At 32.2% G+C, this 62173-nt stretch overlaps 2 protein-coding genes across 4 annotated transcripts; one reads left to right on the top strand and one right to left on the bottom strand.

Moving 5' to 3' along the window:
- Positions 1-366: 366 nt before the first annotated feature.
- On the bottom strand, positions 367-44920 carry LOC142323950 (tRNA (guanine-N(7)-)-methyltransferase). Of its 3 annotated transcripts, none has more exons than XM_075364356.1 (6): positions 44787-44908; positions 22795-22937; positions 16909-17093; positions 4468-4581; positions 1864-1965; positions 367-529 (listed from the first exon to the last, which is right to left on the bottom strand). In XM_075364356.1, exons 2-6 carry the CDS (start codon positions 22916-22918, stop codon positions 407-409), a joined length of 648 nt encoding a protein of 215 aa, XP_075220471.1. In that variant the 5' UTR covers positions 22919-22937; positions 44787-44908; the 3' UTR covers positions 367-406. The 3 variants fall into 3 exon arrangements, with proteins under 3 accessions (XP_075220471.1, XP_075220470.1, XP_075220469.1); XM_075364355.1 differs by lacking the exon at positions 44787-44908 and adding an exon at positions 24583-24869; XM_075364354.1 differs by lacking the exons at positions 367-529; positions 1864-1965; positions 4468-4581; positions 16909-17093; positions 22795-22937 and adding an exon at positions 30929-36101 and having other exon boundaries at positions 44787-44920.
- A 506-nt stretch (positions 44921-45426) lies between these two features.
- VhaPPA1-1 (Vacuolar H[+] ATPase PPA1 subunit 1) lies at positions 45427-48378 on the top strand. Its single transcript, XM_075364357.1, has one exon. It carries the CDS (start codon positions 45531-45533, stop codon positions 46158-46160), a length of 630 nt encoding a protein of 209 aa, XP_075220472.1. The 5' UTR covers positions 45427-45530; the 3' UTR covers positions 46161-48378.
- Positions 48379-62173: the final 13795 nt, after the last annotated feature.

The following is a 62173-nucleotide window of genomic DNA, read 5'->3' on the forward strand; positions in this document are numbered from 1 at the left end:
TTTTTATTGATTACCATAAAAATATAAACTTGATATATTCAATGTATATTGAAATAAATAAAAGAAAGTATTTCATTTATACTGTATCCAAATTTTTGTTCTGTTATTTAGATTCGTAAAAATATAAAAAAAATACTGAGCTAAATCAGTTTGTGCTAATTTAGATAGGTTTTCTTGTTGAAGTTGTATTTTTGAAACATTTCATAAATCTATATATAAACATACCTTAGGGTTAAAATCATATATATGATTCAGACGCATCTATAAACCTAAGAAATCATTTTATGACCACTGCATCAAAGCGTAGCAAAATGTGGGTTAAAAAAGGAAATAAAAGGATTTTAATAAATTAATACAATAAAAAAATAAAGACAAATAGTTTAATGGTAAAAATTTATTAACAAAACTATAGTACAAAAGGATCCAGGACTCTCCTAAATATAGCCAAAAATTTATCGCCTTTATTCCTTGTAACTTTTTGGCCTTCCTCAGTGCTATCCAATAATTTCTCAGAAATTGGATCTTCTTTCTTTAATACAAAAAAAGGAATAAATAAATTCAAAAGTTTATTCTATCAAAAAATAAAATTATTTAAGTTAAAAAAAAAAAATACTTTAAAAAAATGCTGGTTCAACTGAACTAAAATTGTTTAACACCAATTTCTCAAATGCTTATCACATAGAAATTTCAATCACAGTAGACTAATCCTTGGTGGAAATGTCATACAAAGACCTTAATTATTCCAACATTTTGAATAAGACATCTTAAAACAAACATTACTAGAACTAGAGTTCTTAAGAGTAACTCTCCTTTAATAGACTATTACAAAAACTTATCAAACTTCAGTACATCAAACAAAACAAGTTATTTATGTTGAAGTTACTATTATAAATCACAAAAACATAAAATTAATCTTATTTTTTAAAAATTACAAAAAAAATAGGAAAAATATAAAATTAAATATAAACTCCTGAATAGTTAGTGCTGCTGAAAGGTTAATTAAAAAATCTTAAAATGGGTTTTCATCAAAGCTTGATGAATAGGTTACAAATATTTACATAAATACTATCTTTGATTTTTTTTAAAAATCATTACTTAAAAAAAAAAGTCGTTACATACTTTTTAAATATACTACTACAAATTTTTGTTCAACTTATGACCAATAAAACATTACTGATACAGCCTGTCTAATGGGTTAAGCACGAAATGGGCTATCTCAAAATAGGTGGTTCACAATTACAAAAGAGATTAGGAATTGCTGCTGTCAAAATGCTAGGCAAAACTCAAGCAATGTCATTTACTACACACTTTGAAGTTAGTCATTATGAAGCAGCAGTGGATGGGTGCACAGTGCACTTTTGCTATATATTTTATAAAAATAATGGCAATAATGAAACTGCTATGCACTTTAATCTTGTATGTCATGAACACACACCTGCTGCCATACATTGAAACATAGATAAGAGTATAAAGCAACAGGATCTGCTTTGAAAGAGAGATTACCAGGTGGAAGAACAATTGCATACCAGAAAACAATAATGCTGTTAGTGAACAATTGACGAGTCCAAGGGAATCTACTTAATACCATGCAATACCACTAAACATTCCTGCACCTAAAGTATAAATTTAACTTAATACCACATTTGATATAATATTCAAATCGTTCAAAAGCTACAACTTCATAACTTTGAAAATAATCACTAACTGAAAAACTAGCACTAATTAGATAATAAACTAACCTTGGTGCATTGAACTGATAGCAATCAGTTCCAATTGAATACTTACTAATTAGCATAATATAATTAATAGAACTATCTTGTTCCATTAATATACACATACAAAAAGGAAATTAATAAAACATACCACTTCATCTTCTGATAACATAGCAAATAATGGGTGCTCTGTTAAATGTTTAACCATCCAGTGATGGAGATCCTCAACATCTGTAATAGTGTAAATAATACCCTGAAAATGTAAAAAAAAAAAAAATTCATGTGCACGGTAATTAATAACAATCAATATGGCAACTGATTCTACAAAAATTTAATTATCAACAAGGTGATACAGATTACAGAAATGGAATTAGTATGCAACTTAAGATGTGTGGCACATCATATAACAGGTTTGCTTTTTTATGCAGGAGTTGGCACTAACAACAGAATATGCATATATGCAGCAAACTGGGATTATGATGCCTGGCTTTATCAAACACCAACCTTAGCGAGTGGTTTTTTTTTCTGCAACTACGGGCAGAAAAAGTACCTAGACAGAACTACCTAGAGATGACAGGTAAATTGTACACTTCATACATTTCTAAAATAGATCTAATTGGCAAATGAAGATCATATAATACCTACAAAATGACTGGAGAAAGAAGGGACTAAAAATAAGGGAAAGTGATGGATAGTGGGAAGGGATTTATTCACACAGGCACTATAGAATTGGAGTAACTGACTAGTTGTGCCACTATAATGCCTTAGAAAATCAAAATTCTTTTTTTGGAGGATAAAAACAGTACATTACTGATCAGTGAATTTACATCTTCCAGTTGAAATTTATGCTGTAGTAAATGGTTTTTCTGCAGATACCAAAAATCACTCCAAAAACTGGCTCATAACTCTTCAAGAAAAACCTTTACTATGCCATTACTATTAAACATATGGAAATACTTAATTTTAATATAATTTTCTCATCTGGTTGCATCAGCAGGGAGAACAAGAAACTAAAAATAGATACTGAAATTAACTAAATGACAACTGACTTACAAGATGCACCAAAAGCAGAAGTAATAAAATAAAAAAACAAGCCATTTCACGCTGCAAATTGTAATTCAGTTTGTGAAGTATGTACAATGTATAAGCAAGAATGATTTAAATTAGAGTAAAATCACAGTTGAAATATACAGAAAATAAGCATAATAATCTGTAGAAAAAACCTCTCGAATTTGTATTTTACCATATCTTTTTCTTAGTTACTAGTTTTATTGTATGAAGAAAAATATTATTTTTAAAATTAATAGTTAACTAACATATAACAGCCGAGAACAATGACAAGTATGATATATTTACAGTAATCCTTCCTAATTCATATTAATCAATATGGAAAAGGTGCAAAAAAGGATTCAATTTTGAACTCATTGCAATATATTGCTATAATAAAAAATTTAACATATTGTATATGTAAAGCCACTGGTACGCTACCTTATACTGGTTGTGGCCAAATGATTTATAATTAAGTTGGATACTTCTACTCAGGTCTGAGATCCTTAGGAAACTTGTAGGTTGTTCTTAATATCTGGAGGAAAACCAATTATGGCAAATATATGAACTGGTTGATGCAAAACCATGGATCAGTTATGTGAATGGTTGATGCAAAACCGCATATCAATAATATGTGTTACTGTGTTATGTATTTTTCCCACTCTGGATTAGTATTCTGATCTCGCTAAGAATTGTTAATAGGATGGGCTTTGAAGAGTTCCTTTACGCGATCTGACCATCTCATTTCACAGTCCTTCGAGGCTAAATTTTCAATTCTTTTATTACCAACTTCTCTTATCCTTAATCCCTTCTTACCTGATGTATTTATTGATTTGGGTTAAATTATTACTGGATCCAAGCTAATAATACGAAAACCTAAATGTTAGAGAGTCCTTGGTATTAGTGTGATTTATTTTATGTCTACCTGCAGACTGGTCCACAAACTATTTTCTAACTGGTGGCTGTACAAAACGCATAACCTGTGAAGTGACCTTTTAAAGCTAGGCCTTCCAATCGATTTCGATTAGTACAAACATATATCATTACTGAAACTTACTTATAGAGTAAAATATTGGAGCTGGTACTTGGATCCAGATCTTCTTCCATTCAAATTGGCATGAATGTTATTTTTATTTATATTATCTTTATAATTCACTGATCCCAGTGAATTCAATTGGATTATCAATGACAATAAAGTTGAATATACTGAAGAGATGTGTACTGAGTTTTACTGATCAGCCAACTACTAAAAACTGCTATAAACGTTATTTTAATATTAAAATTAAAAACAGTTATAGATAAGGAAGATAAACTTCTTAATGGATACAAAATGATTAAATCATTCATTCATAAAAAAAAAAACATTTCTATTCTGCTTAGCAATTTCTTTTCTTAGTACCATATAATCAAAGTTAATGTATCATCTAGAAATATTCAGACAATCCATTGTCTGAAGTAATCAATTCTTACTCACTAGTTTTTTCCAATTTATAAAAATTGCTTCAATTCATCTGACACTGTAACGATATCTGATGTTCTTTTTGTCCTGTTCAAAAGAGAATAACAATTGTTTTTACAGAAGATTGTTTTTACAATTGTTTTATGAGTAATTTACTCATATTGCAAAGATAATCCAATACAAGAAAGCAAATAAAATGTAATGCACTTATTTTCAATAATTAGAATATTAACTAAAAATAATACTTACTCCTTCTGAAAGCACATAAGCATATTCTGCAAGTAATGTTTTATTAATAATTCTCCATTTATGTTTAGCCTTTTTGAAATGAGGATCAGGATATAAGAAGAACATTTTCTTTAACTAAAAATAAAAAACATATTAATAATAAAACAGCATCAATAAAACAATCACACTATTTTTAAAGCTAACAAGAATTACTAAAAATTACAAAAGCTTGTTTTAAGATTAATAATGCTTACTTTTCCATAAAATTATTTAAAAGGAAATATTATTCAAAAGCTTTACAGAACAATTGCTTTGTGTTGAATTAAACAGATTTTTTAATAAATTTCTTAAATATGGTTTCAGCTGATAATTTTTTTAAACAAATAAATTATAATTAAAAATTTTATATCCACCTTACCAGCAAAAAATATGATATATTCTCTATATTCTGACAGTTGTGGAAACTTATGACATATGCCAGCAAAAAAAGTATTTTCTTGAGATCTTTCAGTTAATCTTTGACTAATTATTTTATTTTTATCTCCTGATGATGATTTGAAATAAACAGAAATATCTCGAGAAAACACTTTTTTTGCTGGTAAGGTGGATGTAAAATTGTTAATTATTTTTTATTCTAGATTTTTTAATCCGGTAATTATATATTTTATAACCAGCTTTTACTAAATGTTAAATATTTTATTTATCTATCTTAATTTCTATTAACATATTCTTTGAGAACAGTTATTGCGTCATATTAATACAATAAATTAAAGTGTTATACATAAGCTTCATACATGACAACTGATGGTTAATTCTTCAAGTTGCACAGAAAGTAGCTCTGTCCTCCAGTTTTCAAACTTGTCAGGTGTGTAAAAAGTTCATTGTAAAAGCCAGTTTCTTATTTTTTTCTTCAAACTCTTAATGCAGTCTGCTGTTTTCATCTCAGGTAGTAGGATATTCAGGTACTTCATTCATACCTGTGTATGTTGGTTGTTTCTCAAACAGTGATAGTTTGCATATTGGGAAAGCAAAGTTGTTGGCTGATTTTGTGTTGTAATTATGAATGTCAGCTCCTCTATGAAGATAGTGCATAAGAAAGTGCATAAAGTGATGGGTGATGCTACATTTTAAGATCCCTTGTTTATACGTTTCACATCATTAGTGAGGGGCCAGTTCTGTTAGAATGGGAGTGCTCTTTTTTGTTGCAAGATCCTTTGTAGGTTGGTTTTAGAGGAGCTCCCCCAGACTGCTAGCCCATACCTAAGGTATAATTCAAAAAGTGAGAAATAGGCAATTCTTGCCATCCTGATGACAATTTGTTTTAGTTTTCTTAATACATAGAGGGATGAGCTCAGTTTCCCACAATATACGCCAGTCCATGAGAACTTATCACAAATTATTACACAAAGATATTTTGCTTCCTCTACTCTCTGTATGTCAGGTAGAAGCGTAACTCATCCTTCTTCCTTTCCAGTTTTAGTTGTTGGCTTTTAAGTTTATTTAGTGTCAAGTCATTGCTTCAAGAATACTGCTGGGCTATATTCATTACTATGAAGGACCTCATTTCCAGTTCAGTTTTATTTTTCAGTATCAGTAGTGTTGTCAGCAAACATAAGAAATGCAGAATAGTTACTTAAGTAGTCAGTAAATTCACTGACATATACAAGACATAGAACAGGGCCTAAAACTGATCACTGAGGAACACCTCTTTTTATAAACAGTTTATTAGCTTTTGTAATATGTTCTGCTCCATTTTTGGTTGTTTTGACCTATAATTACTGTGTCCTCCCCTTAAGATAGTTCCTAAACCAATCTGCAGCTTTGTCCTTTATTCCCAAGTTTTTTAACTTGACAAGGTGCTTGTCATGGCAAATGCTGCTAAAGGCTTTATTGTAGTAAAAAAATTGCAGTTGATGTTTCTTTAGCTTCACAGGCCTGAATAAAGTGGTCTACTAGACTTATGATAGCAGTTCCTGTTAAACATCCTGCCATAAAATAGTGTTGTTCTTGAGGAAGATTGTTCCTTTTTAAGTGGTCCAACAGTCTGTTCAAAAAAGACTTTCAATGGCTATAGAGAAGGTAAGCAGGAGAGATATTGATTGGTAATTTTCTTGTTTTATTCTATCTCCCTGTTTATATTTAGGGTACACTTTGGCATGTTTCATTTTGATAGACACTGTTCCTTCTAAGAGTGAAAGGTAATTTTTATCATATAGTTTGAAGATGCCTATATTTACAAAGCAGTCGTTAAGCTGTTTGAAATTAAAACAGAGTTTTCCATGATTGCTCCATTAGACTCCAGTTGAAAAGAATGTTCTTAGGCAATCTTGTCCTCTAGTGATCCACTGAAAAGTTACCTTCTTGAGCTCACAAAAAATTTTCCTTCTTCACTTTTATTTTATTTTCAAAATGAAAAGGGATTTTCCGTTTTTTAAGAGGGACATGGAAGTTCTACTATGTGGACCAATTCATGTGGGTGGTAGGTCAAGCCTGGCGATGTAGAAAGCTTGTACAACAAGCCTGGAGTTCTTCTGGTCTTGAATGGTTAGAGCAGGACTCAAGGCATCCATGTTGATGTCCCAAAAAATATAACATTTTTCTTCCATACAGGCATACTTTCAAGAACTTCTGTGATAACATCTTGGACATCTTCAAGATTCCTTGAAATCTGTATATTTCAACTATGAAAATGTTACTCTTGTTAATGATTAGTTTTATGGTAACAACCTCACAGGTAAGCTCAGTACTGAAAGTTTCTGAGTTATGACAAAATGTCATATTCGATAGCTCTTGACTTACAAATATGACAAGTCTTCTTTCATATGGTTCTGGAGAAAATATTCATTTAGGATATACCCATTTAAATTAGTAGTTTTTAGATAGTTTTCAGGAAGTCCTGGCTCCATAAGAATGACATCTCCTTGAACAAGACATTTAGTAGAGTAAGTTTATTTGACAGCCGATCTACATTTTGATGAAAGATCTTGAATTTTCCATTCCACCGTGAGTTTATGATTAAACTCACTTTGCTCTTTGGCTTTGTCCTTAAAAAAAATGGTGATTGTTTTCACGGGACGAGTGCAAGTTCTGCTTTTTCATCTTGATGCAGTATGTATTGTTGCTAATCTTAGAGGTTTATTATATTCCACTATGTTATTGTTTACTGCTAGTTTTCCTTCTGAGATTTTATCTTGCTTTGTAGGTGTATTTCCTGCTGATGGGAATTCATCAATAATGTCAGGATCTGTTTTGGATGCTGTTTGGTTTTGTTTGTTAAAATTCTTTAATACTGATTTTCCCTGTGGCATTATATCATTTGCAGATGCAATTTCAGCTAATTTAAATTTCTCTATAGTGTCAAGATTTATCTGCAGTGTGGTGTTTTCAGTGTTGTTCTTCTTACTTTGGTTGTCTTCCTTAATGTACTACGAATGTTCTTGCAGGGAAAATGACTTACTTCTACGTACCCATGAGCTTAGGGTGCCGATCACAGTTGGTGTGATATAGACAAAAGAATGTTGTATGTCTAGATACTGTCACTGTGCACTGCAAAGTTGAATTGTACATATTTTTCTTTTAACAGTGGTGCATATTACAGCTATGTGCTAGTTCTGCCTTTCTTGGTACTCATTAATTGTTGATGCATCACACCCCAGTGACAGTAGGTTACGCTTTTCAGATTGTTTAAATGTTAACACTTTGTATTTTTCTTTGCCAATTCTAATACTTTCCAACTATTATAGCTCTCTAGTGTAAGTTCATTCTGTATATGGCTGCATGTCTTCATACCACCATTATAAGTTTGAAAGAAGATCTGCTGTGGTCTTAGTAAATCTGTAAAACAGATTCAATGTCTGAGATACCTAAACAATATAATTGATGCTGTGGTACTTTCTTCAAATTTATCTGATCTGCGGATGAACAATATTTGATCAACTTCTATTAACATGACTTCAGACCTCCTCCCTGAATATATTCAGAAAAAATTATCTCAACTGCACATAACATAAGTAGCTACATCCTTAACCTTTTTTATAGGTACCTCCAACTTTAAAAAATGTAGTAGTATTTATTAAAAATGAGTGGATGTTGCATAAGGTGTCATTATAGTAATCATTGTTAGGATTTTTATGTAATTTCCTTTATCAACTTCGAAAATCAAATGCTGCTTCTCTAGTTGGAAAAAGCTCTAGGTCTCCCTCTTTATAATTGTTGATCATGAATGTGGTCTTCCTGACTCCAGATACAACTTGGATCAGTTCCCATTTTATTTCTGGGATGTCTGAGTTTGTGCTGTTCTGTGGTTTTTAACTTTTTTGAACTTGAGCTGTTCTACAGCTTTAAATCATTCATTAAGATTGCATCATCTGACACAAAAATTACTTTATTAATAGAGTTTCAGTTAATCAAGATGAAGTATTTGAAGAATCTTCAAATGAGATGCATCTTCTTATTGTAGTCTACAAAATCATGTTCATATTCAACCTTACCCGATATCTGCATTCCATTTCCTTTATATCTTAGTGAAATCTTTCACCCTGTTCTTCACTTACTATACCAAGATTTTCAGGGAAGTAATCAATATGAGAATGCAGAAAATGTATCTTCAAGCTGATCAAACAACCCAAGTCATGGAATTTCATTAGCATGTTTTCCAGTATACACTTAAAATTGGGGTACTTATTGTTCTAAGAAATTTCTTTACAACTTCTTTAGATGCTTTCCATGCTTCTTTTTCAATGTCCTTCATTTTGGTTTGAAAGACTTTATCTTAAAAAAGTTTACAAACATCTGGGAACAGTGAAAACACCTTCATTCACGTTGCTTCTGACAGTTGTGGAAACTTATGACATATGTATTTAAAACACTCTCCTTCTTTAGATACAGCCTTTACAAATTGTTTCATCAATCCCAGTTTGACGTGAAGTGAAGGTAGAAGGGCTTTCCGTGGATCAACCAAACTTGTACATATTACATTTTTGCTCCCAGGTTCTAATAATACCCTACATACCATTCTTTTCTAGTCCAATGTTCTTTCTTGTCCTGGCTGTCCCATTCACACAAGAAGCAGGGATATTTGGTGTCTCCTCCCTGCTGCCCAAAAGGCATACAAATTACTTTAGGTCACCACACATTATCCATTCCTGATTGCAATATTTCACTTTAGACAGAACTAATTCTAAATTCTCATAGTATTCTTTCACATACACAGAGTGACCTACCAGCACTGAAGCGTGTTTGTTGCCATTATAAAGAATAACAGTTTTGAGGCTTCTTTGGACAAGTCAATATACACAGCCTCCATTCATTCCTATCATACCTTATGTTCAACTGCTCCATTACACCACAAACATTGTTACAATAAATTAATCTTTCATCTTCAGAAAAGTATGGAGTAAAGGCTTTTTCTTTGTTTCTGTACCATGAGAAAGAAGTGCCTGGGGCCAGTAAGTTTTTTCTTTTAATCTAGATCCTAAATGTTCTGCTGAATTTTTAGGAAGACTTAAATCTCTAACCAAGTCATTCAGTTCATGCTGTGAAAAAAGTTGTGGTTCGGAACTGCCAGAAATAAAATCAACATCATCCTGCGACTCTGTATACCTTCTAGTTTTTCTGGAACTGAAGTTTTTTCTAGTATACCACCATGGCCGTGAAGTACAGGGCGTATTGCTATATAACAATTTGGATACATAATTTCTTTTTTATTTTTTTAGATTGAACCCTTGTACATTACAAGAACAGAAGTAGCACTCATCATTGTGATTTTGTGGATCTTTCCAGATCATTGGTACTCCAAACCGAAAAGACTTTTTCTTACATTTTGTCCACTTGTAACTCTTCCACGCAAGTTGAACAAACTGTGTGAGGGGCCCACGTTTTATCTTGGTCACCAAGTTTTACCCCAAAATAGGCACAGTACACTTTTTTAACAGTTTTTAATATTTATTTGCTGTTTCTTCACTACAAACTCCCCGCAAATGTAACAGAAGTTATTAGATGAATTAACTAACACAACCTCTTGAAGCCATTTCAAAATATAAAAACACAAGGACAGCACTAATAAAATAACTTCAAAAAATGAAAGCCGACCAAAACTATAGAAGGTTTAGAAAGCTATTTAACACTAGCAAAACCTTTCAACACAATGTTCTAATTGCAACTGATTTATTTTTATTTCAGGAGAGTGAAGGGGAGTAGAAATGAGTGAGAGTCATTTACCTTAGCAAATAGCTTGACAAGAATGACTCGGGAAGTCACCCTAATTAATCATATTATATCATCTTATTAGTCACTCATAATAAAGTATCAAAAAAATTAACACAGGCCTAATTTTTTATTCAACGTTTTATAAATAAAATATATTATCAATTTTGAGAATATTAAAAAAATTTATTTTGTGAAAAAATTGTAAGCGATGGAATTTTTTGACTACTTTTCCTGAAACCATCACACAAAACTCTATAAGAATCAGTTATTAGTATTCAAACAACTTCTCCATTGTTGACCTGTATTACAGATAAACATCTGCTGTTTGAGCAGATAGCTGTATGTCTTATAACTCTTTTTGTGGGTGACCTTGTTTGAATAATATAACTGTCCTCATCATTACTATAAAGTGAGGTTTAGCTGAACTTCACCTGAGTCTTAGTTCTGCCAATATAAAATTTACAAATTTAAAAAATTTGGAACGAAAGAAAGACCTTGTCTGCTCTCTCAACCCGGCAAGGTGTACTGACTGGCAGGACGGAAATATTGTGAACTCTGTTGAATGATTTACTGACAGATCACGATGGGGGTGAATGTCACTGTCATCTGCGTGTTAGACGTGAGAACGCTTCTTTTCATTCAGGTATGGTATCTTTGGAGATTACCAAGGCGTGGCAGTTTGTTTGCAGTTTTGCAAGACATGGAAATGGTCAATCTGAGACTGTACAAGACTAAACTTCATTTACATTCATACATATCATCCTCTGAAGTAATACCTATGGTGGTTCCAGAGGCTAAACAGAAAATAAAGTTTTGCAAGGCTCCTGGATATGACAGAATCACTGTGAACTCCTTGTTCACTCATTGGGCATAAGTGTAGGTGTAATAACGAAGGTTCTGAATAGAATGCTTTATGTTGGCTATTTTTCACTTGGTTGGAAAAGAGGTGCGATTACGATTCTTTTTAAAGGTGATGAAAGGACCCTGTAAGTTTGTTATACAGGCCTCTTGATGCTTCTTCCAATGATTGGTATGATGTTTGAAAAGTGCTGTATTTGCAGATTAATGGAAGATTTGCCTTGCAAAATCTCTTGATGGAAGGTACAGAGGATGCAATTTTAAAAGTGATTGACATTGTTACTAACTCTAACTCTGCATATGTCTTGGATATTACTGGAGCATCTAACAACTTGTGGTGACCCTCTGCCTTGTATCAATTACAACAGCGGGCATGTATGTATGATGAGGTCGGGGTGCTACAAAGTTACTTTTGTAACCAATGTGTAGTGCTTTGTAATGGTGGCACTGAGATAAGCAAGATGCTGTCCCAGGGCTGTCCCCAAGGCAGTATGCTGAGCCCTCTACTTTGAGTAGTGGAGTTTGAGTTGCCAGTTGAGGTTGCCCAGTGAATGTCGTGTCATTGCTTATGCTGATGGTGGGCTTCTGCTAGCCAAAGGAGACTCGCAAACAAGGTCGAATTCTGGGCAACTTAAGCTTAAGTGTGGATCAATCAACACAAAATGGTATTTAGCCCTGAGAAAGACTATTTAAACATGATGCTGCTGCTGCTGCGAAGGGCCATTTAGTCACTACGTGGTGAGCCTGTGTTTCAATGAACGACCACCCTATTCATTATGTCTCATTGTAACGGTATTTTTGGGTGTATTCCTTGATGAGAATTTCAGATTCAAGGAGCACTTTCAGAGTGTTGCTAAGAAGGTGTGTGATGCCTTCTTTGGCATTCATAGGGTGGTCCATCCCAACTGGGATCTAAATTTTAAAACAATGAAAATTTTGTATAAAGGTTTATGTGAAATGATTATGCTTTATGCAGCACCTGTTTGGGAAAACAGAATGAGGCATAAAAACTACCACAATATTCTGTTGAAGGCTCAGCATCTCCTGCTACTTACTGTGATGGAAGCTATAAAACTATTTCACATGTGGTAGTTCTAATTCATCGCATGTGTTAAAAAAATTGACATACTAGCATTAGAACATCAGTTACATTACGCTGCAAAGAAGTCAGGTGAACTGACTGTGCAGCGTATTCAAGAAATAGAGGAGGAAGGTATTGGAATTTGGCAGGACAGATGGGATGAGACAGCAGATGGGTTGTATACACCCGTTTGTATACAACCCATCTGCTGTCCTGCCAAAACGGTCTCTTTCCAGTTTTCATCTGGAAAGAGACTGTACTGTTTTCAGATGTAAGAGCATCGGGTGTTATCTCATGGATCTCCCCAAACTGGCAAGTGACTAAGTTTCTTTCAGGACAGGCTGGCTAGATTTGGTTTGACTGACTGAGGTCAATGTCCTCAATGCTTAGTATTGGATGATGCATGTCATAAGCTGTACGACTGTTCAAATATGAGTTTAGGTGTGCAGAGGTGGTCAGGGAACTTGAGGGTATTGGTTCAGATCTGGCTCTGCAGACTAACTAGAAAGTTAGAAATAAGTGGTGCGCTGTTGAAAGATTTTTAAGGATTTTGGTGCTCAAAAGGATTGCAGAGAATTTTTAGTGTAGAATAGTAGTCTGGGTGGTTATAAAACTGTTTGGGTGCTTCTCCGCCAGAGCAGGTGTATTTGGAAACTGTGCCCGGTTGTTGTTTGGTATGCTGGTGGGCTGATTGGTAATTTTGGTTACTTTGGTATAGTACGTCAAAATTGCGACATTGCCAACAATTTTTAAGGGTATGAGATTAATATTTTGTTATAGCTAAATTTGTAAATTTTTATTGGCTATTAGTTTTTTGATTTGAGTTTGAAAAATATATTTTGTTAGTTGATGGGTTTTAACACTGATGGAAATGTCTTTTGAGACATTTGCATCGGTGCCATCCTGATAGGGGCTGTACTGATGACTGATATATGTAATCAGGTATTGAGGGTCTAGAAGATGACCTCAGTAAAGCCCATCAAGGTTAGGAATGGAAGGGATGGCGTGGAATGGAGAGGAATCATCATAAGGCAGGTGGTGTCTTCTCCTAAGGGGTCAGAATGTACATTATGTATTTTCTCTTCTGAGTTTGTTTGGCCTCCTTAAAGTTTTTTTAATGTCAAGTAAAATATTTATATTAGGGATATGCTATGGTGTAATAACAAATATTCTCTATGCAGAGAAGTGCATATTGTTTGCACTTCTCTGCAACAATATGCTTATTGTTTTCATTTGGTTTAAGTTGTGCTTTAGGTTTTGTGGTGAATTCAGCAACTTGGTCTTCATATCTTTCTTCTTTATGACTACATAGTTTTTTTACAGGTAAGTGACTTTTTATTTTAGTTCACAGTATTTCCCATTGTAGATGCAAGGAACTGAGACTGTTTAATGTTGGGTTGTTCAAAAATATTTTGCATCTCTAAGCAATCTTGTTTTTCTTTTTTAAGTTACCTGTTTAATTCTTGAAGTTTTTCTATTTGAGCCATGTACATATTTTCTTCTCTTGAGGACTCTTCAAGCTGGTCAGTTTTGCTGACTCAAAACCATTGTCTCACTCCAAATCATTTTCAAGTTGTTTATTTTGGTCCAAAGGAATTAGGCCTCCTTTAGCAGCCAGTATCAGCCTGTACTCTTGAATTTGACAATGAAGTTCATTTTCCGTCAGGTTGTTTTCAAAATCTTCTAGTGAAACAGAATTTAAATTGTGAATACAGTTTTCACCAGTAATATTTCTAGTTGTATTGTGATTCAGTGGTTCTTCTATGCCTTTTGAGGCTCAACCAGATTGGCTGATTGTTTGTGTGAAGTTCTTGAAACTTGTGATTTAGCTTCTTTTAACGTGGCATTAAACTTCTGGTTTCTGAAATTTTCAGTTTTGTTTTTTGTATTTTCCCTAGTTTTTTTTTTAATTATGAGCAAATTGCAGTTTCATTTCTGCCAAACAAAATAACATTGTATTTTAAGGATGTTGCATGGTCACTTTTGTGCTATCCATTACAGCTCGCCAGTGTGGATATCCTCTTACCTTAGCAAATACAATATCATCTTGGACAAACCCTTTGTTGCTTTTTGCTATCCATACCAGGCTGTGATCATTACTAATTTATTAATAATTATTTTTCTGTCAGCAATGTAATAAAGAAATATTTTTGATAGAAAAAGGTACAGTTGTGTCAGGTTATGTATAACTGATATGTAAAATCTTAAAAAATTTTAAGGTAGGTTATTCTTGTTTCCTTTTATTTAAGAATGCTGACAAAAATTTCATTTTGAAAAAGAGAGATTTAATACCCAAAATTTGTAGAGTTAAGACACTCATATACTTGTACATGTTATTTAATAAAGAGAACAGTAATTTTTCATTGTTGACACTTGTTTCTTTAATTACCAATTTCAAATAAATCTGTTTTCTATATCAATAATATTGCAGGGAAAATAATTTTTTCTGGTAAAGGCTTTTAGTAATGAAATAATTTATAATACTTCTTTATTGTGAGTCTTAGATATGTCATATGTCAGTTTAGTATATTATTAATGAAGATGGAAATTGAAAATTGTTGTTATAATGTGCAATGAATAGTTGGGAACAGCCTTATCTGCATCTGCTGCTGTGACAGCACTGTCAGGTCAACAATCTCAAGTCAGGCACGCATTGACTGTGTAAATATAATATTGATACGTTGAGTTTATTATGTGCCAAGCTGTGACATCACCGATTAAAATTATTCTTCAATTCAAATTTGTAAAAGGTTTTGTAAATAGGTGCCTTGAATTTCTTGAGTGATTAATATTATTGAAACAGAAAAAATTTCTTCTTGTAATATTGAGTGAAGATACTGATCAAGAACTGTAAATTGTATTAATTTGCTGTATGATGTGACATTGGTTGGATCTCTGTTAAGTGTGAATTTTCTTCAGTATGTGTTGTAACAGAAAGAAGTTTCAGACTCATGGTACTTGATACTATCAGTTGAGACTCATGGTACTTGATACTATCAGTTGAAAACAGGTGTCTGCTGGTTTTGACCCTTGTTCCCAAAGAAATAACACTTTTTCCCTGAGGTCACTACCACATAGATTTCACTAGTTACCCATTTCCAATTCTTCAATATTGTTGTTATCACAATACAGAATGTGGAATGGTGATAGTGTAATAAGCCATGACTCAATGGTACTGTATTACATTAAGTGCACCAGTAACAATATTCAGTTTCAAATTAATTAGACTGGATTACAGTATGAAACTAAAGAAATTCTTAAGACTGAAAATTTATAACATTAGAATATATCGGTTAAATAATAAGAGAAATCAAACCTTGATTAATACCACACTTTCTAAAAATCATTAAAATAAATATTTTAGTGATGGATATATATCCCTTCCTAACAATTAAAATATTATAGAATCTGTAATACAAGACAAGGTTCAAGTCCTAAAAAAAAAAAAATGAATTATATGTATTACTTTTGATATGCATTAGATAATAGAAGGTCACCCAGAGACTAAAGATAACAGGTGCAAACATTTGGTCAGTTTACTTTTAATAACAGTCAGTTATCTAACATATTATTTGTCATAACAAGTTATATGATGGCAACCATGTTTTTAATGTCCCTATATTTAAAATGTGAGAAAAAAAAAGAAAATTTCATCAAATGTAAAATTCAAAATCTGATTAGATTTTTATGAAAAAAAGATATTTGGTAAATAAAGAAAGTATAAAGTAATGAGGTCGAAAATCCATAAGTAAGAGAAAATGGTGCATCATGTTCAATAAAGAACACTGATTGCTAATGTCGAAGATCTGATGGATGATCCTCTCTTGTGACTAAAGAACTGAAGAAAAATACTGATAATAAAATTCATAAAAATAGACATTCATTACTGATGGATGGCAAACTCATTTTCACAATTTTCAAGGTATGTTCTACATGAAATTGTGAACATAATAGTTAACAAAAAAAAAAATTTACATTTCTTGATTGGTATATATGAGAAAGCAACAAATTTGTACTTTAATCATTTTTACTGATAAAACATATATATATCTTGTCATAAATCCACTGAAGAATAAACACTAGTGGATTTCTATAATGATGGAATAGAAGAACTAACTGCAACATAATCGTTCTAACTATGTGGGGAAATAAAGAAAATTTTGTAGTTAATCAAATAATTATTTTATTATTGTATTAAATACAATAATACTTAAACTACAATAATAATAATGCCGTTCTTCTACAATAACACTTCTAAGCATTCTTAAGTTTCTGGTTGACCCTCATGCAACTTAATTAAAAATAACTATGATTACCTGTCCTTTATAAAAATAATTTGGGAGATACTTCATAGCATTTGTACGAATACATGCAATATTATCATAAGCACCTGGATGTTTAGTACGAAGAGCAGCAATACGCTCCATCACATAATCTGATACTTTAAGACGTATTTCCATTCCTAACATTAATGTATCAGGAAACATTGTTGATAATGTCACTGAAAAAAAGGGAAAGAAAAAAATAAAAGATAAAGTTCTTTTAATTTATTAAAGAATGTTGGCAAAATTACTTATTTTCATAAGAAAATTATTTGTATTCATGTCATAATATATCTGGACTGTATAATTAATTTTCTGTAAATCTGTTTATAAATTAATTGTTTCAAAATGATCTTTTACAAGTATCTCAATATATCCTCAATAATTAATGAGAGTTCAAATACTGGTAGATGATAAATAACATAATCAGAACGGAACAAAATGACTATCAGAGAATATTATCAATCCTATAATTCTCAGAGCCTGGACATCAGTCCCTAGCTGCTGAGTCTTTCTTATTATTGGGCAGATATTTATTTATTTTATGGGGGTTATATATTTTTTTGTTTTATAACAAGAGTTGGGGACTGCATTCCGGTCCTTTGCAAATCAGATTTGAATATTTATTATTACTTGAGTTATCTGTGGGATACTACTAGCAAGATATCTGTGTCTTTCTACTGGCGCAATTCCCTTTCAGTCCATCCACTGAAGGCCTTTTGGTTTAGCAGGAATGCACCTGATGGGACCCTAGTTTTGTGGAGGGTGCAATGCACTCCTTTCACAGAGGGAGTTGCACACGTGCTTCTGGTAAGCCAATAACTGTAATGTGAAGGAAAGAAGAATGGATAGTGAATTTAGTTTTGTACATTCTTCTTCATTCTAATCATCTCTTCCTTGTCTTGCATCAGCAGAGTTGGGGCTGGGCCAAGTTTGCCTTCATGAGATGTTATTCCTGCTTCTTTCTTCTTTTCCCTGATACTCCACATTTTCAGTTATAAATATTTACAAATGTAACTTTAGAAAGACCTGTGGGCTCTGAGAAGGGTATCACAGGGGAGAAAGCAGGCCTCTTCACCCTCTCCGTCATTCGGCTGCTGGGTTTCTTGTTCAATTTTGGTCAGTCTTACACTATCTTCTCTACATTGGATAGAGGATTATGAGGATGACTAACAATTAATTAGTAAAGTCATTCGCATATGTGAGGCTGCAGTGATCATCACCTTGTGTCTGCCATGTACAATAACAAACAACCAATGTATTCTTCTGGATACATGTCTATCTAAGAAGGGTTTGGGGGAACCGTGAGCTTGTCAGTGTACTTGCTGTTTTCAAGTCTGAAGCACCTGAAACAAAAGAAAAAGGGTGGGGGAAGTGACTATCAGGGGGGGTTGGGGTTGGATTTCCTACATAATCCACGTACTTGTCTATGCTAACTCTAGCACTAGAGGGAGATGTTCAATGGCAAACCTCTCCCTGAAAGAAGACATTTCTTCAAGATGCTGGTGCTCAGGCATGGCAGCCCTCCCAAACAGTCTCTATGCTTGTGCCACGCCAACTTCCAATAAATCTTTACACTGGCATTATAGCATAATGTAGCATTTCTGATGAGTGACAAGCTCCAAATATCATTCGCAACATGATACTTTGGACAACTTCCAGCTCTTTCTGGAGTGTGGAGCATATAAATGCCCGCCATGTTAGGTAGGTTAAAACTGGAAGAAAGTTTAATTTGCAAGTCAATAATCCCATTGCCAAAAGGATGGGGCTTACACTGGATATAGGGAGACTCTCACCACCTTTGGCCTCTGGGCCAAACAATTGATATGTTCGCTAAAGGTAAGCCATTTATCCAGGACCACTAACCTGGTAGTGGTCCCTTTGCCATCTGTCACAGCAAAGGGAATTTCCCACCGAGATTTCCAGTTTCCTGGCCGGAGTGTGCTGGATCTATTTGAACAACATGGCCATGGATTTCTCCCAGTTCATCCTGATTCTCTATTACTTCCAACTGCTGCTGGAGTCTCGCTACCAAGTAGTCCACATTTTGAGATTGGTAATAAAATGCCATATCATCAGCGTAGAGGTTTGTGTTGACTCCCTCCTCGCAGGGCGCTATTAGTATGTGTGGTATACAGGAGATGAAACCACTACCACCCCCTGAGGAACTTCAGCAATATCACGCGAATGGAGGTTACTGTTCACCAAGGACACACTGAATCATCTCCCCAGCTAGTATGATAACAACAGTTTTGACATGATGAACTGGGATTGTCAAGCAGGCTTGGTTGTATAGTAGGCCATCATGCCAAACTTTGTTGAAGGCCTTGGCTACATCAACAAAACCAGCCGCAGTTATTGCTTTCCTGTTTAGATCGCTGGAGTTGTTGATTGGCCTTCTCAAAACTCAAATTGTTCAGGCCGGATTTCTGGCCCCAGATACCACTGTAGTTGCCTAAGAAAATCTCTCTCAAATACCTTTGACAGCACTGGAAGTGCCAAAATTTGTCTATAATTTCAGACAAATTGGTTCTGTAATTTCCTTGCTTTCCGTCAAGATTGACAAAAAGGTAGGATGGCAATGGTCACTATGCAGTTACCAATTCTTCAGAAATGCAGTCTATTCAGTGGAGGGGGGGTAGCTCTACCTGTTTTAAGTAATCATCAAGCAAACTTTCCTCCATGTTGCGTGGTCTGCATTATGGTTGGAGGGGTTCTGGGTGAATTGATTTTCCATGGCATCCGCTAACACCTTCGCCTGATCATAATATGGTAAACGGCCTCTCTGTCCATGCACACGGTGGTTGGGCTTCTTTCCTTCACGTAGCCTTTTATTCAGCCTAAACATTGAAGGGTCGTCATTGTACATCAAGGCAAAGTATTCATATGATAATTCCTCGCAATGTGTCGTCAGCAGGAGTTTCACACTGGCCATCTGGTTGTAAATTCCCTTTTATAGTTGGGGGCTAGGGTGAGTTATCTCCTCCAGAGCCAGCATTTTTCCAATATTACAACAGAGGTGTGGGTTGGAGTGTATTACAGAGAGGATGGGCCGTTTTCTCCGTAGTACAGTAAATAAGAGCATCTCAGTGATGAACGACATGATACAGTCGACCATGGCACCTATTCCCCTGGTATTTTAAGGAGTTTATGTAAAATTGCACCTAGTAAAACCTATCCCAGTTCATTGACCTTCTGGGTACAGGGGGAGGGTCTCGTCCAGCCCCTATTTGGCCCAATCCCAATAAAACAGATGAGTGGCAGGAGCTGAGGTCTTCAATAGTTTTTATCATGTATGGGACTGGTACTGCCCTCAAGAATTGCGATGACCTCTGGTCTCGACTGACCATTTACATAGATAATGTGTGTTTTTCAAGACCTAAGACACTAAACTCACAAGCACGTGCCAGCTTATATAGCATACTGCCACTGGTGTTTACAATGTTGCTATTCCACAACTATTTAAAGTTGAATAATCCACGAGTAGAATGAGCTCATCCCTACTTTCCAGTAATCATTCAGATCACTGCTGACTTCAGCAAGTTGTACACCAAAATCAGTCTGTATACCATACTTAGATGCTCTAAATGCACACAGGTTTGCTCCATTACAGCAGTTTGGATATTGGTCCACGAGTTAATTATTTGTCTGTGGATGAGGATATTTGTCGCTGGTAAGTTGTCCACTTGGTACTACTTCGTTGGTCACATACAAAAATTAGTTACAGAGGGTCAGTGGTTTGTTCGGTTTCAGGTATCTCTGCTAGCAGTATTATGTCTGTTTGTAGGTCTTTGGCGAGATGGCAAATCTTCTCAGTCTTGCCTGTGGTCATGTGGGCGTTCCACTGCAGAAAGCACAGTCATCCTAGCCATATCAGGAGTGTAAGCCCATTAGGCAATCTATCAATGACTAAAGGAGGTCCTTGAGGATTTCTATCTGTAAGAGGCAGGGTGGAATTGGGAGAATATCAGGCAATATATCCCGGAAGGGGACACACATGAAAGTTGGTCCCAGTGCCCTTGGGCATTGCCACCATTTCTGGCTATTTTTCTAATAGTGTGGATAAAATAAATAAAATTACATATTAAATAGATTATATATATATATATATATATATTAAATATAAAATAATTATTATGTAATTAAGCAGTATATTAAGTAATATATAATAATTTAAAAAATATATTAAATAAGTAATAACCTAAATAATATTTGAAATAATAATATACTAAATATGAAATAACTATCTATTAATAAAGTAAATGGTAGTCTCCAACATAGTAACATTATTAATTAAGAAAGTACAAGAGAAATAAAATTTTATAACAATCTTGTAACTTAGCTGGCAAAGTGCAGGCTGAAAAACCATTCAGCAGGCACCAGTCTGATGGGAACGACCAGCACGTGGTGTAGTGTCCAACACTATACCATATGTAATGCATATACTCATACTGCATATAATCACACAGTATCTCAAATTCTGTTTCCTAAAAATTTAGTTTATGCATGGGGCTTTTCTTCAAAAAAAAAAAGAAGGCTACTACTTAACAACTGTTAAAACTTAACTCGTATCTCAAGAAACTACCTAAGTTTATGTTAGCATTTTCAAAATATACTTCAAATTCTATCACTATCTAATCTGGATATCACTTTGTTAGACATTGCAAAACTGATAAAATTGCAACTAAAAATTTTATGCAGCCAGTTTGGAGTTCCACTGTGTATTGCATGCAGTAATGGTGTCCTTCTATTAAGGTTTTATAAACACATAATAAAATCTTATTGTTTCAGCCCTGAACTGAATTGTCATATACTATTCCGTATACTTTCTCAATAACCACAAGCTTGCTGATTACACATAGAACGTCTCTTCTATTTTCATGTAATGACTTCCAATTTTACTTTTTGTAATCATAAACATTTTAGGGTTGCTCTTATTTATTTCTGAATCTCCAAATATGAATGTATCCTACCACAGCCACCAATATTGAAGTGATACTCGATGAGTGCCTTTTTATTTTATAGAATATCATAAAATTAGTTAAACATATAAAAGAAAACAAATTTGAACATATATGAATTAACATAGAATTAATAAAGAGAAACGAAATTACAGTTTTTTTTTTAGATGAGGGCATCGACTGCTTAGGATATTTTGTCCTATGAGAATGAAAATTTTTAGTGCATTAAAAATTTCATGCCTGACAAAAATTCAAACCTGGGACCTCCAAATAAAAGGCTAATACACTACTACTCCGCCACAGAGATCAGCATATTAGAAATTCATAACACACACTGTTGTTACAGTAAATAAAACCACAGGCTCAAAGCAGATATCAATAATCCCTTACTCTCTTACTACATAAACTGCACACTGGAATATTACTTATATTACAATAGACCTATGGGATAGTGATACAAATCTAAATGCTTTACAAATTATTTATATCAGTTTGTGCACACACAACTCACTTTTTAATAACATTGTCACTTCTTTTTAAAAATATTGTCTGCCCCTAGGAACAAACAAAAAAAGTTATTTATTAATAACACATCCAAGAAGCATAGGGAAAGTTAATTAACAAAATTTTTTAGTTAACATTCACAAATCATGTGAAGAGAGCCTTCAAAATATCTTTTAAAAACATACATCTTATGCCACAATATAATTTAATTTATACTTAATTAAAAAAATTCTTTTCTCAACTCAGTTAAAGACCCTCATTATTAATGTAAAAAATACCAATAACGGCGATATAAAAATTACTATATTCTAGTTATAATTATATTATAAATATAAGTTTCCAGAATAATTAAATGATTTAACATTTTCTTAAAAGTTATATTAATTAGAATAAAGCATTTTAAGATTTCACAAACCTAATAATCCACCATATCCACAACCAATGTCTGCAAATTCAACCCTTTTCTTATCCGTTTTTTCATCCTCTTTATTATCACCTCTTTGTTTAAAATATTTTGGATATAATAAATACCAATCCATAGTATCAGGTGAAATGGGGCTAATGCAAAAATAAAACACTTTATTAATAAGAAATAATAGTAAGCTAAGTTTATTTTCTCTACCTTAAATATTATAATGGTATTATCCTGTAATTGGACTTTGTAACAGCTTATTGGTTGTTTGACATGATGAGAAAAAATGACAGAATATACTTACAATCCCCACATTTGAGCAGAATTGAACTGTTTTATAATTACAACAAAAATGTATCAGAGAGTAAATAGGGGATACTTCTGGAATAAGAAAACTATTACTACAGTTTAGGTTTTTTATATTACTTTTCTAGCTATTTAATTACTGCATATTACATAAAGGAATACTAATTGTATAAGTAAAATAATGTATACTATATAACTATGCTAAATCAGGTCAAACCTAACAGAACTTTACATTTCATATCTCCTCTAACTACAAAACACAATTTTAGCATTAAAAACCACTTAAGGATCTATCTACATAAGTATGTTGATTTGGTGATGTCATTTTCATATCTCAAAATTTTACTCAAACTTAATTTTTTCACATTTTTTAATGACCCTTAGGTAGGATACCTTCTGATAGCACTTTGTCTTATTCAAACCTCTAAAAAGACGTGTGGTTAAAAACCCTTTTTTCTGTATTTCTGGACAGTTACATTCTCAATCTAATTAGATGATTCCATTAATTAGTATGTCACTTAAGTTATATATTGGGACAATTTCATTTAGGGATGGGGGATAAATCTAATCAATTAATTTTTTTGTCAGTTATTGTTTTGATATCTTCAGACTGGATTAACAAATTTTTATGAAATTTTGTAAGATTACTTCTAATATGGATCATTAATGTATTTTAAGTTTGATTATAATCAACCAGGTGGGAAGTTACAATCACCATACCGGTCAAAATTTTACTCAAGAATACAATTTATTAAAAATTCTTTACTTGCACATTACCTACATTAATGTTGCATTTAATTTTCCACTTTAGCACTCTGTCAAGAATACAAACATTTGTTAATGTTATCATTTTAAATCTCTGTAGGATTCATACTTCTGGATACCAGCAATGATCTAACATCCCATTTTTTATATCTTGAAAATTCATTAACTTTTTAAGAGAATTCAATGGGGGAGATGATGTACTTTAGAAAGTTAATAAACATTTAATAATAGTAACAAGCTTAATATTTTATGAAGTTATTTCATATTTCCTTGTACCTCTTTGAAACTACTGATGTTAATATTAAAACTCAATCACAACAGGTAGTGTTTTTGATTTTCTATGTTAAAATATTGTTAATGTATATTTCTATCCATTAAATGTGAATTGCCTCATTTTATTAAAGCACCAGCCAAATTTTAAATCTGAATCTGTTACTTTCATATAAGTGAAGTCAACACAACACACTTCCCCTAGAACCTATCCAATTTTTATTCTACATCACGGAAAATGTTTTGCTGAAGTTGAACCTTAAAAAATAAAAATTAACAATAACAATAAAACATATTTTATTATTATTTGTTTTAAATAAATAAAAACAGTTTTGAATGAATTTTTAATTAAAACATACAAGACATTATTAATTCAACATAATTCGGTGAATGAAGAATTATCACTATTATGAACTGCAGACATACAAACAGATAAATAAAATAACTTACTAATCTAACTGATGGTCTGAAAACGGATTTGCATGAGCTCTTTGCCTGTAATACTTTTTTTGAGGTAAACGTTTCTCAGTCATGTTAAACTGAAATATTCCACAGCAAGTCGTAAAAAATAAAGAATAACACCTCAATATATTTACACAAGTAATGTTACATAATCGTTTTTATCTGATAACAGATATAATCATGAATATAAGAATTTATAACCATTAATTTTACTTTATGTTTACCAAACCGCATGGCAGATTCCCGTAATTCGCAACTCCGCCATTATACCAATGATACCATGATATCGCGTCGGGTAAGTCGACAAATTGTAAAAATACGTGAACCTAGTAAAACTTACTGAAGTACGAAATGCAGTATACGCTGTATTCTGTAAATACATAAAATCGCTATTGTTAAAATCTATGAAATAATGTTTAATAAATAAAAGGTGTTAAATTTTAACATGAATAGTAAAATGGAAAATATGAAGATAAAATAAAGCGGTCACTTTAAATGAACAATCTTAAAACTCATTACCAGAACAGAAACTGCGATTAGTGCACACTTTCAGGAACAGAAAACAAAACTCCCTATGGGGGGCGCACTACATGGCGTTGTAGTAGCGTCTCCCCATTCTTCCAGAAGATCTGGGTTCGAGTATTGATGAGGTATGTAATTTTTTCACTTTTCAAAAAAAAATTAATTTCATTATCTATAATCCACTTCAGTAGTAAATGAATTTTTATAGAGGATCTAATTGCTGTTCAGCTTTCTCTCATTTTAGTCAATTATAGATGTTTAACACAGCTCATTGTTCTGAGGGAACAAATTGTGGATATTTAACGATTAAAAAAATGATCATAAATAGTATTATCCCTTTCATTATCAGGTGGCCACTATTTCATTCCACTAAACAGTATTTTCTTTAACAGCTTTCTTTGCCCTTAACAAATTTAGCTAAAAACAGAATTCAATTTCTAAAACATCTTCTAAATTAACTAAATACAGGATTTTTTCTGTAAATCCCTGAATTAAATCAAATTATGAATTCTTCATGAAAACAACAGCTCCAGTTTTAGTATAAATCAAATACATTATACCACAGAAAATTTTATTTATTACATATTACTAAAGCTTATTTGATATAATTTTACTACTCTTAAACTGCATTTTTGCTATCATTTTAAATGTTTCTATATTCTTAAGCAAAATGTAATGCCAACCCTCCACAAAAATTATAGTCTTCTTTATGGGCAATATCCACTAGTTGATGAATGAATGTAGCTTTAAAAGCCACAATCAATGCTAGACTTTTTTCATGCCAAATATACCGTTGGTTCTATGTTTAAATGTATTGACAATACTTTTATTATTTGTGACAACAATACTAAAGTTAACAATTTTATAATTTGCATTATGAATTGCTCACCTTAAGTTTTTTTTTAGAAAACTAGTTCATAACAGCCTCTTTTAATGCAATAATAATGAAATGGAACAATATTTCATTCACATTTTCTGTCTACTGTAATCATTTTTTTAACTTTAGTCTATAAAATTTATGTACTTATTCTTGTGAAATAAACTACAATAATGTTGTGAATGAGAGAATGGCAAAATTCAAGAACAAAATATGTAGTGCAGTAGGTGCACATTATCAATTTTTGTTTTCTCTCAACAATGAAAGTATTATGATTCAGGCTCAACACACTATCTTTCAATCTGAAAAATCCAATTCCAATATTGCTTCCTGTAAATGAAAATTCTTTTCTTTCTGATCTTTGTTTTTTTAAGAGTTGGTAGACCTTTTCTTTTAAGTTACAAGCAAAGTTTTTTTGGCATTCAATTTATACCAAAGTTTAACTGATGAAAAAATGTATCCATGTAAATTAAATGATTCTCATCCTCCAAATCATAGGATGATGTAAGATTGTTAGACCAAGCAATACCTTTCCTATAGAACCACCAAAATAATTTTTTTTTTTGAAAATCTTAATTTCATGTTCATTCATCATAACAATATTCAGATTTTTGAACGTTTTTAACAGATTTGTTTCATTCCTGAATGCCCCTTGCATTTTCCCATACTTTCATGATTCAGAAGATATTTATTTAATATAATTTTAAAACACCAATATTGATGGTTTGTGATCAATTTTTCAAAGAACCAGTAAAATAATCTAAATATAATCTGATTATTAGAATTGCAGATTTGGCTACAAATTTCTCAACCAGTGCTCTTTTTGTAAAAATTTCTTTACTATTGCATCATCACAACACCTTTAATGCTGCAAAAGAAAAATTTACATGATATTTTAACCTTATTTATTTCAATTATCAGCCACTTTAATTGAAATAAAAACCCTTTTTACTGTTATTTTTGATCAATTGTTTTTGTATTCTTTAATAATAGATTACCATGGTCGTCCTTTCTAGTGTTTAAAATCTTAGGCAATGATTGGCGGACATCTACTAAGTCCATATCAAATGTAATACATTTAAAATATGAATCAAGGATTAGAAATAATTAACAAAGGATAGTTTTCATTAATTAAGTTATTATTACGTTAAATATTCACAATATATTATTTAAAAAATCTAGGATTCATATTTGTAATTTTCAACAACATAAAATATACATATATTTTTAACAAACCACTGAAATAGTAATCTTACAATAATATACCTTCTAATAAAATAAAACAATATATAACATTAACAATATAAAAAAATATAACATTATAACAAAATGAGTAAATATAAAAAAATTAATTTCATGATTACACATTGAAACACAAAAATGCTAAAAATTGGTAATATTTTTATGATATTCTTTAAACATATGGCTACTTACTCAGGACAAAGTGGGGAGTGATACATACTGCCTTTGCAGATCTTGCAACTTTTTTGGGGCACTCTCTACTGTTCTTCTTTATACAGAAAAATGTTTATGTTGAAGAGCACCAGTACTTTTTCAGTGGAAAGGAACAGCTATCGAACGATGATATACAGGATTTTGAATGTAATTATGGAATCACAGAATTCTTTTTAGAAATAATTTTGACGTTTAAAAAAAAAAAAAAGCTTTTCATCAAAATCAGATGGCGTAGGGTTCTTCTTTATAGTGAGAATTATAATGTCCTAATAAAGCTAATCAGATCAATTTTATTTTGTTCTTGTTAAATTCAATTTTTACAAGCAAGAAATTACTTGGTCAATATTCTACTTACTGGATCTTTGTGTTTCACTTTCTGAAACATAAAATCAGTTAACCTCCACTGAAATTGACAGATTGCTTGTTATAGCTCCAGCATTAACACTGCCATCAACTTCAACATACATTGTTAAACTGGACAGTGCAAAATTAATTCACAAAATTGAGAAAAATCTAATAGATACTGATAATGCTTTGAAATAAAGAATGACATTCATGATTACCATACAAGGACACATAAAAATTTATGTACCTTGCCTAGTGCAAAGAACATTGGCAATAAAACAATTACTTCTACGACAGAAAAATGAACTCCCAAGTTTTAAATCACTAAATACTGTTAATTCCAAGAAGTCAGTGACAAAACTCCTGTTGCAAGATTTATATCTTGTTCAATTGTTTTATGCCCATATATATTTTATTATTTTGTAACCTGTTGTAAACACTATGTTTTTTGGGGCTCAATAAATAAAAAAAAAAAAAACTTCAATAATGTTGGAAGAAACATTATATTCAGTTTGTGATTATCAATATGTGATTTCAGAAGAGACATTGCTACATCTATGACTAGTATTTTTATAAATCACAGTAGGGATTTCATTAAGAAAAGCAGTTTCCTGTTGTACTGGAAGCATGTGTGGGTAAAACATCCTAATAAAACTAGATCAGTGTACATCAATTATTTGCAAACATATTCATTCAATTGTCTGGAAAACTGAAGTTTGTGTACACTGATGTTGGGGAAATAGAAAAAAATATGGTACAATTATGTAAAAATAAGTGTACAAGTTTTATTGAAGAGGGAGAAAATCAACAGACAGTGAATGTTCAGGAGAATACTGTTATATAGTCAAAATGAATCTATACCATGCATCTCAGTTGAAGATAGGGTTTCGACTTCATTCATACTTTTCCATTGGTATTGAAGAAATTAAAAAATTAATCCTTACCAAGCTACACGGCATAATGGGTGTTTGTTACGCAGAGCATATTTTTTCAAGGTAAATCTTAAAGAATGCTGTACTTTTTTTAAACAAAAATCCAATTACAACATCATGAATGTTGACAAAAAATAAGGAAAAGATTAATTGGATTAGAGTTATTCATAAAAATGGAATTTAAATATTTTAGGTCCTAACCTAACTAAATAAATACAATCTCTCAAAATGTATGTTATTATGTTCATTTAATCTTGGTGCATGCAGTTAAAGACACGAGAGATACAGTCAAGACATGACTTCTTTTTGGCACGCTTCATACAAACTACCAGCCTATTCATGTTTACATATAAGCATACGTTTGTAGTCTACTTATACACATAATTGAGACTTAAACTTCAAACAGATTGAACAAAAACAATCAAAATACACCACTTTTAAAAATGTTACTTCACAAGATAGCAAATTTTACTATTACACCCACAAAACAAAATATAAAATTTCCAACATAATCTAAATTCAGGTACAATAACAAACACATTACATTTAAAGTAAACAAACAATACATTTATAGTAGTCGAAATTTCATAACAATTGATTAGATGATAAGAAATACTTAATCTGACTTCTATTAGCGGTTTCAGAAAACATAATTTACTAAATGAAGTAAACTATGGAAATGCATATACAGCTTGTTCAATACAGAACATGATTGCAGTTATAACCGTAAATAGCTCGCTGAGCAAATCCACATTTGCGCATATAACAATAAATAGCTGGGAAGGGTTAAATCAAAAAATTGTGCTATGTAATACACAGTCAGAAATGAAGACATTTTTAAGGCCTTACTATGAAACTGTTTCAAAACCTTTATATTCTGTACAAATTTTCAAAATCAAAAACCTGCGATAGAAAATTTGAATGCATTCTTGTGCCAGCTAATTGTCACATATTTCAACAACCACAACTGGCATGTTCGAAGATGGAGTAACTATGTCTTTGATGGATGAGATTTGTTTTTTTAACTTTTCCAGAATCACCTTACATAAACTTATGTATTTCTTATACATCATATAGATTTATCTCAAAATCTGTTAAAAAACTGGGTAAGTTTTTATGAACACAACATCCCTTTTATATCATAAATCTCTTAAAAAGTTTAAATTTACTTTTTTTTTACGTGTAAACTTTATTAAGTAAAATGTAGTTATTAAATTCTTCAATAAAAATTATAAAAAAAAAGTTACATATAATCTTGCAAACTAGCTATATCAACCCCTGGGTAACTCTTTTTTTAATACTTACATAGGGGAGATCTGTTATAATATCTAATAATTTTCTATAGACTGTTCAACTAGCATATGTCAGTTATATACATGTTTTTTTAGATAAAAATCTGTCTATTTCTGAAGTAACAATTCCTGCCAGAAAAGATTATAAATTCAAAATTAAGACCATATTATTTTCTTCATGAAGAAACTTGCCAGGAATTTATTTACTCATTACAGGAGTGACCGTCGAACAAGCATAAAAAATATTATACAAAGGTTTATGGTATTTTTTTTAAATTGCCTGATACAGATCTTTTCTACAAATTTGTCTATTACTGACTTCACTAGATTCAGCACTGGCAATTTTTCCGCTATCAGCACTTTTGGGCAGATACTGGCACGTGGACACCATTCTCGATTGGGTACTGGTCCAACAGATATACCTCTAATTTCAAGAAGTGATTCCCAACAATCTCCTGTGACGATCAAGAATAAGATTGTCTTGTATGAAAATACTTGAAGATAAACAAATTTCTTGCTGACATGTAGTTGACCTTGTAACATGTCTATATCAGTTATCTAATGTGTGTAATTAATAAAATTAAAAAATATTGGTTTGTGTGGAACTACGTTTCGCACAAGATTTGAGCGTGACAACGTCTTGCAAAGTCCGACAATGTCGCGGGCACGAAGCGCCCGTGATATTCGTCGACCTTTGATTGTAATGTCGCAAAAAAAAAAAACTTGTTATCCTTAAGAAGTAAATACATGTTTTTTGACAAATGAACATCAGCAAGAAAGTTTGAAAAAAACATTGATGAAAAATTGCATACTTTTATGAATTGAATTGAATCATTATTACTGAATTATCATTATTTTGTATAATACAAAGAAGGAGTTAATTGAAAACTACAATTTTATCGATAAATTAACATTTATTTGCACTCATTAATTCAAATATGTTTATTACTTAAATTAACAGATTATTTACAAGTACCAATGGGCTATTAACAATTTATTTACAACTTATATACATGTGTGATACAATCTGTGTTATTCTGTTAAGGATATGACGATGATAGGAAAAGTAGGAAATCAATGGGAGTGTTTCAAGTGTAATGTGCCTTCAAAAAGTCAAATCGATGGTTGTTCCTCTCAGCGTTGTTGACTTATTAACATCTGATACGCATTCGAGATTGTACGTATCTTTCATGAATTTGAGGAATGTGTCATCAGTTTTCAAGTTTGTGTTGAAGTCGCCACAAAGAAGAATTGGTACATCGACATCAACTTGCAGAAACGGTGGCACATGTTAGCTGTTGTGCATATACGGAAGAAGTGCTTGGTGCAGCAACATACCAATGTTTTGGACACTCGCTCCAGGATGAATATACACAGCGCCAAGTACAAATTTAAACGTTGTATCAGCAGTGAAGCATGCAATTTCAGCCAAGCACACGTCACCTGTGTTTTTGATGAGACGAGATGTGTCCGACAACGCAACTTGGAGAACTGTGGCCGTGGATGTCTATGATAATTTGTGGTAAATTGCCACTCCACCAGCTGAGTTTGTATCAGAATCTGATCGAATATTTAGCCGGGATACACACTCATAATTATTTAATGAAACTGGATCACAATTGTCATGCATCCATGTTTCAGTCAAAACCAAATAATCAGACCTTGGTATCACTGTATCCGTTTCAATATCCGCGAAGTGAGCAGAGAAACTCTGATAATTAAGGTTTGTCACTATAGTTTGTCCAGCGTTGTTAGCATCATCACAGAATTTTACTGGTTTTTTAGTGATTGTTTGAAGTGTGTGTCCATGGAGTCGAACGTATTTGTTACGAATATCTCGCGTAGTCTGTGAGTCGTTACCATCTCGACCGTGTTTGAAGAGAAAAGGAGCATCTTTGTCCGTGATGATCTGCAAGCCATCTATATTCGTTACTCGACTCATCGCCACGTACACCAACTGTTGTGGTTGCTTCGAAGAGTATTTATAAACAATGACATCAAATGTTCCACCTTGTGACTTGTGAATGGTAATAGCACAAGCAGGGATGCAAGGAAACTGTTTTCGTTTGCATTTCACAGTTTTTATCAGTGCAATGTTCACCACTTTCTTAAACACTGACACCCAGCTCGGAGACAGAGTGTTTGGCTTGCTTTGCACGTGAGGTCGACATTTAATTTTGGCACTGGTACTTATTGCTGCTTCCGGAAACTCGTCGAAGTTGGTTGATCGGCATGCTGTAACATGGTGTTGCTCGTACCGGTGGCAGCTGTCTGAAATCGCGATAGAATCACGTGGATGCCTCCGAATGGTTTGTCGTAAATGCCGGTAATCTGTTGCAGTCGGTAGCTGATTTTTTTTGAAGAATAACTGAACTTAACATGCTGATCTCGTCGACGAAATCAGCTTTGACGCCAACGAACATGTTTCTATAGGCTTGCAAATTCTCTGTGGAGATAAGAGTTTTGTCACGCGAGAAGTTGTGAGACGAAACGCTGAATGCACAGTAGTGCCACCAAGAGGTAACATTTGTTGCGCTTCAGAAATGTCATCTCCGCAAACATGTAAACGATGTATGACCTCAAGAATGATCTCCCGTTGTTCTGGGTTGGTGGTTCGTACAAGCTCGCAAATACTGCTGCTTTGTCATCACATTGATGCGCTTCTTCACAATCGAGAATCCTTGTCGTGGGACAATTTGGTTAACGTCATCGACGTTCTCGCCACCATCTTCTCCTAACAACCGTTGGACAAACGCTGTTCTTGATTCTGCTTCCTGCAAATTGCTGTTATCTTCGTTTTGCAAAATCATCATCGCTTCAAGTTCCTTCATGACGTTTTCAATGTTTAAATTTATCTCGAATAGGCTACGGCGTTCCATAATCGTGTCTTTGTTATCGTCAAATAATTGCAAAAATTTTTTTGATCCACAATCTCTGACATTTCGTTGCGGAACTGTACGTAAAGTAGAACCATCTCTCGTTTATAATTGACAGTTTCATCAATATCGTATGACCCGTCCGAGCAGTCGTCTGCGATATTCTTTTGGTGCTCTCGACGTCCTCGCTTCAGGTACAGCTTCTGAATCTTCATCGTCATCCACGTGCACGTCGTCTTCATTGTCAACGAAATCATTAGCGCTAGCATACCACGAAGCAACTTGTTCTAAAGATGCAGGTCGTTCTTCGTATCGCTGAATTATGTTTTTGGTCCAAACATCAGTGCTGTCTCCATCGATGCCTTCGCGGTCCATTTGTTGACGACGTTTGCGGCAGCATTGTCTTTCTGTCAGCCACACTATCGGGATGTACACAACTTGACACTTGTCTCGCTCATTGATTGTAGTAGATACCATGCTGCTTCTTGCGCTGACATCTCAACTGCGTTAAGCAGTTTGATACTTAACGCTTTCAATTGGCCTGTGTAGTCCTGGTCGGGATGCTCTTGCATCATCGTTGGAAGCTCACGATGTAGGTTACCCATTCCACGGGCTGATTTATTCACATACTCTACGACACACTCTGCGCAGCTGTACTCATCCAAGATGAACTGAATGTCGATGTTGGAGTTGACTTCGCCAGCAAGGTACGGATTGAACGTATTTGTCACAAGTTCGTCTGAACACTAGAGTCCGTCTGCGCAACGTTGAACGCACAATGTCGCGATATGAAGCGTAAGTCAAACCATTAGCTTCAAGAAAATCATTAGTGCATGCGACGTTCACCACGAGAGGTACGCAGCTCCTTGGCCTTCTGTTGTAGCGTTTGGCGGCGTCCATCAGATTGAGGCATCAGAACCAATACATGAGTCGTGGACATTGGCCAGTACGGGATCCCGAATTTGCAAGTTGTCTCGCCTCGCTTTGTGCAGGTGAAAGTATGTTTGTGTATCTGGTTGGCGTAGATAGAATCGTTGGGCATATCATCTCGGGCAACCGAACTTAATTTTTCCACGAGCTCGATGGCATATACCAGTACGGGATCCCGAATTTGCAAGTTGTCTCGCCTCGCTTTGTGCAGGTGAAAGTATGTTTGTGTATCTGGTTGGCGTAGATAGAATCGTTGGGCATATCATCTCGGGCAACCGAACTTAATTTTTCCACGAGCTCGATGGCATATTTTCCGACACGGTCTCATGTGGATCATCGTTTAACCACAATAAAATGTGTGCGTGGGGACTTTCACGATGCTGGAACTCGATACGAAGGAAGTAATCTTTAACGAAATACTTGCCGAACGGATTATATGACTGTTTGGATTTCAGCATGTTCATCAGGGAACCAACGAGCTTGTAGAAGTATATGCAGCACGTAACAGGATCGTCGCTCACTAAAGTACATCGCTCAGAAGTGTTGAGATCTTTTGCTGTTTTTCCCGGATATTTATTGCTCAGTTTGAGAAGTATAGTGAACAGTTTCATCCAGCGTATTTCGTTTGCACTTATAGTGAGGAAGATGGTTGGTTTACCAAGTTGACGAATCATGGCAAAGAGGTCTCGTTTGCGAGAGGCCCAGTATTGGACAGAGTTTGGCACTGTCTTCATGAATGCGAGGTTTTGTATGACAAATTCTGTGTCCTCCAATATACGTCGCGTAACATTCTCCGTGACCGAAACATTGCGAAACGTGCTGTAAATTCCATCCACCATGCGCAGTCGCAATATTTTTATTGCAACGTATAAGATTTTTGGAAGCGTGGCTCCGCGTCTTTCATGTCGTCGTATCTCACTGGTCACCATCATGTAAGGTGTCACTGGAACTCCCATGTTGAATCGACGTGGCTCTCCAAAGTATATCGATGGAAACGACAATTCTTCTGCATGACGGTCATGATGTTGAGAGGTTTTGCCTGATGTCCTAGTGCGATATTGAGACAATCTTCTTCGTTCCACATCATGGTATGTTGTTTTGAAGCAAGAATCTCAGATTGAGGCGTGTTTTCAGCGGAGATATTTTCTATACGGTTGGACGGATCATCCTGTATGCCATCGAGAAATTGCATAGTAGGATGCAGTCTCGACAAATCCACTTTGATTTCGTACAAACGATATAATGGAGACCTCTGCAGTACAGTTAGCCACGCAGTGATTGTACTTTTGGACATGTATCCGCTGATGTAGACAGATTTGTGGGAAAGTTTTCGCTTGATGTTAACATAAATGACGTCGTCCTCATTTAATTGGCGCGGCAAACATTTTACCATCTCTTGTAGGTCTACTGGTACGTTGATCACTTGCCCTATGATTCCATAAGAGAAATCATGGCGCAGACGACGCACTTGCATAAATGGCAGACGTGGTGATATCAATCGTTCACTGATGGGATCCAACGGTTTAGGCCTTGTGGTTGATCAGGATATGAGAATCCGTTAACCTTTGCCAGGGGCGGCATCGATTTTTTGTTCAGTGAACGTTTGCAAGTGTTGCAAACCAGATCGTATTCTTCTCTGCACAGTTGCGGATTTTGAACCAATCCGAGATCACCTCCAGCTGTGCCGCAGTGATGGGTTTGAGGTCGTTCTTGAACCACACAGTCTGTCGCAAACCGAGCAAGCGTAGCCAAAATCTTTGATTTGCATCTCATGAGGGAGGATGCCCATTTGGTGTTCCAGGTAGATTGTGCCTGTTGTACTTTAATTTGATCTGAAGTAGTACCTGGTTGAACAGTGGTTTGTGCTGGTTCTGCTGCTAAAGTTTGACGTTGTTGGTATGTTAGCTGTCGTTGAGTACCAGTTTGGACATCGTTTGATGTTTCCCGTGAACGAGAAGAGGTTGCAGTAGTCGATTCTAATGAACCACTGGCAAGAGCCAAGTTAGCAGCTTTGCGTAGTCTGTAGTTGCGTTTTCTTTCGGTATCCGATTTCCTCGCAGCTGTCGGATGCTGCAATACGCTGTCTGTACTCACGTTGTTTCTGTGCCTTCGATTCTGGAGCAGCGATTGTTGGTGGCTCAGCGAATGCAGCGTTGCAGACGTTGATGCGACAGCATCTTGCGTCTCCATGGGTTCATTACTCCTTGAAGGTAGTGGCAGATCCGTGAGATCCATCGGTTCGTCAGGTTGATCTGCCATGGTCTGATTGTAAGCGGTTCTGCAAAAGAAAGATAAAGTACTTGTTGATACATTGTTAATTGAAATTTGATAACTTGTGGTTTTTTTCTTCAAAACTGGCGTTGGGCTAGATGAAAATACCAATTAATTAAATTCATCCATGATTTGGATGTTTTAAAAAATTACTTGTTTAAACAAATTGAATCGAAGTGATTGTTTAATTAGCTAATGAAGCACGTTAATATTCCATTTTTCATTTCATTTAATAATAATAATTTTTGCAAGTTTAAATTGAATGATTTGTTCAAAAATAATTATGAACACTTTGTTATAGAAATAAACTTTAATCAAATTAATGTTGATAAAGTGTCAATTTAAAACGATGAAATTGAAATCATAAATCAAATTCATGAAATTGCTGTTTTTGAAAAACCCGCCAAAACCTGCTTGACATGATAATATATTTCATTGCACGACGGTTAGGCGGTTCAACTTGTTAAAACTTCTAAATATTTTTACTCGTGTTAAGTAAATCGAAATTTTGGTTAAAAACTTTAATATTCAATTTTTAAATATTATTTATAGTTTTTGCAAGTTTAACTTAAAAATCAAATCAATGACAATAAATTGTTAATTTGAAATGACGAAATTGAAAATATAAATCAAATTTATGAAATTGTTGCTTTTGAAAAGCCCGCCCTAACGCACGGCGGTTGACATTCTCATTTTAGACACATTGTTACGACATGTGAGGGTTAAAAATTAATTTTTAATCTTACATTAATAACAATTATTTACGCACAATCATTTTTTCCATTGAAATAAAAGCAGTTAACTTTTCATACCACTGTTTATATGAATCATCATAATTTTTTAGTCAATTGTAACATAACCTATTATTACTGCACTCGCCGACCGATGTTACTTTTTTTTTAATAATAAAAATAAATACATGACATTATATCGCTAATTAGATATTTAAAATTAAGAATTATTTACCTTTATTGCCGTAATTGTTGTGTAATAAACAATGAAAACCACATTAACTTTTCACTTTATTAACAGTTGACGTGTAGGTGTAATTTGTGCTGCCGCTGTCTCTCTTCTACTCGGACGCATGGGCCAATCGAGTGGAAGAGAGATAGATGCGGCACAAACCGAACGCTTAGGCCGATCGTGCCTCACGATCGGCCTAAGCTCTCTTGCACGCTCGGCTCAGGCGGAACGGGACAATGAGACATGTTTTTTCGTGCGTGCTGCCGGCTCAATTTATAAGACGTTGTTACGTCAAAATCTAATGTTAACACACCATATAAAACTTATATTTTATAAAAGGTGCTTCTTAAATCCATGAATTTAACAATTAGTTTAAAATACTGTTTTGACAATGTATTTTACTCATTAGATGCTAAAACTGATAGCCATCATGATCAATTAAATTAAAAACTGGTTAAAACTCAATTAGCCAGCAAAAAAGTCTAACAATTTAAAATAAGTCATCATTTTCAAAAATTGACATTTTTATTTAAAGTCTGGGTAATTGTATACAATTACTGCCTCACCTCTGATTTTAATGAAATTTGAAATATACCTTATTCCTAAATTACTTGTTATAAATAAAATTATTCATCAGAAAGTCTTTTGGCAGAGTTACGTCTCTCATAAGTTACAAAGTATGAGTATCTAAAATTTTATTATTTGCACTGTGCACCTCTAGTACACATTTTTAGTGAACTAAATAATTGATTTCTGTGAAATTAAGTTAAGAATAAAAGTTACATTTTCTTAAGATTAAGTTAGGTTGGATTAAGTGGAAGTCAGACTGTGATTGACTTCATCAAATGGGCTAAGTCTTTGTAAATGTAAACCTATAAATGTATATCTAACCTCCATCTTAACCTAAGTGAACCCCAAATTTATTTCACTCAACCTATCTTTATTTATAATGCATATTGCATATTTACCAAAACCCATACCATATTTGTAATTTAACTGTACTTAAACCAATTAGCATGAGAGGCTTGCAGAGGTTGATGGGATGGGAGGTGTTGAGGGGAGACACTCAGTGGCCACTGACTAAATCAGTTTTGAAATAGCTGATATTATCCAGAAAGAATGAGCAGGCACCAGGAGAGTGAGATTTCATCCAGGCAGTGTCATACAATTCATAGCAGCTATTGATGCTGCACTTGGCTATAATGAAGACACGGACTTGAATGAGCTAACAGGCACAGTATTCAGTATGAGTGTGGTAACAGGTGTAATTAAGGAAGTAACTGCAAGGCATGTAAGGAGTATATTGATGGTTTCCCAAACTCGCCAAACTGAGAATATGTGTGACAAGTAGGCGCTGCCTTGAGAGAATGCAAAGGTGGGGTAAGAAAATTGAAGAGGAGCTCGGAAGGTTAAGACATGCGAGACAGAACTTTTGAGGTGCAATTGATGTGTTCAAAAAACATAAGTGGTAGCAATTGTGAAATGCTGTGGAAGTTGATCCGTGGGGTGGTGCCTATTGTATCATCACAAAAACACTTGGAAGAAGGCTGCCCCTCTTGTCAGAAGATGAGCTGAAGAAAGGCACTGACGAACTATTTCCGAAGGGAATGGAGTTTCAAAGGAAGGAGGATTGTGATAGAATCAATAGTTCCTTTCTCGCTACAGGACTTGAGTGAGGTGGCTAAGTTGATTAAAGGAGGCAGAAGTCTGGGGTGGAATCCCCTGAAGGTTGTAAAAATTGTGGCTTAGATGGTGCCTGGTGTGGTATTGCATGCAATGAATATGATATTGGAGATGGAATGGATACCTATATAACGGTGGAGGGGTGTGAGGTTAGCGATGCTGAGGAAGAATGCTGGACCTACGAGAGCACAGATATAGTTTAGACCACTTCGTTTATTAAATTGCTTCGCAAGGTTATTTGAAAGACTAGTTCTCCAGAGATTAAACGATGGTGTAGAGATGGCAGGGGAACTTCAAGAGGACCAATTTGGTTTTCGGCCTGGGTGCTGGGCGATTGACATGATCGGGCATGTGATGAATACTATTCGATCAGCTACGCAGGGAATATGGAGTACAAGAGAGATAGGAGCAGTCATGATGTTAGATAAACACAATGTGTTTAATGAGCTGCCATGGGAAGTAATATTTCATGAACTAAATGCCAAACGAATCCCGGCATACCTGTGAAGGGTGTTGCACGAATATTTTAAGGATAGATATGTGGTGGGCAGGTCAGAAGGTGGAGAAATGAAATTTCTGGTAGAGAGGGGTGTCCCCTAGGGTTCGGTGCTGTCCGGCCCTGTGGAGCATTGCTTTTGATGATGTCCTAAAGCAGCACTACCTGGCAGGCATCACTCTGGTGGCGTTCGCCGATGATTTAACACTTGTGATTGTGCACAAAACAGAAGAGGAACTAACGGCAGCCAGTGAAGAAGTGCCTGATATAGTTAGGAGATGGCTAATAGCTAATGGTCTACAGCTCGCTGAAGTCAAGGTGAAAATGGTTGTTATGGCTGGGAGACACTAACTAAATCCAGTGAATTTTAGAGTGGGAAACACAATGGTCCACTCTAGCCCAGGTGCAAATTATTTAGGCACGTGGCTGGACAAGCACTGGTCCTTTACTATACAAGTTGAGGAGGCGGTAAGAAAGGGTGAAAATGTGCAGGCGCTCAGCAAAATGATGAAGAATACGGTGGTCCTCAGACGGGGAAGAGGAAACTTGGCCAGTGTGCACTCTTCGGTGGTGTTACATGGAGTTCCTGAATGGCTGGGAGCGTTGTTGAGGGCCAGGAATGTGAGGTGTTTGGTTATGCAACAATGTAGGCTAAATATACATATTATCACTGGGTATTGTATGATCAGTGCCAAGGCGGCATTGGTTACAGCTGGGGTGCCACTAATGACTTAGAAGCGCAAATGAGAGCTTCAATAGTGACTGGACAGGATAGAAAGAAAGCAACTGACAGTCTCTACATGGCTTGGCTTACAAATTTCATTTGTAACAAATAACTTAAGATTCTAAATAAGATAAATTCAAAATTTCATCAAAATGTGAGTTGAGGTAGCAATTGTATACATTTACCAATCTGTTAAATATTGTAGCTTACTATTATTAATTTCTAATATTCTGAATTATTTTCTATTTGTTGTTATTGTGTGTATGTGTAATGAAGTGATCAGCAAAAATTGAAAAACTTTCTTTCATTTTTACGCGCGCTCTCAAATGCTTTAAAAATATGTTATCTAAAAGGCCTGTTAATTTTCCCAATGCATATCTTTTGACTATCATTACAATTAATTCCATAAATGTCACTAATATTAAATTTAATGTAATTTTTGTATTTTTTCAAATACATTGTATTTATAAAATTAAATCAATAAAATTACAAAACATAAAAATTACAGCTGAACTCTCACTGCCTGTAAAAGTTCTAGCTTGTTATGGTTATTATATAGTCCTAGGTCAATTTAAATTGTGTAAATTAACAGATATTTGTAAAAATCAATTACTTAAATAAAAATTTAAGTCATTAAAAATGAATTAATTACGATTTGAATTCTTTAGTAATAGTCACCATAAATAATCATGGAACAAAAATTTATTATGTTGTAACCAACAAAACTGAAGATATCTTAGAAATATAGCATATATATACACATGTTTGTGTATGTGTATGCACTTCTATAATTTTGGATCATATTACATTCAATCTGACGTTACAGCATGGGGTAGAAGTCTTCCCTTAATTACATTTGATTTAAATATTATTTCAAAACCATAAAAACTTTTGCAAATAATTTTAATAGTATTGCTGATAACAATGGTATATCATTGATAAATTACTATTTTATAATAGTGAATCTCAGAAACATACTGTAACTCTAGTGTGAAGTGGTTACTCCTCTTCTGCAGTGAAAGATAGATGTAGACTCAAGATGATGGGAAAATGGTAAGGAAAATTGAGTAAATCTGTGTCATTAAAGTTTGCAAACAAATTTCAAATGAGGTAAATAGATTATCTTTTCATAAAGAATTGCTAAGATAACTGTTTATTAAGCATAAGCAGGAGTAAACTCAAAAAGTTTTATATTAAACCTAGAATGGTCTTACATAATACACCATCATTTTTTTTCAAAAAGAATCTTACTCTACATAATTTCATATTTGATTCAGAAGGCCAATACTTAATGATATCAGCTAAAATCAAGTCAAAGCATATTCAAATCTGATAACATGGCACCACTACATGAATTCAGAAAGATTTAGGCTTTCAACAAATTGACCTGAAGCATTACAGAGCAATTCGTTTTGACATTTCAAGGATCCTTACAAACTTTTAATATTCTTAGTATTAACTTCTGTTTTGGGAATGACAAAATTATATATATGGAAAATCTTGTTCCTTCTTTGATGTGGTTAATAATTTCCTTTACTAAAGTTGCAAATGGTCAATCAGCCATAGGTTTAATGATACACCTAACACCCATTGTTGGGGATAAATGCGATTTAAGTGATTTTTTTTATTTTGGAAATAAAGTCTTTTCAATTTCCAACTACTATATCAACATCACTTATTTTGTCATTTCTATTAGTTGTATGTTCCATTCTCTCTATACAGATTTCTCACATTTAGTTATTTCTGTCTGTAAAATAAATCAAGTTTGTAACAGGATTACTCATGCAAAGTAAACTTATGAGCCCACATGAAATAGAAGCAAACTATTATAACAATAAGTATTCTTGTTACTCATTTACAAAATTCTTTCCAATATTTAACAAATGTGAAAATTAATTACAAAGCTATCAGTAAAATATAATGTCATTAAGTGATTACTACAACAAACACATTTAGAAGGAAGAATCTACCCGTTCTGTTAAAACTGGACAGCTTCCTCATTTTGTGGCAACTCCCAAATTGTCACTGGGTAACTGGTTAATTTTGCTTACATCATAAGTATAACTGAATTTTTCTAGCCAATAGAAATAGTGTAGTGATTACACTGTACTGTACGCAGTAACATAAAAAAATTGCACATTAACAATTAATGAGAACTAGACTGCAGGAAGGTAAGATTCCTATAAATTCTATATTGAAACATAAATAATGTGCATAAAGCATCTCATTAAAAATAAATGTTAATAGGAAATAACTGAGGGTAGTGGTATCCATAAAACCACTAATAATACATAATACTTTTTGTAGTTGCCCATGACTACTTGAAATTTTTTTTGCCAATGACAGAGCTAGCTTTTGTTCTATATGAAGCTTTTTCAAAAACTACCACTGAGAGTACTAAGTATTGTAGTCCGTGGGTATTTTAATTAGGTTCCGAAGGAACTTTTTGTTTGTGATGTGTTTGAAGGACATGTGTACAACTTTGTACACATTTACATTATGAACAAAAAAAACCATTACAATACTGTCTTTTGTATTTAGAGTTGCTCAAGTAGTTTGCACATTTTGTTGTTTACATGTAATTTTTGTGGTACTGATATTTGTAGTTCTTTCAATGATCAGTTTGATAATTCTTTTAAAACCCAACTTTGCTCTTTTCTGTTATTTCCCACAAATATTTTGTATGGGATATTAAGGAAACAATTATTCCATTAAGGCTAAGGTTTTACCATGAAAAAGGAAATATGCTTAACCACATGGTCTATAGTCCTTCACTTTATCTTTAACACCTTACAGTAATAAACAAATAATAATTAAAAATAATGTAATAAAATTGAACTAACTCTGAAATAAAATTGTTAAACACATATGCAAAAAAAAATCACAGAAGTACAGTATTATATATGTAATAGACAGGAATAAATTTACTTTTGTTCATAAAATAATAAAATCAAAAATAAATTTTAGACCTCAGGAAGCTAGAAAGCAATTTTCTTGTAAAATTTGGTAAAAAAAATTCCATTCAAAGTGATGATGTCTCCACATAAATTTGCAAATATATGAATCTAAATGGTTCCTACTGTACTCCTTGTTTTGTCTTTGCTTGGCGGCCCACACTGATTCAACTAGCTGGATGTAAGCCAGTCTGCAGAACAACAAAATTTTGATCATTTTATCACATGTTATCTGCACAGAAACTTAACACATACCAACCTAACAGCCACACTGTTGTTGAACATCACCTTAAATACCATATGGTTGTGATAATTTACTAGTTTGAACAAATTATGTTTCATTATCCAAAGACAACAAGTATAATTAGCAGATCACTTGTTGGCATTACATTATGAAAATTTTGGTTAACTAATTTTAATGTAATTCTACCAAAATATGTATCACAATAATGGTGATAAAAAACCTTGAAAATCAAAATATTTTAAATGGTGAGAAATAACAGAAAAGATCCCCTACTCAAATAATAGCGTGCTACATCTAATGATACCATACTACTCAGCATTTTCACTGAGTGTAAGTTGGCATAACCTTAAACAATTGTTTTTATGCTTCTACCACTAAACGAAAATGTAAATTAAGTTAATTTCAAAAAAATTAGATGTTAAAAACTTTCTGCAATGTAGCTAACATTAAAAAAAAACAGCCTCAGATTACTAAAGAAATTATCATGTTAGACAAAGTAAACAAGCTGCAAATTCCTGTATTACTGAATGAAGAAAAAAATGTAAGTTAAAAAACTAAATTATTCGCTAAAACTTAAGGCGTATAGTTAATAATATTAACTTAATTTACTTTCCCTTTGCTTTTACAGTGAATGCTAAAATATAAAACAATCACCAAGATTACAAAGGGTCCAGTTTCTTACAGGAATGAGTCGTTCGCAACAAGTTTAACTTAATCTTAATATCATACAAAGCCATTCATCATAGGCTGTTTTTTCTCTTAAATAAATTATGTAGAGCAGAAAAAATATTTTTCTTTAACCGTTTTAAAAATAACATAGTTACAATTCAACCATTCTCCACCCCCTAAGTTAAGAGATTTTTATAACAAATTAAAATTAACAAATTTCACTTACAAATCCACTGGCTCTACAACTTAACCATCCTAATTATTTTGTTTCCTAAATCTAGAGCCATGAAAAAAATTAAGATTAAAACTTCTCCAGAACAGGCACACAGTACTACTTTCTTTCCTAACATACAAAAAAATGCCACACATTTTTTAAGCAAGACGTTTTGCTTCAGAGGATGAGATAAGACAATTTTGTAGCAAGTGAAAATGAAAGACGTTACTTAATATTAACCAAAAATAGAAAGAATACAACATATGTTAATACAGAACAGTAATTATCAGGGGAGTTGAAATTCCTGAATATACTGTAATGGTTGCAAAAAAAAAAACCTAAAAATGGGGGGACTAAACGAACTCCGTACGAAACATTTAGTCAAATTGTAATGTACCATTCACCTATTGATAATGATGTTAATTAATCTTACAGCACAAAAAAAATGTAAGAATTTCAGTAAATAAAATGGTTACTCTAAAACTTGCATTATGAAGGTTTCAGCGACTATCCGTAGTTCGCCAATGAGGACAATCATAACAAAAACTTCAAATTGAAAAGTTAATTTTAACGAAGTAAGTAGTCAAATGTACTTAATTGGCTTTAAAAGAAAATTCCATTTAAGTAAAAAAAACAAAATTAATTAAAATATTAAAGTTATTCTACAGTATTACTCGTACCACAAACCAGGATCTAGCAAACAGAACGTGTACAATTCAATTTACCTCAATTATTAAAAACTTACCAGCCTATTCATAATTTGAATGACAACTATATTACAAATTAAATGGTGGTTGAACTAACTTTAAAACGATTTTAGCCATATTACAACAAAGCATCGTTAACCGTCCGTTACTGTCCTACCCGGTCACCAAAGTATTGACTGTATCTGCAAACTTTAACGGAATTATTTAGAGCATCAAATCCAAAGAGGTAAATAATTACATAAATAAAGTAAAATTCTGTAAACCCAGTCCAATTTAAATTAAAAAATTTCTCTAATTTAAAAAAAAATTAAGACTATTTAACAATTCAATAAAATTATTAGCCACATATATACCATATACATCTGTCATTCTCACATTGTTTTATCGGTTATTAAAATGTTAATGCTAAATTGAATGTCACATAAATGTTAGAATAAAAAATAAAATTCGTTTTAGAATAAAATAGTTTTTTTCTTTCAAAATACTTTGTAATTGAATAAGCAATACCATATAAGGATTCAGCTTATTTAATCACTTTACTTAAATATTTTATTTTTAAACGGCCGAAAACAGTTTTTATGCTGACATTTTGTTCCAATTATTGTTGTAAAATGATTTTGTTTAAATTTCATTCTAATAAATGTCCCACAACTAATGTTATGTTTTCTTACTGCCAGTCACCTGACAATTCGGAAATCGATCATGTGTTAACTGTGGCACAAGGAGGTGTGGTGCTTCGTATTTTTGTTCTTAAAATTGTTTAGGAATAAAAACTTTTCAAAATGTCTTTAAGAAGTACACTAGCCTACACATATGTAGGATCTATGACATCAGTAATAGTACTTATAATATTATTTTATCTATTTCAAGGAAAAGGAGATAAGTTAAGTGTTGGATGGCTACTTAGAGAATTATCACCTTATATGTGGGCTAGTCTTGGAATCGGTTTATCTGTTGCATTATCTGTCGTAGGAGCAGCACTTGGCATACATACAACTGGGGTAAGCATTATAGGTGCTGGTGTCAAAGCTCCTAGGATTAAAACAAAAAATTTAATATCTGTTATTTTTTGTGAAGCAGTTGCCATTTATGGGTTAATTACAGCGATTGTATTGTGTGGTATGTTGGAAAAATTTTCTCCAGAAGCCATTGCTGATCTCAAGATCAAAGAAAACAACTGGATGTCTGGTTATATTATCTTTGGTGCTGGAACATGTGTCGGATTAGTCAATCTGTTCTGTGGTGTTGCAGTAGGAGTAGTTGGGTCAGGTGCTGCACTATCAGATGCAGCCAATTCATCCTTGTTTGTTAAGATTTTAATTATAGAGATTTTTGGCAGCGCTATTGGTCTGTTTGGTCTAATTGTTGGCATTTATTTGACATCAAAAGTGAAGATGGGCGATAAGGTATAAACTAAATAATTGAACACTATGTATTGGATGGTATTTTGTGAAAAGTAGCTGTATTGTTATTAGTAAGTCTCTTCATTTCCACACTTTTATTTTGAATTTTTATGTTTCATTATTCACTTCAACTGTCTGTAATGCTAACCATAATAGTTTTATGTTGAATTTTGTTAGTCAGCTATTTTGAATTTTTTGTATGCTTCAAAAGTATACTAATTAAAAAAGGGAGAATATGTAGCCTAAATTAAAAAATAGGGTAAGAACATTTGGCTGGAGTTATTCTTTGTTTCATCATAATGAATATGGTTTCTAAAGATTCTGTTTATTTTAGTCAAGAGTTCAACATTTCTACCATTAAATAATGGAAAAAAGTTTTTTTTTTTTGCTTGTGTAATGATTAAGTTAAAGCAGACATGGTTATAAATGTTTTTAGTAATAAGTAATGCCTTGTAGATTTTCATTCTACTGGTTTAATATTTCATCTAACCTTTGAATGTATTTCCTTTGATAATTGATGTATAATAATATGGCAGTAATTAATATATTCATAGTATTGATTTTGTTAGGGATTTATTTCATTTTAAGTAAACGTTAACCTATAAATAAATTTGTCTTTTTATTCAGCTAATTTGTTGTGTTTCACCAGTTTTTGAGTTTTAATTTTATAAACTAAAGTATAAAAAATATATATATATATTGCTGTTCCTTTTGAAGAAAACTGGTGGAAAAGTATCTTTTATTTTTTACAAGATAGCACCACTGCAGTTTCTATTAATTGTATTACTTAATAATTTGCCCATTATTTTCAGATTTCATTTCAGTTGTTTGTTAATACATGTAAATTTATATACAAAGAGTTTCATGTGGGATGAAATGAGTAAATTTTTGTCAGCAATAAAATGTCCCTGTAGTTCACAGGAATTAAATATAGTCTCCAACTAACTGATGTATAATTAGTGTCTCCCTACACAGAACCATTTTAATATGACCTAACCATTCAGTTTTTTATATGAGAATCAACAAAGTTATTTTGGCGATTTAATTTGAAATAACTGAAATCCTTTACTTGCTCTTTGATAAGAAATCCAAGAATGATAATGAAGTAGTAGTAGAATACCTCCTCAATATGATTTAAATTGCTTTAAGTAATTTTTACTTTGACCTACCAAATTTTTTTAATGAAATATTTTTAATAATTTTTCCTGCTAAATGTAATACTTTATAAAAGTTTTGTTCTTAAATGTTTTTGTGATCATTAAATGTTGAAAAATTTGTTAATTTTACTTATAAAAAAAGGAAATGCTTTTCTGTGTATTCCAAAATAACCACTAAATCAGATTTATACTAGTGCTATTACCTGATTGACTGACCTAGTTTGAGTTGAATGATTTCTGTTGAAATCAATTCAGTATACGATCTACGAATAAAGGAATATTGATAGAGCTGTGTTTCTTTACAAAGTTATACATTCCCAATTAAAGAAGTTCATGGTTATCATTTTATATAGCTTGTACTTAGTCAGTACTACTTTATGATATACATAATATATCATCTTTATTTAATTATTTTAGAGTAAGTAACTTATCCAGATCTTAAGTACATATTAATTTATGTTAACATGGTGGTATTCATTAAATGTCTATATGTTAGAGATAACATAGAGCGATTTAAAAATATATTAAATATTTTCAAATTTAATTTTTTTGTTGTAAATAACATTTTTTTTATTAACAAAGTAAGAATTAAATGTGTAAAGTGTAAGTTTGTATTGTAAATTTTGAGGAAAGTTACTTAGAAATGTTTTAAAAATAAATTTAGGCCTATTGTAATAGCATTATTTAGTTTTTATATTCAGATGTACAATAAAGTCATATATTTCAATTATAAAATATATTAAGTAAATAAGAAATTAGCTTTTTTTTTTAATTTAAAAAATACTGTAATCAAGTGTTCAGTAAAGCAGTGCAAAGAATTATTGTGCTGTAGATATGGTACTGTACGTAGTTTTGTAAATATGTAAATGATATTCCTATTTTTAAATAAATACTGTTATCTTCTACATCCATTTATAGTAAGTTGTTTAATGAATATAATAATTTATTGGATTTTTTGCGCAGTAGGTTATGAGAAAAATATTGTTTAATAAATAAATATTGTATCACTATGATATAGTTTATAACACTATTGTATAATATGTATATGGAAATATATTGGTGTGTGGTTATGTCTATTTTTTTATTGCATGATTTTGTTTGAGAGGTCTTTGGCATTCATTTACTTGTGTGTAACACATACAGCAAGAAAGTTTCTACTATTACACTGATTTGCAAAAAATGATTTCTTCTTTTAACAAAGTCATAGTCAAAACTGTTTTCAACCATTCATAAAGAAAATTAATATTTTTACTAAATTAATATTTTATTTAAAAAAAAAAGAAGAAAATGCTATATATATATATATATATGTAGAGTGAGTAATATTTTTTATATACTCTGCATATATATATGTGTGTGTCAATAGAAATACTCAGATGTCTATGTATGTTAGGCATCTCCTGTTTGGTGAAACAGGTTTTACCAAAAACTTTTGAAATGCTGCTTGATAACAAGATTACATTTTAGTAAAATTTTTCTTGTAATATCTAAATTTAGCCTAAATCTTGATTTTCTTAAATGTAGTTTGGAGTGTAACAAGAGTGAAAGCATTGCTGTCTGTAGAAAAAATTAACACACTTTCTCTCTGTGTGTGATGCGATCTACCACTGGAGTTAGTTAGGTAGTTCTTAGATGGTGCCACTGAAACACTATTGTGCCAAACCTACACTCGCTAACCTTGACTAGCAAGCAAAGCGAGCAGTTAAGATTAGATTGTATTTATAATTTTATGTTTTTTCTTATCTCAATATAGTGTTTCAGTGCTGTCATCTAAGAACTAACTACCTACAGTGGTATATTGCCTACTACATTATTATGAATTTTTATAATTCCAGTTATACACTACATACACATGTGTGACCTGTTTGTCAATTGCCAGTTAACAAGAAATTCAGAAATAACTGAAAAGTTTCATAGACTACACTTTTTTCTTAAGTGATGCGTTAATAGAGGAGAACAATTATTTGTATTATTTCAACCTATTTTAAAGTGAAATGTTATTTCTTTTCTTTCTTAAGTGAAAGAAGCTTCTACCTGGGTTAGAAAAAATTTAAAACTTTACTATGCGACAACCTGCCAATTTTTTTTTAATATTTTGTTTTTTTTAATAAAGTAAATTAGACCTTCTTGCAAATTGTACAACAAAAGTCAAAATCATACAGTAACTGGTAAAATGTGATAAAATCATTAATTATTTTCTTTCTCATAATGTGTTGACTGTACAAGGATAATTTTAGTGAATGCTCTGTTCATTTTAACTTTTATAGATATAAATTTGTTTTTTCTTTCTTTTTATTTATGGATTCTGTACAAGATTCAGGTTAAAAAACAGTATTTTATGAAATAGCTTGGTCTAATACCATCTTGGTTTTGTGTTTACTTACCCAAATAATGAACTTTTTTTCACTAAAAAGTAAATTTCTTTGTTAGGTTTAATACAAGATTTGATGAATGGATAGTCTATACAATACTGCTTAATTATCTGTAAAACTGTGTCATCAAAATCAAAATTTTCATACGTTTATACAAAGTGCACAATGAAGAAATTGAGAAACTTTCAGGACATTTTACTGGTGGTTCTTGTGTAACAGCTAGCAAAAGATTTCACCCTAATTTCAGTTCCTCTAATAAAAAGAAGCCCTACTGTAATTTTTGGAACCCAACTTATGTAGTTAAGTGGTCTCTCATGTAATTTGAGCTGGAAAATAGGATTAAACAGGTCCCAGAAATGTAACTGTAATTTTTGGAACCCAACTTATGCAGTAAAATGGTTTCTTATGTAATTTGAGCTGGGAAATAGGATTAAACAGGTCCCAGAAATGTAAAATAAAAGCTTTATGTAAGCTTTAAATGTAAAATAAAAGCATAAAATGTGTAAATAAAAGCTTTTAAGATATTTTATGTGAAACACTAAATTCGGTGTCTGAAAACAAGTTATTTTTGTAGGTTTGTAGTACTTTGTTAAATGACTAATAAATGGGGTAGATTTGTGTCAAAACTTGTAGAGAATTTAATTATAGTAAAGCAGCCGATAAAAAGTAAAAACTTTTTAACTGACGAAAAATATTTTTCTTTTTGTATGTAATAAACATTCTGTTTAAAAACAAAAATTCTAATTTTAAAAGAAATACAAAATTTATAAAACAGTATTTTAGCAACAATTTTATTGTTTAGGTTAGGAAATTAACTCCTGGTCAATGTTGAAAAGTGTGTAATTTGTTTGAATCTGTTTGTCATAAATTATCCTACAGAAAAAGTGAAGTGTACCGTTATCATATCATAGTGTAAAAATACCTTTTCAATTTTTTTAATGGGGAATATAATTTTTGTTTATGGATGTAAAAAATACTGAAGCTGCTCGACATGTATATCAGGAGAGATCCTGATAACGAAAACTTCAGTATAACAGCATTTACGATCAAAAGGGTCATGTCCAATGTGTTCGTTTTCTGTTGACACCATGAAATTATTGAAATCGTACCTTCGTGTCTTGAAAAATAATTAGCCAGCTCTTTTCAAGGATGTACCTTTACAAACTAGATTGCAAATGATTTTCCAGCTTGGTGGTACAATCCCACATTTTTCATTAGTAGCTAGAAATCACTTGAATGCTAATTTCTTAACTGGATTAGATGTGGTAGACCAATGTATTGGCCACCACGATCACCTGACGTAATGTCACTAGATTACTTCATTTGGGGCAATATGAAAACGAGAGTATACCAACAAAACGTTAATACTAAATAACAGTTACTCATTGAAATACAAAATGACATTGAATTTATACAATTCAATCCTGAGATGATACGGAAAGCCAATGAAAATATTTTACATTGGGCACAGTGCTGCATACATTGTGAAGTCGGGAATTTCAAACAAGTACTGTAACTGAGGTTAGTTATTCTGTTACCATTTATAATTTTATTGTATTAAAAATAGTGCAGAAAGAATACTGTTTTCTATTTTGTTTCATTAAAAAAAACAATTTTTTAAAGTTTTTATTGGCTGTATTTACATTAAATTCTCTATAAGTTATGTTACTAAATCTTGTTCTAAAAACCTTGTTTTGTTGAAAAATATGTTTTTTTGTTATAAACCAGAACAAGAAACCAATGACTTTACAACTTATTTTGGATCCCAAAAATTACAGCAGGGCTTTTTTTATTAGAAGAGCTGAAGTTTGGGTGAAATTTTTCACTAGCTATAACAAAAAAACAAAGCTTTTCCAGCCTTATATTTATATGAACCTTTTTCATTTTTCACCAGTAGAAAATGTTCTGCAAGTTTCTACATGGGACACTGTATTTTTGACAGTGGTCCAGTGACTAGGCATTCTGGTTAATACTTTAATATTTTTATGAATTATGGAAACAATCCTCCATAATTTTAGTTATTTAGGTAGCCCAAAAATTATATTCAATTTGTACTGGCTGCTATTACCTAATATGTAATTTACAATACTTTAAAAAGATTGCTGCTGCTTGTATTAGATGAATCTGGAAAACAGTAAAGTGCCCACTCACAATTTTACAGCCTGCAAAACATATGTATATATCTGCGTACTTTGTATACCTATATTTTTACATTTATATTTATATACCTGCAGAAATTAAGATTATGATTCATAACATTAAATGTGACAGAAAATTGCTTCCATGCCCACTGTTGAAAATTCAAGCTTGGCATTGATTTTTATGTCAAATATTTGCTACCAAATTAGGAAATTTATTAAAAGAAAACACATTGTCTGTTGCCATATTTTATCCTGTTCTTGTTTGTAAGGTAAGAAATTAATTTTTTAATCATAAAAGCAAAAGCCTGACTGTAACCTTAAGAAAAAAGTTAAAAAACTCATAACAAAATTATCTGTTTGGTAATGTAGTTAATAAGAATATCAAAAGTGAGGAAGAAAGAGAAACAGAACATGAGAAGGCTGTGTATTGCAAGAAAATATTTATGAGACACTTACATAAAATAATTATTTTTCCTTTTGTAAAAAAACAGTTGGATTAGTACAGATAAAAAGGTTTTTATAAGGAATATTGCAAAGGGCTCAAATGTTTATTTAACACTTGATTACACATACCATGCTTCACAGGGCTACCATTATTTTGAACAAAACTTTCAGAGCATTTAGTAGTTGGTGAAGGTTTGCCATATAAGATACTGAAGCAAGATGAAGGCAGAGTAACAGCTCATGTATAATAATTGGGCTAGAGCTGCTGAAATGTTGGTAATACTAGTATGTTAAAGCTAATAACATAAAGCAAGGATTAAGGCCCATTTATAAAAGTATGGCAAAATGAATGGAAAGCTCAACATTTCAAAATCTTTGGGCTGTTGGGTAGTGAATAGATCATCTCTCCTATTGGGATAAGATCATTTATGTCAGACTGCTTAAATTGAATGAAGAGACTGCTGTTATCAATCAAGTTGCTATAATCAATTTTTAACTACTTCACTGCAAAAATACAACCATACAAAGCATGGTTGAAATGAAAAAGTTACTGCATTATAACCATATCAGATTTAAAAATGTGGTGAAAAGGAATTTAGTTATAATTGTGGATGTTTAAGGTAGAGAAAGTAGAAAAAAGGCTATAATTCAATGGATGAAATTTGAAAGACTCTACCTTATGGTATGTGACCTTTACAATCATTTAGATGGTTAATGTCTTTCAAAGAAGAATATACAAAATACAAAACTTAATTTAATAACGGAATGTGAGAAATAGGTCATAAAATTAATAAGCCTTAAAATTGGGTTCACAAAATATTGCTGTTTTTTATGTTAGTGTTTACATATCATTTTGTAAGAGTAAGAAGGGTCAAGAACTTCTGAATCGACCGATTAAAATATATGTTCTTTTTAACCTGAAAAGGTTGTTCTCTACATAATGTCAAGTTAGGTTTGATGAAAAATGTTGTAAAAGTCATGTTAAAAGCTTCAAACATAACTTAAAAAGAACAGTGATCTGTAACCCGACTTTCGAAAGGAAATTGAACCTAAAGAATTAGCTGCTAATAATTTTTGTCAATAAGGTAAAAGCACTTTTAGGCAACAGAAAAGAAGTTAAGCTATATGGGATATCAAATGATGCCAAAATACATTCTCTATATTTGTATATCAATTTCTTTCTGAAAAATCTTGGCACATTTAGCAAAAGAGTGAGGAGATTTCACCAGGATGTTAAAACCATAATACAAAGGCTGCTGGCACCCAGCAATTATGGGCGACTACTACTGCTTATTTGTAGAAAAAATTTAATCCATGTAACAAGAAAAAAATTAGAAAATATATTATGTATTTCTTTTATTTTTACATAGTCTAAAATATGCTCATATATAGCAAGGTAAAATTTTTATTTCATTATAAGTAAAATGAGTATTCCAATTATTATTTATTTCTATTTTTAGATTTACAATGTTTTGCAATCATTTTTTAATTTTCTGCTGCAAAATTAACTAGAAATATATAATTTCACTGGTTACAAAAACATTTTGTTGTAGATCAGAGTAAACTTTTCCTTAATTTGAACCAGTCAGTAATTTTTTTTTTTTTTTGTTATGGTCTTTTCTGTATAAGAGAGTATTTTTTTTACTACCATCCTTTTGTTTCTTGTCATATTACAATTAAACACTCTTTTTTGGGCAAGAACTGAGAGCTTGTTTAATTAACTTATTTTTTATTGCATTTTCATATGTATAATGCTCATCCCCTATTACTAACTTAAAAATTTTCTTCTCTTTATTTTACCTCATTTCCAAGAATTATTTCATGTTGTTACTTTTGATTACCAAGCTCATAAGTGTTTATTTTACCATAGATAGTTGAAGATGACTGGGTGATGTATCATGCTCATGTAACTCCGTAACATCTTTGCTATCTTTAAACAACAGGAATAAAACCATCTAAATTGGATGTGTAACACCAGGTGTATAAAATCCAACAAATTAAATTATGGATGTTTTGAATAAAGTTCACTGAAGTGTTGAAAATGTCTGTGTATTACATTATAACTTGAAAATAATTCACCTAATTTTAATAATACCTTCACAGTTGGAAGACTTGATTCTCAGAAAGAATAAAATAGGTAATGTAATGTGTCAAAAATATGCCTGTGCCATCACTGTATTCATAATTGAGTATAATCATTTTTGACAAATATGAAGACCTTTTTCATTGAAATGTGTAAAAGAAATATGTATTGTGAATATTGTAACTTTTGTAACTAAAAGGATGACAACTTCATTTTAAAAGGAATTTGATGAAGTGTTCATATCATGTAAAGTTACAAGCTTTAGCATCTGTGTAATTCTGATTAATTCAGTTTATTCTAAACAGCAGGGTTAAAAAGTGGAATAAAAATAACATTTTGTTTTAACACTCTTTTTTTCTACAATCTGTTTATTTTATGAAGAACAGTGTTTTTATTATCAGATCGGAAAAGATCAGATTGCTTTTTTCCAAATGTCCAATAAACAAGAAATAAAGAAAATGGATAGGGAGGGTTCAATCTATTTTGCTTTTTATAAAACAAACTGCTGCAGTATATAATGAAGCAATAATTCTGTAGCAGGCAATGACTGGTAAATCACAACTGTATATTTCTAGAAACAAATATAATGATACATAGAGAAAAAAATCAATATTACTCAGTCACTAAATATAAAGGAAAATGCAGATTTCCTGACAACGGTACTGAAAATTGCATTATTTTAACACCTGACAAGTAAAAAGTGAAGGTCATTGTTCATAAATTCTGTTACAAGCATACTACTCTAACGGTAAAAAATATAAAAACTTGCAAATAATAATAGGGTGAATCAAAACGTGATTATAAATCTTATTATTCTTTAAAAGTAAACAAAGGAAATCAATAAATTAATACTTAATAAAAGTAACAAAGAAATGTGTTTATATTAGTTTAAAATAGTCATATTCACTCCTATTTTTTCAATGTTTTACTTATAATTTACTTTTTAAATTATATACAGCGTTTCATTTTAATCACTCCCAGGCGAAAACGAAGTTACTCGGATTGGAGGTGGATACTTCAAGTGGTGACCTTAAAATTTATTTTAAAGTTAACACGATTTTTTAAACAAATGACCTATTTCTGACCAATGAAATGAGCAGAAAATGTTATATTGAAATATGCGGTCACAATATGGCCGTACTTTAAGGTTCATAGGATTTTCTTACAACGGAATGACGTACTTTGGTCTCACCAATGAAAAGAGCAGAACATTTTACATTGAGATATATGGTCACACATATAAACTTGGATTTTTTTTAAGTCATACAACTAACCATCAGAGATAGGTGTTATACGGGTTACACGTTTTTGAAGGTTATGCAATATTCCAGGACATTTATCTCGCAAACTATGGGAAAGAGCATATAAAAACGACTTTACACTATTTCTGTTGGTTAGACATTACGTCATTCTTTTTGAAAAAATCGTGTTAAACTTAAAATCCAAGGTCACCATAAAGTGTTTCTCTTTATAACTACATAATATTTTTTGTATTGTGCGTAATTTACGAGAAAATCACATTTCTTTTTACTGTTTAGCCTGAAGGAATTGCCGTTCAGTATTACTTCAGAGTATGATATGTATGAGTGTAAATGAAGTATAAGCTTGTACAGTCTCAGTTCGACCATTCTTTAAATATGTGGTTAATTGAAATCCAAGCACCAAAGAACACTGTATCCACGATCTAGTGTTAAAATCCGTATAAATGTAACAAAACTGCCTTTACTAGGACATAAACGCTGGAACGCTCGACTTCCAAATCAGCCGATTTAGGAAGACGCGTTCATCACTAGACAAACCTGGTGGGTTTGGCGAGAAAATCACCTTTCTTTTTCCTGTTCAGCCTACGATAACTACCGTTTAGATAATTCTTCAGAGGATGATATGTACGAGTGTAGTCTTGTACATTCTCAGTTCGACCATTCCTGAGATGTGTGGTTAATTGAAACCCAAACACCAAAGAACACCGGTATCCACGATCTAGTATTCAAATCCGTGTAAAAATAACTGGCTTTACTAGGACTTGAACGCTGTAACTGTCGACTTTCAAATCAGCTGATTTGGGCAGACCTGGAGTGAAGAATTGGAAAAGAAAAATATGAAGACAGGTATTGAAAAAACCAAAATCTTGCTCATTTCTAAAAACAGAAGAGATAAATATTGACCTAAATATATGAAAATTTGAAGCAGGTTGAGTCCTTTACATATTTGGGTTCTGCTACTAGTCATTGGTAGAATGCAGGAGGAAACAGATTCTAGAGTAGAGGTGGGGGTGTAAGCTTTGTATTTTGCACTGTCTAGAGGATTATTCAACATGAAAGAAGTTAGTGTAAATTTTAACAGCTGTATTATGTCTATGTATGTTCCTACAACTAAATATGCCAGCGAATAATGGATGCTGATGACAGCAGTAGAAGCTGACTGCACACACTAAAAATTAGGTTTCTGAGAAAAATGTTAGGAAAGACTAGACAGGATTGTAAGAAACCAATGAAGATTTGAGAGAGGGGAAGATATAATTATGAGGAAAGAGATGTTTACTAGCTTGTGCTTGAAAGGAAAGTTCAAGATTGTAGAACATGGACTCAATAAATATGACTCCATGAATTATATGTCTATGTATACATAGGCCTAATCAAAAACAATAAATTTTAGTTTACTTTTGGGAACTATGACTTACCAGAATAAAAAATAGTCTTGTGCATCTGGAATAAATTATTCCTAATTTGTATGTTGCAAATCTGTTTAACTAGTTAACAATAAGTAATCCCCCACGACCCAATGAGATGAGGTATAGTCTTATACACTCAGGCTGAACATAACTGAGATGTGGTTAATTATTACAACCACCCAAGTATACCGATGTCCACTGTCTAGTGTTCAAATCCATGTAAAAGTAACAAACTTCGAATCAGCTGTTCAAAAAGTTACTGTGACAATGAGATTACCACCACTAAACCAGTCCAGTGGCTACCTGGAATAAATGCAGAGAAAATTTAATTCATATTAATCCTGTAATTTAAATATTATGGACTGTAAATAGCATTCCGAACACTTAGTTCCTCATAACAACTTATTAATTAATGGCATTTAAAGGATCATATCCATACTAATTTAAGATGTGGACTGTCATGCAAGAGATTTTATACTTCTGTGCATTTGTTTAAGCATGAGTAAAATTAGAATACTTGCATATGCAATAATACAATGTAATTTTCCATCAATTTTAAGTATGGCTCACTATATAAATGTGATAATTTTTAATTATAATGTATGAAATTTTTAACATATATTTTGATTATAAAACAATTTATTTGTGCTTGAAACTAATACAACTGAACATGTTGAATGTAGCTTCTTTACTACTGTATGATATAAAGTATTGTAAAGCAATTTATACAAATTTTTTTTGAAATACTAAATGTTAATATCTTTGTCATCATTAACAACTACACCTCCCCTGTGTAAGTTTATGAAATACCATACATATACAGTTCAAAATAAGATACATTTTATTTGGTTGTCTCATGACTTAAATTTAACCATACTTTCCTCTGCCGTATTAGTTTGACATAGCTTTTGAATTTCACAATTTAGATTTCTAGGTTTTGGATGTAAGGGTACATTTGCATTTAAATTCAAACAACTAAAAATTTTCAACCGGTGTTCTTTGGTGGTTCGGTTTCAATTAACCAGACATCTGAGGAATGGTCGACCTGAGATTGTACAAGACTACCACTGCAAGTAATACTTGCAGTGGTTCTGGAGGCTAAACAGAAAAAAAAGACCTGGATTTTCAATTTATTGATATGTATATATTCATGTCAAAATTGTGATCTCTATCAGTAGTTCACTTGGCTTCCATAGAAGTTTGTTTAAAAACAAAACACAACATAGTGATAACCTTATCACTAAAAAATAAGGAAAATATGTAACTGCATTTTAAATGATTAAGAAATACCAAAACAATTTAAATTTCTGGGAGGGGATCTAATTTGTTGTCTGTAGTCATCTGAAAATTAATATTGCAATTGGAACGATATAAAGATTGTTGATAATATTTTAACTGAACTACCAATATTATATTCATGTAAACCTTCATTATTTTAAGTAATTAAAATCACCTAACTTTCACAGCCAGGAGGTATTTCATCATTTAATAAATCTGTATGTTCACATTTTAGATATACAGCAGTGGTTCCCAAATTTTTCAGAGTTTCAGTGCTCTTTTTCAATTAAAATTTTTACATGGCGCCCTACCCTAAGTAAAAGTATGGCTACTTGTAAGAAATAAAAATAAATAAAACTCATGTATCTTCATTATTTTTTACTTTATTAACATGAAATTAATAATTACAGATGTCTTTGTTCAATTAATTATGAAGCTTTTAGCGCAGTACACAGTTTGGGAATCGCTGATATGTTATCAGTCTGCAAAGGATAGTGGTCACACATTAAAACTTAAGCTAAGTGGTTAGAATTTGAATACTATTTTTTAAAGAAAATTTATGACAATAAAAGAGATACCAGTGAGAAAATTTAATAATCTCATACAGAATGGATCATCATAATTTGAAACACTTTCTACTTCATAATTTGTGGGCAACTTTAATTGTAAAGATGGTGAGGATCAGTGGGAGGGTAAATTTAATCAATGATCACCAATCTGTATCTATACAAACTAGAGAAGTAATACAGTAGACTTTTTACCTATGAGAATTCCTAATTAAGTCGATATGCGAGAAGTATGCCAGAAATTGCACTAAAGGCCAGTCTAAAAGATCATCTTGTTAATTTTTATGTCTATTGCTACTGACTACATTTCTATCGTTAAATTTCAATGTTACATTCTTATATATCAGTTTAGCCATGATAAATTACACTGTAATCTATCTTACTGAAAATAAAAAAAAAAAATAAAAATTCTGAAAATAATTTTCAAAACATTGTGCTGTAGTGATTAATGAATAACAGCTTACAATTAAGGTTATGTGCTAGTCACCAAAATCAAACAAACTGTACTGAAGTTTATATTAAGCTGATGTCAATTTGCAAATTATAACACAATCTCATTTTTTTAAAAATAAAAATTAATATGCTGTATATCATTTTACATGTTCTGTGGTAAACAATAATGATAAGATTGTATCCATACACTTTTACATTCATTCTCTTGTCACTCATGAAATAAAACCAATATTGCTCCCTTAATCAAAATGGTGATTACCTTTGTCAAATACTATAATACAAGACACATTTATAATCATGATTCTAAATTAGAAGGCAAAAATATATACATTTTATAATTTAGTGGGCAATACTTACAAAAAATTTTGGTACAGAAATTGTACTTATGTTAGTTGCCATGAGATTACTGGTATCAAATTTTTAGATAATCTCCTTATATCCTATTCATTCACATTTGAATTTTATTTAGTGGCTGTCTTTTCACACTTTACTATACTTGCCCTGGTACTATTTTTATGTGGCCTGGAAAGAAGTGAACTATAACTACTAAAAATAAGTTTTTTCAATTCTAGTGGCACTGTCACTTTAACATTTTTCCATCACTGTTCTAAAGAAAAGCATTATTGAAAACAGAAAATAAATTTTATCACATACTTTTTAACTGGTACTGATGACAGATACCAGTGCATTCCCTTTAGTGAATGCACTGGTATATGGAATGATTTCTTACTGAATTTTGGGAAATTGTCACATCATGGCAAATGTATGAGAAGGTTTTTGCAACAGCAAGTGTTCTTGATGCACCACACTGAGGACTTGAGCTGAGATGTCTGCTGCTGTGGAGGCATTGATTCAACAATCATCGATGAAATCAACCTACAAATGTTCTGCAGAGTTAGGAATTCCAAGATCGACAATGTGTGTAAGAACTTGTCCATTGCTACTAATGTCTGTAATGATCTAGCATATTTAAATTATTCATTGATGTAATGTTATTCAATTAAGTAATTGCTATAATTTGATGTTGAACTTAACACTTATAGCTTGAACTTAATCACTTACCATTGAGGAATTATTTAACCAATCCTGCTCAAATGTTTACAAACGGCAGACTATTCTCTTAACTTAAGTTTCAGAACTGGTTTACAAACCAGTTGTATAATCTTTGATTATACAAGATAGAAGCATCTATTATTAACATTGACATTTTGTATATTTTTATCTACTTTTAATTGAAACAAAAATGTAAAAAATATGGGTAGGAATGTGGGCAGGATTGATGTAATAGTTAAGAACTTTTCCATTTTCTCAGTAAAAACATAACTTAAAAAATTATTAAAAAAAAAAAATCAACATTACTAAGCGCAGAATAAAATTACATAAATTTTCATGTGACCTTCAAATTTGGGTGAATATAATTTCTGCGCAGGCTATAAATCTTAATCCACTTCCCACTTCCAAAATAGTATGTTAAAAAACTAGTCTCAAATTCTATAACTTTTGGTTACAACCTCTTTATTTTCTCAGTCATTGATATGATTGAGGGCTGCCAAGTACAGATCATGTTAACATACAAATACAACCACTTGTCTATGAATTTTAGCATATGTATTTTGATGTACAAAAACATATCACTGCCAAATTTCACAATCAACAGCAGTAGTAGTACTGTTCATCCATGAGAATAGAGCTCTAAAGAATGTAAAAGCGGCGAGCTACTATCATGCGTGTGTGAAAGATAGACAAAGGAGACTGTCACTTCTCTCCGCATGCCTCATACCGCAACTCTATTCTCATGCTGGCTAAACAATAGTGATTTACAAAGATAATCTATGCACATAAAATACTGTAATTAAAATATCATGTTTATAGCTGTTTAAATATATTTTTTCAGTTCCTATATTTTTGCCATAACAGTTACTGCATACTACTTTATAACTACCAGCATAGCTACATTAGGTAGCTATGCTGGTACATTAGGTAGCTACATAGCTACAGCATACACATGTCCTACGATTCTCAACTCTGTAGATAGTCCGTCAATGGGGGAAAAAATTCGATTTTCGAAGAAAATTGGTAGAGTTTAAGGAAAAATTAATGTCAATTTCGGAACTTTTCAATCAATGAAAAGTTCTTAAAAGCCAAAATAATTACAGTTGCCTGAAGTGTCTTTTTATAAACAAATTACAATACCTAAGCAATGAATAAACCAATTTTCTTGTGTAACCACTCATTGTATTTGGAATTCCAAGAGCTAACTTTTAAAACAGTAAATGTTTTAAAAGAAACATTGTTGGATTTACAAAAAAAACTGCATTTTGTTAATTAGATACTGCAAAAAAGCTGAAAACCCACAAAATTCAACATTTAAGGGCTTAAATATAATTTATTATAGGTAATGCAAATGTCCAAAACTTGTATTCCGAACCTTTTCGCCTGGGAAGTTTACTTACCTATAAAATTTAAAAACAGATTTTTACCATCTTTGAACGGCTGCCATTTTGTTCAGTTGCATATAAACAAGTTATACTTACGCTAATCTACAACCCTATGTGCTTGCCTAAACTAAGAAAAAATATATAAATTTGATAAGATTTAGGTTCCTATCAATTAGAGAAAAAGTAATTTAATTAATGAGAAATAACTTGTTAACATAATTTATGTGCAGATATAAATATCATCCACAGTATTATGCAAGATGAAAAACAAGAAAAAGTGTTCAGATTTAACTACTTATCTAACTGAGACACTTTCACATTTCAATTAACATATAAAAATCATCAAAATTAAATGAAAAAAATAAAATTACACTGTAAAATATTTTATTAAGCTGAGCAGGTTGTTGATTGCAGTCAAA

The sequence above is a fragment of the Lycorma delicatula genome, chromosome 4 (assembly GCF_047948215.1).
Source record: "Lycorma delicatula isolate Av1 chromosome 4, ASM4794821v1, whole genome shotgun sequence".
Taxonomy (NCBI): Eukaryota; Metazoa; Arthropoda; class Insecta; order Hemiptera; family Fulgoridae; genus Lycorma; species Lycorma delicatula.

Excerpts from the sequence above, each read along its gene's own strand:
- LOC142323950 (XM_075364354.1), bottom strand. The coding sequence starts at position 36,082 with ATGGCAGATCAACCTGACGAACCGATGGATCTCACGGATCTGCCACTA.
- VhaPPA1-1 (XM_075364357.1), top strand. The coding sequence starts at position 45,531 with ATGTCTTTAAGAAGTACACTAGCCTACACATATGTAGGATCTATGACA.